Source organism: Notolabrus celidotus, chromosome 22 (genome assembly GCF_009762535.1).
Source record: "Notolabrus celidotus isolate fNotCel1 chromosome 22, fNotCel1.pri, whole genome shotgun sequence".
Classification (NCBI taxonomy): Eukaryota; Metazoa; Chordata; class Actinopteri; order Labriformes; family Labridae; genus Notolabrus; species Notolabrus celidotus.
In genome coordinates this window covers 27,478,946-27,548,324 of record NC_048293.1, presented here as the reverse complement: position 1 = coordinate 27,548,324, position 69,379 = coordinate 27,478,946, and the positions used below count along the sequence as shown (strand labels likewise).

General features: G+C 41.9%; 5 protein-coding genes across 6 annotated transcripts in view; 3 read left to right on the top strand and 2 right to left on the bottom strand.

Moving 5' to 3' along the window:
• The window catches only part of LOC117806594 (tandem C2 domains nuclear protein), an 11,919-nt gene extending 7,206 nt beyond the window's left edge, over positions 1 to 4,713 (top strand). Inside the window, exons 9-11 of the mRNA XM_034675561.1 lie at positions 2,716 to 2,830; positions 2,906 to 3,105; positions 4,106 to 4,713. Of these exons, the coding sequence (XP_034531452.1) occupies positions 2,716 to 2,830; positions 2,906 to 3,105; positions 4,106 to 4,216 (426 nt within the window). The 3' untranslated portion in view covers positions 4,217 to 4,713. The remainder of the gene's footprint in view (positions 1 to 2,715; positions 2,831 to 2,905; positions 3,106 to 4,105) is intronic.
• A 3,955-nt stretch (positions 4,714 to 8,668) lies between these two features.
• On the top strand, positions 8,669 to 13,849 carry plek2 (pleckstrin 2). 2 transcript variants are annotated; one of them, XM_034675448.1, is made up of 10 exons: positions 8,669 to 8,775; positions 10,221 to 10,665; positions 10,759 to 10,923; positions 11,899 to 12,083; positions 12,210 to 12,301; positions 12,386 to 12,573; positions 12,661 to 12,762; positions 12,899 to 12,982; positions 13,151 to 13,229; positions 13,524 to 13,849. In XM_034675448.1, exons 2-10 carry the CDS (start codon positions 10,612 to 10,614, stop codon positions 13,649 to 13,651), a joined length of 1,077 nt encoding a protein of 358 aa, XP_034531339.1. In that variant the 5' UTR covers positions 8,669 to 8,775; positions 10,221 to 10,611; the 3' UTR covers positions 13,652 to 13,849. The 2 variants fall into 2 exon arrangements, with proteins under 2 accessions (XP_034531339.1, XP_034531340.1); XM_034675449.1 differs by lacking the exon at positions 8,669 to 8,775 and having other exon boundaries at positions 10,176 to 10,434; positions 10,568 to 10,665.
• Positions 13,850 to 17,767: 3,918 nt separating this feature from the next.
• Positions 17,768 to 21,314, bottom strand: si:ch211-10a23.2 (uncharacterized protein LOC567812 homolog). Its single transcript, XM_034674424.1, has 4 exons — positions 20,997 to 21,314; positions 20,588 to 20,673; positions 18,269 to 18,449; positions 17,768 to 18,142 (listed from the first exon to the last, which is right to left on the bottom strand). The coding sequence occupies exons 1-4, from the start codon at positions 21,021 to 21,023 to the stop codon at positions 17,999 to 18,001; spliced, it is 438 nt and encodes a 145-aa protein (XP_034530315.1). The 5' UTR covers positions 21,024 to 21,314; the 3' UTR covers positions 17,768 to 17,998.
• A 1,668-nt stretch (positions 21,315 to 22,982) lies between these two features.
• Positions 22,983 to 55,230, top strand: zfyve26 (zinc finger, FYVE domain containing 26). The gene is made up of 43 exons (XM_034674814.1): positions 22,983 to 23,102; positions 24,659 to 24,950; positions 25,043 to 25,118; positions 25,248 to 25,334; positions 25,434 to 25,580; positions 26,025 to 26,364; positions 27,714 to 27,838; positions 27,920 to 28,084; positions 28,462 to 28,550; positions 28,632 to 28,783; positions 28,869 to 29,066; positions 29,183 to 29,761; positions 29,890 to 30,054; positions 31,334 to 31,485; positions 31,575 to 31,818; positions 31,966 to 32,229; positions 32,366 to 32,485; positions 32,609 to 32,779; positions 32,857 to 33,090; positions 33,456 to 33,561; positions 33,905 to 34,767; positions 35,122 to 35,321; positions 35,590 to 35,694; positions 35,783 to 35,905; positions 37,082 to 37,258; positions 37,809 to 38,058; positions 38,154 to 38,252; positions 38,367 to 38,554; positions 38,673 to 38,809; positions 39,302 to 39,330; positions 39,542 to 39,678; positions 40,377 to 40,597; positions 42,078 to 42,225; positions 42,552 to 42,761; positions 47,125 to 47,334; positions 47,778 to 47,975; positions 48,178 to 48,258; positions 48,355 to 48,482; positions 48,556 to 48,730; positions 48,825 to 48,884; positions 49,093 to 49,275; positions 50,255 to 50,305; positions 51,948 to 55,230. The coding sequence occupies exons 2-43, from the start codon at positions 24,760 to 24,762 to the stop codon at positions 52,158 to 52,160; spliced, it is 7,791 nt and encodes a 2,596-aa protein (XP_034530705.1). The 5' UTR covers positions 22,983 to 23,102; positions 24,659 to 24,759; the 3' UTR covers positions 52,161 to 55,230.
• A 1,627-nt stretch (positions 55,231 to 56,857) lies between these two features.
• Positions 56,858 to 67,962, bottom strand: rdh12 (retinol dehydrogenase 12). The gene is made up of 7 exons (XM_034674313.1): positions 67,715 to 67,962; positions 66,979 to 67,097; positions 62,715 to 62,870; positions 62,518 to 62,622; positions 62,117 to 62,326; positions 59,879 to 60,068; positions 56,858 to 57,812 (listed from the first exon to the last, which is right to left on the bottom strand). The coding sequence occupies exons 1-7, from the start codon at positions 67,786 to 67,788 to the stop codon at positions 57,710 to 57,712; spliced, it is 957 nt and encodes a 318-aa protein (XP_034530204.1). The 5' UTR covers positions 67,789 to 67,962; the 3' UTR covers positions 56,858 to 57,709.
• Positions 67,963 to 69,379: the final 1,417 nt, after the last annotated feature.

The window sequence follows — 69,379 nt, the reverse complement described above, 5'->3', positions numbered from 1 at the left end:
GCACGCTGGTAGGAGCTGTAATCTTGGCCCTCACAGGATAATATTGACACTGAGTCGGGTTAACGTTGTTGCATAATCACAGGCGAAAGAGAAAGGAGATTCATTATGGAGTGAAATCTGGAAACAGGCTTTTTATCGTAGAGAAGGAGTCGGAGTGCCGATTCTGGAAATGTAAGACGTGGTAAGTAGGTCAAACCTCAAAGCATGTCAGCGACAGAGAGTGGTGTTGTTGATAAATGGATGCTCGTCTGGCCAGGGGAAGTAAAATGTGAACTGTTTCTGCACTCAGAGGATCAGTCAGTGAATCACCATTAGGCTCTGTGAGGACCGATTTGATTCGGAGAGTGACTTTAACCAATCTGGAGGTAAAAAAGGCTCAAATTGTCCAAATCACCGTCACTCGGCGAAGGCTCTTAAGAGGCAGGACGGCTGCGCTCGTGGAAGTCTGGAGCTTGGAAATTGCAGTTTTTAAAAAAGATGCAGGGACGATTACACTCTCAGATAAATCAAACAACAAAATGAAAAGTCTGCAGCCACACCAGCGGGTCTTTGAAGCTGACGTCACGGGCTTTGCAGGTTGAATTCCTCAAACAAACTATTTTTACTGAAATTCACAAAAACAACCTCATGGTGGGGCTGAAGAAAAAAAAAGCCAGCTATTAGGATACATCTCAACGTTATACTGAAACCACAAATATACCTGCCTCATACTGTGGCAAGAGTAAAGCTAGCCATTGGGATACATCCCCTGGGGACCATGAATGTCTATACCAGATTCAATGGAAATCCATCCAATATTTGCTGAGATATTATACTGAAAACCACAAAAACCAACCCCATCATTGCGACACAGAAAAGACAGTCATTGAGATATATACTCTGGGGACTATGACAAGCTATGCCATATTAAAGGTGACATATCACGCTTTTTTCATCAACATATATTGGTCTAAGAGGTCCCCAAAACATGTCTTTAAAGTTTATGCTCAAAAAAACACTTTGAAATCAGATTTTGGTCTGCCTGAAGAACCCTCTTCTTCAGTCCTCCTCAGAACACTCTGTTTTCTCTCTGACCACGCCCCCTCAGGAAGTGGGTGTGGCCTCGGCTGTCCAGCACGTTGATCTAATGTTTACATGTTGGCTGAATATACACGGCTGCTCACAGACCCGCGTTACTTCAACCCTCTGAATCTGATCCAGAATCTGCAATCTAGCATGCCTCCCTCCTAAGCTCCTTGTTAGCACACATGTGTGCAGGGAATGAAAAACGGAGGAGGGGTTGAGTTGTATTTTATACAGTCTATGGGCTGAACAAGCTCCGAGCTCTGACTTCCTGTTACAGACCGGATATTGTTGTCACGTAACAAAAACACTGAAGTCTGAAACGGCTGGTTTCAGCACACATTTACAGAAAGGTGGAGAAATCAGAACAGGGGCAGAATGGATTCTTTTCATTCTTCGTAGACAGGGACACATATTTCAGGTAGAGAACCATTAAAAAGTCAATTTTGCATGATATGTCACCTTTAAATGCCAATACATCCAATATCTGTCGAACCATTATCCCCAAAACAACCAAAAACCATCGTCATGATGGGAATACAAAAACACCAGATATTGGGATACATCCTCTGGGGACCAGGAATGTCTCTACCAAATGTAGATCCAGTATTTTGTGAGATATCAATTGAAAACCACAAAAAACATTCTCATGTTGTTGCATGAGTAAAGCCAACTATTGGGATACTTCCTCTGGGGACCATACATGTCAATGTATCCAGTGTTGTGCTAATAGTGCTTGAGGACAGCCAGGGATCTCAGAAGTCATATGAAGTAGATATCCTCTGGGGATCATGAGGTGGAAAATTTAGAGTTAACTTGTCTCAAAGATGACTCTTAAAAACCCCTAAAGATACCAACATGCTTGTCTTCAGAGGTCAAGTCAGACTACCACCAAAGTTGTGAGGCTCATCCTCTGGAGACTATGAACTAGTTCAGTGTTGATCTGCAGTGTGGTTTTTCCCTTTTAAAATTAAATCAAATGTTTCATCTCTTCTCCAAATTACAGAAACATCTCTCCACCTTCTCCTGACGTTGATAAAATACAACTTTAATGGGGAGCTGTATTAGAGGTCAAAATAATGCTGGTTTGATGTCAGACCTGCACAGCTGATGCACTTATATGTTCCTCTGGCTCCTTTAAGAAAAATCACCTTCTTTTAGGGCAGATAATTAAAGGTCAGTGTGTTGAAGCTTTAAACACACAAAAGCTCTTCCAGTGTCGCTCCGACTGACACCAAACAGCTGTCCGACAACGATTGTTCAGAGAGCGCCGTGATTAAAGGTCAAAATGTCAAACTCTGAAAGCCTGTAGCTGCCAAAGTGCCGGCCCAGTTGTGATGAAACTTGAGGATAAATGTTTCGTCTTTGAACACTGACGCTGGTCGAGTTCATTCCTGGAATCAAAACCCCCTTGCATCAGAAGCTCAAACGCTGCCCTGCTTCCTGTAAACCAGAGGGAAAAACTCCAGAGAGTGACACACGTTGTGTCTTAGTTTCCATCGTGTTTTTGCTTTGATTTCATGACCTTGCTGTTTTATGTCACTGCCTTTGTGAAGCTCTTTGTGTCTTTGATTTTGAAAGTGCTCCATCCTCCTGAATAATAACTTTAAAATGAATCTTAAGAATCTAAAATAAGTGAAATAACTCTTTCAGGTGTGCCACGCTGAGCTCAATCTCACAACCTGCTTTCAGCCGGTAAACGGACGGATCCAGCTCCAAGTCCTCGCCGCTCAAAACCTCCCAGCCTCCTTCACTCCACTCACACAAGGTATGTATCTCTGAGAGTGGACTTTGACATGATGTGACTTGGTTCTTATGTGTTTCCTCTTCTTCCTCTCTGAAGCGTTTTTTGTCAAAGCTGAGATGCACCAGTTGGGGCGCGTGGTGATGAAGAAGAAGACTCGAGTGATAAAGGCCTCAAAGGGTCAGTGTCGGTGGGCGGAGACTTTCCACTTCCTCCTGGCCGCGTTGGACCACGACTGCTCGCTGTCCGTCAAACTCTACAGCCGCAGCTCGGTCAGGAGGAAACAATGTCTCGGACAGGTGAGTTATTCCAACACCAAGGCTTTTTATGAGAACTTTAATCTGATGCAGTGCTCAGCAATCAGTTTTAAACATCAATCAATCAACCAATCTTTATTTATAACGTGCCAAATCACAGGTCTAGACCGTACTCTATGCTCTACTATTAACAAAGACCCAACATCAAGACCGGATCAGATCCAGTCCCATCTTACAGACAGGACTCAGTCTGATCTCCTCTTAATCCACCATGAGCAGAGCACTTTGCAGCATTTAGCAAGTTACAGTGGCAAGGACAAACTTCCTTTAACAGGCAGAAACCTCCAGCAGGACCAGACTCTTGTTAGACACACATCTGCTGAGACCTACCGTGTTGGAGAGAGGGATAGAGGGAGATGAAGAGAGAGAGAGATGATAGTGGGGAGACGGATAGTAGTAGTTGTAGCAGCTGGAGTCTGGACCACGTCCACAGCAGCAGAGATCCAGAGGAACCTACGAGACAAGGGAGCTCAGGGACTCCAGAAAGGTCTATGGTTAGTAACTTCAATGGGACAGGAAGAGTTAAAGTGAGAGACAGGCAGAGAGATGGGATTCCAGTGTGTCAGTCTAAGCCTATAGAAGCATAACTAAGAGCTGGTCCAAGCATGATCCAGCTCTAACTATAAGCTTTATCAAAAAGGAAAGTTTGAAGCCTACTCTTAAAAGTAGAGAGGGTGTCTGCCTCCCGGACCCTGACTGGTAGATGATTCCAAAGGAGAGGGGTCTGATAGCTGAAGGTTCTACCTCACATACTACGTATGACGAGTAAGCCTGCATGTTGGGAGTGTAGTGTTCTAGAGGGGTAATGGGGCACTATGAGCTCTTCAAGATAGGAGCAAACATGGACCCTCTATTTGCTCTGTTTTGGTCTCCACCACCTCCTAAGGAACGTTTCTGTCTCTTTAGCTCCTGAATGCTCCAGATAATGAACTCCCATCCTGATCTGTACACACTAACTTACAGTTACTCATGTGTCTGTCAGGTCCAGCTGGGGTTGGACAGCCCGGTACCCGAGGCGGTGGATCAGTGGAAGGACATGATGGCTCATCCGGAGAAGGTGGTGTCTGCGTGGCACGGACTGAGTCCAGCCTGAACCTCCGCTTCGTCCACCACTGATGATATTCTGTTGAGCAGCTGCGCTCACTTTCTTTTCCAGTCCTTTAAAGCCACTGAATGGACTCTGATGGACCTGGACTGTGAGCGATCGAGACATTTTGGACCGGATTCCTGCAGAGAGTTCAGGTTTCTGGTTTTTAGAAAGGGTTTCGAACAAATCATAAGAGCTGGAGAATGTTATTTTTCTCTTAGATACAGAGGAGCACTTGCTTAACTGACAGCACACCATGTAGATGTACATAACACTTGTTTTGTAAGTCACCTGATCTGTACATACTGCTGCTTTTAAGAACAGATTTTGTCACCTTTAGAGGAATGGACAGAAAGTTTACGAGTACAAAGTTAGCGTTACCATCTTAAATCATAACGATGGTGATATTCAGATTGTTTTCTGTCGTCCATGAACCCATAAAAAGATCAAAACCAGGACTGGATACTTCACAATCCTGTGTCCAGCTCACAGCTTTACCTCGGTGCTCACTGGAATCACTTTAAATATCTTTTAGCTGATTTCTAAAGAAGCTGTAAGCACAGAGAGACGATTTAAGGCCTTTGAGGATTTAAATACTTGTCTTGATTTACACTGCGTTCACAATTATTAGGCCCGTGAGTATTTTTGTGAATATGTTAAAAACTATGTTAACAGTCGTTTTCAAATTTGTCAAGAAGTCAGATAGTGAATATATTTCTTCAACTGTGTGGTTAAAATGATGCTTTTCAAATTATGTCGGCTGTATTTTTAAATAAACGCAGAATCTGCAGAAATGAGTGTGACAAATTATTATGTAAGTTGGTGATAAGAGCAGATAACTTGTGAAAATTAAAAACTAGGCACCATTTTAAACGTTCTGTTGATTGAAAATAATAATATTTACTACAACTGTTTTCAAACTTCAACAAAAACAACAGTTTTCTTTACATTTGTGTACAAAATAAAACTGTTAATGTCTTTAAAGGTGACATATCATGCAAAATGGACTTTTTAATGGTTCTCTACCTGAAATATGTGTCCCTGTCTACAAACCCCCCGAGAATGAAGAGAATCCATTCTGCCCCTGTTCTGATTTCTCCACCTTTCTGTAAATGTGTGTGAAACGAGCCGTTTCAGACTTCCGTGTTTTTGTTACGTAACAACAATATCCGCTCTGTAACAGGAAGTCAGAGCTCGGAGCTTGTTCAGCCCATAGACTGTATAAAATACAACTCAACCCCTCCTCCGTTTTTCATTCCCTGCACACGTGTGCTAACAAGGAGCTTAGGAGGGAGGCATGCTAGTTGTAGGCTGTCTTAATAAACACAAAGGTCGGTTTGACTCCCCACGTCTGCAGATTTGAAGATCTAGTGGATGATTTTTATTTGTCATGGATAAGTGCTAGCGCTAATTAGCATAGCCACATAGCTACATGTTCATAGCTGTAGCTGTGTACCAAGACACACGTCGACATACTGACAAATAAAACAACAAGAAACACTAAATCTGTGACCAATGGTTCAGAAAGGTCCTGCTGCCTTTCTGGCAGAGGTTGGTTGACTCCCCACGTCTGCAGATTTGAAGATCTAGTGGATGATTTTTATTTATCATGGATAAGTGCTAGCGCTAGTTAGCATAGCCACATAGCTACATGTTGGTAGCTGTGTACCAAGACACACTTCGACATGCTGACAAATAAAACAACAAGAAACACTAAATCTGTGACCAATGGTTCAGAAAGGTCCTGCTGCAGGCGCCTCTCCGTCAGGATCAGATTCTGGATCAGATTCAGAGGGTTGAAGTAACGCGGGTCTGTGAGCAGCCGTGTATATTCAGCCAACATGTAAACATTAGATCAACGTGCTGGAGAGCCGAGGCCACATCCACTTCCTGAGGGGGCGTGGTCAGAGAGAAAACAGACTGTTCTGAGGAGGACTGAAGAAGAGGGTTTTTCAGGCAGACCAAAATCTGATTTCAAAGTGTTTTTTTGAGCATAAACTTTAAAGACATGTTTTGGGGACCTCTTAGACCAATATATGTTGATGAAAAAAGCGTGATATGTCACCTTTAAAACATTTCAAATCTAAAGTGTCCAATATAACCTCCTTTTCTTTCAGTGAGGGTCAGAGGTCACTGTAAACTGATTTAGTGAGGTTTCTGATGACTTCTCTGCTGACTCTGTGAGCTGTACCTTGTATGGCTTTCCAAAGAGGCTCATTGAGCTGTATTTCTTGCCATTACTATAAATGATCTCCTTTATTATTGACCACAAGTTCTCAGTCAGGTTGAGATTGGGTGAGCAGGCAGGCCAGTTCATGAGGCGACAGTTTTATTTTGAATACAAATGTAAAGAAAACTGTTGTTTTTGTTGAAGTTTGAAAAAAGTTGTAGTAAATATTATTATATTCAATCAACAGAATGTTTAAAATGGTGCCTAGTTCTTAATTTTCACAAGTTATATGCTCATTATCATTTTAACCACACAGTTGAAGAAATATATTCACTATCTGACTTCTTGACAAATTTTGAAAACGACTGTTAACATAGTTTTTAACATATTCACAAAAATACTCACGTGCCTAATAATTGTGCATGAAGTGTAGTTCAGTGGTTGGTTTGGATCTCTCCAGAGTTAATTTTTGCCCTTATTAACCATATTGGATCTTATGTTACTTCAAACGACAGGCGTCAAACCTGAGCTGTACCTTTTGATAGTGAAGCACTTTAGTTTTTTATGTCTTGATTGTTTTGATGTGGAGAGTTTCGTGAATAAAAGTAGGTGTGTTGTCTGGAAATGTCAGGTTTGTTTGTCTGCTAACAGAAAATAAACGGTGTGTCTTCTTTGGAGTGACACATCCAAGGGAAAACGGGTCGTCGGCGTTAAGATTGCATGCTTCACACAGTTTGCAGAACCTGTAAAATAGGTCAACAGTCGTAAACGTGTGCGTCACGGCGTCACTTTATTGAAGAGGTCGCTGATTGGGAAATCTCACAGCAAGGCAAACAGCAAGAGAATCTCCTCTCCTCACATCCTGTTTTCAGCCTCGCTCTTTATTAGGAAGGTAATTTGATGTCGGCTCTCTCTGGATGGAGCAATCTCAATCGTGGAGCGACTCTCGGAGAGGAAATCTGCCGTCTGAGGGAAAGTGGAAACAAATTTTCTTTCAGCTGCAGCACTTTAAGTTAAATTAAAGGACATTTCACTTCCAAAAACAACTTAAACCTCATAAACTGCAAAAGAACATCAACATATAATGAAATATTAACAGGAGACTTCAAAAACTCTGACCTTTAACATCTTTAGTATTCAAATAAAAACACTTTCAACAGTTTGTCTGGAGCTCTGAAATCCTGACTCCTTTCAGTCTCACAAAACACAACACACAGCAGCAACGTGCACCAGCTGTGAACGTGGACACACACACACACACACACACACACAGAGGGAACAATACGTCTGTGGACCAACACAACAGAGTCCGGTGAGTGTTTGCATTTAAAGTGTCACTGAGACAACCGGGCGCCCTTCATATCCTGGCACACCAAACGACCATCTCATTATGTCTTTATGTAATTGATGTTTAATCTAAAGTTAATGTTACACAGAGGACACTCAGACACGCCTCAGACTCAGACTTGACCCGACACTCCTCTCAGAGGAGAGTGTTTGACTCTGACTCAACGAGGTGCTCGAGTCTCAGGAGCAGGATTCAGGTGATTGATCCTCTGTGTGTTTTACAGATCCTTTATCTGACACTTATCTGGCTGGGGCCCACACTGAGCGTGGAGCATGCTGTCGTATAGATGCATGCTTACATACACAAGTTCCTTCACCGTGGAGACACAATGCAGGAGGCCTGCAGCAGAGATTCAGGGCTCCTGTCCAAAATAAAGGGTTGTACATACCATAGCATAAAAAACAGTTATTAAAACTTCCTAAAAATAGTTAATTTCTTAACTAAAGTAATCCTGCAACTCTTTTTTGAGTATTTTCTTGCTACATGTTAGAGAAGTTGCAGTCTGGCAGAATGTATTTGCTTTTTCCAGCAAAAAAATTACCTCCAAAATAAAAAAAAAAGATCATGATAATAAAAACTCTAGAGGTGATTAAAGAGAGCTGTAGCTGTAAATATTATAACTCAAAACTAATAAAACCTCACATAAAATTCTCATCTTTTAATAGGAAATGAATGCAAACACCATTTATCTAATAGGTGATACTAATAATGATGTATGCATGGCTTGTATGTATAACTAAGTGCTCATGCAGGACTGGTTGACATAGCCTGAACTTCTGCAAACAGAAGCTGCGGTGGGCGTAAGATGCATTCCTTCTCATGGCCAGCAGGGGGCAACTCCCCTGATTGTACAAACCAGAAATTAGCTACTAATGAGCCAGTAAACATTCCTTAGTTACTATATGGTCTCAAAAGCTGGTTTAAAGTCTAATTTACATTTGATGTAATTTAGAGGTTAAACATGAGCTTTCTTTCAGCCGTGATTTCTGCAACCTGCAGAATGTCTGATTCCAAAAGACACTTCAAGGAGCTGGCTGATCTATTTAGGTAAGTAAACAAGTATTTCCTTTAAAGCCTGTTATTAGCAAGTCTTATTATTACAGTTGGTAACACAGGTGCACCTGCTAACTAAGCTAGCACAGAGAAAGCTTATTACTCTGCAAACTTGTCAAACAGCCGATGTGACAACTTTAAGACTTTGAATTAGTAATGCAAAACCTAATGTGTGGCATCTATCACCTTTCTATGAATAGTGTGTTGATATGAGCTCTGGCAGTGTTTCTGCTGCCCCCTAGTGGCCAAGAAATTAAGTTTAAAGGTGGTTTAAATAATTAGTTGCTACTTCTAACAAATTTAGCCAAGAGAAGAAATACTATGAGAGGTTTAGAATAAGTTTTGTTTTGTTTTGTCATTGCATGCATGGTATCAACCCACTCATTCATATCCCTGCTGTTGTGACAAGCAGGAAGCAGGGAAGTAGACAGAGTAGAGATAAAATCCAACAGGTTTGTTTGCAGAAAGCTGTCATCTTAGCTGCAGTGTCAGTAACAATGTTGTTTCAGGATCACAAAGCACACTATTGTCAGGAGCCAAGAATGTCCTCACGTTGTCCTCCTATTGGCTGCAGCTGCTGCAAAGTTTGGGAAGACATCCAGCTGCTGGTTTCTCACCAAAACAGGATTAAATGATTCAATCCTGTATGGAGGATGTTCCCCACAGCTTCATATCCTTGAATTTAAATTCCTCACTGTCTCTTAGTTATTGCATGGAAGTAAAATCCTGGGCATGGATGGAAACTTTTGAGTAGTTGTGTTAACTGTGATCTACAGAATCAGGATTATCCTGACCCCTGCAGAGAGCTGGATTCAGGCTGGATTACAGGAAGAAACTGGGATAAAACTTTTATGTTGGTGAACAAAAGCAGTATTTTATACGTTTTTTGGGGGGGCTCCATCTGTGCCTTTTTTAATAGGATAGCTGAGGAGGGACGAAAAATGTCAGCAGGAGGGAGTTGGGGTGTGACATGCAGCCAAAAGCAAGGGCGGAGGTTGGAGGTGAACCGAGACGAGGAGGTTGAAATCATGTGAGGACTAAAGCCTCTGTAAACAAGGCACACGGGCTAAACCTGCAGCCCCATAACAACAACAGTCTTCTTCAGAAAGATCTGAGGCATGACTTAGCCTGTCAATCAATTTGAAGCATTCATCTTATCAGACACATTTTTACAACAATGTTCATAATCTAGAGATTTCTCTTGTTATTTTTGGTCTTGATTTGCTGATCGCTGCAGTAAAAATCCAGTAAAAGTAGAAATTGACGTTAAATTAAACACAAAATATTGAGTTAAAGCTACTCTAGGAGTTTTCAGTTTGTGTGAGATTTGGCGCCCCCTTGTGGACAAAGGATGCAGGATGAAGTGTCATGTAGATAACTAGTACTCTTTAAAAATCTGTCTCTTGATCAGGTTGATTCTATCCATTCTGTCTTTGCAGAATCAGGACTAAAGAAATATGGAGTATCTGATCCTGGATAGAAACAAAAAGTTAATCTTTCTTATTCAGGTGAGACATTTTGAACACCTGGGCCGTGTTTTCCTGTCGCTATGCCCTCAGACACTCCTCATCAGACATGCAGTGTGTCATGGATCTCTGCCCAGAAGTCATCCTCCTCCTCCTCAGACCCTCTGAGGAGTCAGTGCGCCCTCAGGTGATGATGATGAGGAATTACAGCATTGGATCGGCATGCCGGTGTTGAGCAATGTGTGCGTTTGTAGGTGTGAACGTGAACGTGATGACGCAAACATAGAAATCTTTCCCCTGCATTTAAAAACCCTGAGCAGGCAGGAACAGGCCGAACTCTGCTGCCAAGATCTCACTGAACAAGATGGAAGCAGAGAAGAAGAACGTGATCCTGAGAGAGGGATTCCTGGTGAAGAGGGTAAGATGTTTTCTGTGTGTGAGACTTTTCTCAGCTTCTTTCAGTCCAAGAGAGAAGAGTGTGTCTAACACCTTTCTTATAATCTGCTTCCAGGGTCATCTGGTCCACAACTGGAAGGCTCGCTGGTTCGTGTTGATGCCGGATAAGCTGCTGTATTACAAATATGAAGGAGGCAAGAGAGACTCATGTCAGAGAGGGAAGATCCTTCTGAGGGACTGTGAGATAACCAGTCCTTTTCTGGAGTACGAATATCGACCGGTGAGTCTTTATCACCTGTGTTTCATCAGTTCATGTCAGATGAAGAAAAGTTTATAAGACTTTAAAAAGGTTAAGAAGTCACCTCAGCTTGTGTGAAGTCTGTATCATATTAGTGACCCTGACATTGTGAGATATGTGGATTAAAATGCATGAAAAAGTAGAAACATGAAGAATAACATCAAAATCTTTAATGCCTCTGACTCCTGAACGTTTCCCCTCTGACACCAAAATAAAAAGCTCAACTTACTTCTTGATTTTGCAACTTTATTCTCAATATTGACATTTAAAAATGATCTTTCTCCTCTCAGTATTCTGTCTCTGAAGTCTTCTGTTGCAAAGATATGCTTTGAACAATCAAAACGACCCTGACTAGTTTAGTTTAAATCCTTATAATTCACAATTTTAGATCATGCAAACAGGAAAGAAAGTTTGCTTAAGTTAAGAACACATGGAAGATTCCCTCTGAGTTTAAATTGGATGCATTTAAATTTTAAGTAGTCATGCCTATAAGGCTAGTAATACATCTTCCACCTCTCACTCTTCTGTCTTAAGCCTGGCTCTAAAATCCTCCTGCACTTTGCAGAGTTTTCAGTGGTTGAACTTCGAGAAGTGATGCTCCTGCAATCAAGTAATTTCCTGCACCTTCATAATCGTGCATGCAGCATATTTGCATAAACAAACTTCAGAACAAAGGCACAGGTTTGGATTTGCAGACTACAAACAAAGAGCTGTCCTTATTTCTGCACATCCCAGCTGCAGACTTTCCTCCTCTGTGTTTTCATCTGTTTATGTTTTTATTGGTAGAAACCAAACTGAAGGAGTGGCTTTACCCGCACAGACACTCTGATCCTTTCACATGAAGTTCCCCCCTCAGGTTACAGTTCTGTCAGGACCTGACACCTCCAACCAATCATGGTCTGATTTCTGGCGCTCACATATCTGAACATCTTTCTTTTTTATGTGTTTTTCCTCCAGCTGGTGTTTAAGCTCCAAACGAAGAACAACACGGATCATTTCTTGGAAGCTTGTTCGAGGGAGGAGAGGGATGACTGGGCGGCTGACATCACGGCTGCAGTCGACAAACTGCGGATAGATAACGGAGGAAAAGCGTCGGATGAGGAGGGCCAAACTGGATCCCAGTTACACGACATCAACCTGAGGTAACACACAGACTGAAGAGCCTGTGGTGCTTTCACTGCCTCACCCTGCACAGCACTTACTCAGTCTTATTTATGACTGTATCTATTTCCTGTCACCTCAACATGTGTTCCTTGTCTCGTTCAAAGCAAAGTGTTGGACGCCATGTACGACGTCCACAGCGGGATCAATATGAGCAACCATGTGGAGCAGGGCAGCACGTACAGCAACTGTTTCTCAGGTAAGAAATGATCTGTCTTCCTTCTCTGTCATCTTCTGTTTGATTGGAAACATGCAAGATGTTATAAATGTTTTGTCTGTGCAGGTTCAGCGGTGGTGGACTGGCTGGTGTTCTCACAGCTTGTTCTGACCCGTGTGGAGGCCATGACTCTGGCCTCGGCGCTGCTGGAGGAAGGTTTCCTGAGGACCGTCGGCATGAGGAGCGTGGAGGCTCTCCGCACGGCCGGCCTCAGCGAGCAGTTCATGGACGACTCCACGGCGCTGTACAGCTTTGTAAGTACCAGGGAATCTCTACCTAGTGGTATTTCTATCATGTAGATCGTAGCTCTTAGCTCACAGCTTGTTTCTTTTTGATCCCAGTCTGACAGTTTGAAGAAGAGAGGCAGCGTGAAGGCCGAGACGTCGCTGTCAGCTGTGGAGCTGAGTGGAAAAGTGATAAAGAGAGGATATCTGCTAAAACAGGTAAGCTTCTGCTCATCTGTACTTCAGCTAACAAACCTGCAATCATAAGAAAGAGGTTCTCTGATGTAGTTTTCCCTTCAAACATGTGATCAAATAAACCCCTCAGACTGACTCTTGGTGCCTCCTTTCATCACAGGGACACAGACGGAAGAACTGGAAGGTGAGGTTGTTTGTGCTGCGTTCAGAGCCGGCGTTCCTTCACTACTATGATCCCACTAAGGTGAGCGTGTGACAGAGATCTTCAAAGCAAACATATAGATACAGATTTCAGGGACTACATAAACACATCACGGTATAGAGGAGACATAATCCAAACAAAGCAGGTGTTTTCTTTGTGTATACCTCAGACCACAAACCTGACTCCTCTTCTTCTTTCCTGTCTCATCAGGATGATGTCAGCCCTGTCGGCGGCTTCTCACTGCGGAGCTGTCTGGTTTCCTCCCTGAATGATAACGGAGTTCCCACAGGTGAGTCTCAAACTACGGAAACATCAAGACACCAAGGTGATGAAGCAAACAATAACAAGATAGAAGCAGTGATTGGCAATTTAAGGACCCACTGCATGCACATAAAGTCACACACCTTGATCATCTTGTAACGGGAGGGAACAGCAGGACGTGACACATCCTGCATTAAATCATTGAGTACATCATCATGAGTCAGACCGGAGTTAAGCATTACCTGGACTCTGATAAGTGCCCACATTGTAAGGCCTCACCTTAATGCTTCAGACCTTTATTTCTCCTCCTCCCCTCTTGCAGGTGTGAAAGGAAAAATTCAAGGCAACCTGTTTAAAATCATCACCCAGTCGGACACACATTACTTCATCCAGGCTCCGACCAACCAGGAGAAGATGGACTGGATCGAAGCGATCAGAGAGCAAACATAAACATAGAGATTCAACTTTAAAGGAAGTGAAATATACATTCTGTGAATGTTGACTGAAGCAGCAAAGTGGGAGCATGGGAGTTAAATTATTAATATTAAGAGTTGATTGTGACAGAACAGTATTGTTGTTTTGTTATATTATAGCTTGATAATATCAAAGTGTGCTTTGAGGATAAAGTAGGTTTAAAAAGCCAAACACTTGTAGCATTTATCTTGTAATCATTGTTTATTTAATTTAAATTCATTGTATTTCTTTTTTTTGTATTATCAATAAACAAGTATTTTAAATTTTAAAGGCACTTTGATGAGTTTTAACTGATCTCCTTGTAGTCTCACTCTTACTCTAACGCCTCTTTATGACCTACTAACTAAAATCAGATTATTAAAAACAAGACTGATTATGTTAAGTCTTAAAAGTCTCTTTTGACATGATGTTTTGTCCTCATGTCTCATACTGAAGCAGGATTATCAAACACACGTATGTTTTCTGTTGAAGTCTCAGATGGAGAAACGTTAGCTTTGCTAGCTAAAAGAGCTATACAGCTATGAACAGAATTTAACGTTGTTGTCTCCATGTGAATGCTTCACTGCTCTTGGAGGACTAAACAGTTAAACCGGTTGGTTATATATGTTATTTACACATTTATTTCGACACTGGGACTGTGACAGGTAATGTCTGCTCACCTTTTGTAAGCTAGCTAACGGTAGCAAGAGTTTAGCCATTGAAGCACTACCGCTAATGATTTGACATAGCTACAAATGAGTGGTTTTGAGCCCATGCAGTGATTTCCACTACAGAGTCATGTCTGTATTTAATGCAGAGCTGCTTATACAGATTTTTTTTTTAGATTCTCTGAATATTTTAATGATATTTTGTACTTCAGATGATGAAATTTGTAATTGTATGCTGACAAACACTATTCTGATGTTGTTGAACTATTTACTCACACAGTCTCTCACTCCAGTAGCTGATATTTTTACTCATTACAAGCAAATTAGATTTTTTTTTTGCTTGTAATATCATAGAATGAGATGATTTTGGCTTATATTAAGTCTGATAAGATATTTTCATACTAGAAACAAGACATTAAACACTTAATTTTAATTTTTGGCAATGTGAAAAGTTTAAAATACACAAACTGGTTTCCATTTTTTGGAAAAGTGTTGTCAGTATTATCTTTTAAATGTCTATTATGCATTTACTTTTAACATTTCAGGTATTTTTGTTTGAGAAATATCACAATAATGTTGTTCAATCCTTCCTCATTAGTCATTTCACAATCTCCCCGCTGTATTTGATCCTACCTTAGATCAAAGTAGTTAAATGAAAACTGTAATAGATCATTTTAGGCCTTATATTGACCCTACTGGTTTTCAGTTACAGTGTTTTTGTCGGCATAACCTCTGATACTGTTATAAAACTGTAGAATGTGTGGAATGGAAATGTCCTGTGAGCCCTATTGTAAGCAGTATATCAATATGTTTTTATTTGGTGCCTTTACCTAGCCTGAAGGATCTCACAACAAGAGGAAGTACAAGTATAGACAAGAACCGCCTCAGGAGGTGGTTTTAGTTCTGGCAGTCTGCTCCCAGAAATCCCAGACGGGCACTCCTTCTTGGCGAGCTGCGTGGAGCTCTTATCTGAGTGACTCAAGCTGAGCTGGTGTTGGTTTACAGCTGAGTTATAGTTAAATCACGTATGACATAATACACTTCAATGGTGATGGTGAGCGAGGAGCTGGCAGTGACTCCACCACAAAACGGGAAACAACGAAAAACAACAACTAAAGTGATTTATTGCAGAGAAGTCAATATTAAACATTTACATACAAAGTGCTAATGTAAAAATCAAGGACACAAAAAGGTTGGCTTTTTCCAAATTGATAATAAGACAATGCGTGACATAACCTAATCAATTTAATCTGAAACATATCGTTGAATTACTGGCATGCACTAACGTCGGCTAAGGAAATTGTTTTTAAATTATTTACCATATTCACATGGCGGACATTTTCCCCGGACATCACACCTCAGGTAAGGAGCTCAGATTCTGTTCTCAACAGATCATGCTGAGTTCAATAACTGTGACAAATACAGTTATAATTTAATCCAATGGATAATGTGAATTCAGATAGACACTGGAGCATATTTCAAGCTAAAACAAATAAGGGTAACCAGCTGGCTAATGTTAACATTAGCTAAAAACAGCTTACATTAGTATCCAACTACTTCACGTACCATTTGATATTATTTTACACTAGTATAGCAAGGGTTAAAAATCTTTGCTAACATTAGTACGAGTTATAAAATGGGTGATTTAACCCTTCATTTGTTGACATCCTTTTTAAGACTTGTCTTAGCTATTTGGACATCTTGTTAGTACAAAAACACCCCAAATACACCATCTCCACAAACAGCAGGAGGTAAAGTTCAGGGACTAACAGTGAGCAATAATTAATTTACTTTTAAGCCTTTATGTGATTCAAACAGGTGAATTGAAAAATAATTCACCCCCTGTACCCAATAGAGACCAAACAAGTGTGTTTATAATCGGCTGTAAACAGGTTTAGTTTCTCTCTAAAGTTTGACATTTTAACATGGAGCTCTATGGAGACTGACTCACTTTTGGAGCCAGCCTCTAGTGGCCACTCAAGGAACTGCAGGTTTGGGATTCAGTATTCTATCCCTGGAAGTTGCCCCTTAGGTACCGTTAGACATCTAGTGTAAACATTTGACCCCTTACTGGTTAGCTTTAGACATCTTTTATTCCTATTGTATTAAGCTAGGAGGTAGTTACATGCTAACTTTATAATAATATTGTTTAAGAATATATTAGGAAAGACCTTAACGTCTAAAATGAGCTAGGAACTGGTTGAATGCTTACATTAACTTAACATCTGTCTACTTGTGCTAGTAATTTTAAGCGCTAATATAAATTGAAAAGCTCAGTCACGTAAAAAGTATCCCCTCTACAGTCGTCATAAATACAGGAATGAGCTCTAGAAACCAAAAACAGCTCTTTGCACACGGCTGTAATCATGTTTAACTTTGCTGTAAAGTTTGATATTTTAACATGGGGCCTGATAGCTGTTGACTCACTTTGGATCCCGCCTCTAGTGGCCACTCAAGGAACTGCAGGTTTGGGATTCAGTATTCTATCCCTGGAAGTTGCCCCTTAGGTACCGTTAGACATCTAGTGTAAACATTTGACCCCTTACTGGTTAGCTTTAGACATCTTTTATTCCTATTGTATTAAGCTAGGAGGTAGTTACATGCTAACTTTATAATAATATTGTTTAAGAATATATTAGGAAAGACCTTAACGTCTAATATGAGCTAGGAACTGGTTGAATGCTTACATTAACTTAACATCTGTCTACTTGTGCTAGTAATTTTAAGCGCTAATATAAATTGAAAAGCTCAGTCACGTAAAAAGTATCCCCTCTACAGTCGTCATAAATACAGGAATGAGCTCTAGAAACCAAAAACAGCTCTTTGCACACGGCTGTAAACATGTTTAACTTTGCTGTAAAGTTTAGTATTTTAACATGGGGCCTGATGGCTGTTGACTCACTTTGGATCCCGCCTCTAGTGGGCACTTAAGGAACTGCAGCGTTAAGCCTCATTTTAATTCTGGAGGTTGCTAATGTTAGCATTCAACTACTTCCTGGTTATCTTGAAAGTACCAGAAGGCTTACCTGTTATTAGATATTGGAAAGAGAGGTACATAACAAGATAGTGTTTATATTGACTAGGAAGCAGATGAATGCAAACAGTAGCAAGTGATATAACAAATATCTTGTCCTACCTTGAAGCATGTCTCAGTGTCTCTCTTTATTTAACTTTGACCGTGACGTTAGAGGAAAATGGCCGCCATGTGAACACTGAGTTATAAATGTTACAGTACTTAGTCGGGCACAGAATGACAATCATTGTTTTTGGGGGACATTCATCTATCTTCATGCAGGCGCTCGTAACGTTAAGTGCTTTCAAAAGTTAACTCCAGAGAAATCAAAGACAGACGTCTGAGATTTTAATGCGCAAAGAGCTGATGCAGCGTCGCATCCTGTTTGTTCATTAAGGGAAATCATTACAGCTCGCCACAGCGGCTTTAAACTCAGATCAAATCACATTCTTCGGTTTATTCAAGACATTTATGACTGTCGGTCATTAAAATCAAGTGTCCAAATAGGTAATCTAGTGAAGGCACTTTGTCTTAACACGTGATTACGAGGCAGGTTTAACTTCCATCATGGATTAATTTACTCTCTGAAAAACTGGCTCTAATGTCATGTATTCCCCGTCCCCGAACATCCCTGTCTATGTGTTTGTTGTTCTGTCGCTGGTGTTAGGCCACCTTGGTGAGCTGTAGATCTCCGAAGACTCGTAAGGCAGTGAGGGAGGCGAGCGGGGAGAACCGGTGGGTGAAGCCGCAGAGAGGCTGGCCGTCCACCAGGATACGAAACTGCTGGTGTTCACAGACGATCTCCATCTACGAGTCAGAGAGAGGAAGAAGAGGAAGAAGAAGAGGAGGAGGTCAGTTTATTTATTGGTCTAAGATGATGCAGAGATAAAAGGAGTGCATCAATAATAGAAATCTCATGAGTTGTGCACGTACCTTGAAGGATTCCCCGGCTGCAAATGGAAAGAAGGAGAGTGTAGTTTCAGCTTTTCCCCACTTCCCAGTCAGGCGGGCGTTACGTTGGACGGCTTTGTCCATGAAGTTGACCTTCAGCTGAAGACCCACGTCGCCCTCCTCCTCTTCCTCCTGAGGGTGACTGGACAGAATCACCTCCATGCTGCTCCAACACACAACAGAGGACAGAGGAGGTCATTCAGTGCTGAGTACATTAACTCCAATTCACTGAAGGCAAATATAACAATGAGGTGTTTCACTTCAGTGTTCTCTTCTCATTCTCAGAGGGAAATATTGTGTTATTAATCAGGCTGTAATTATGTGAAAGTTTAAATAACTTTCAAATGTGAAGTCCATGCACAAAAAATAACACAAATTTTCAAGTTAAGCTTTTATTATTTTCTAGCCTTTATTGCACATTATGAAGCGTTTTGTTGCCTGTATTTAAAAGTTCTGTTAAAATAAATTACTATTATTATATTATTATTATTAGAGCTGACATAACAGCTAATTTATGAATAAACATTTTAGAATAAGTAATTTTTTTTGAATAATAATAGCAAAAAGCCTTTATATGGATGCATGAATATTGTAATAATAGATTATATAACAGAAGAGCAATCACAGAGGGCATCTTCTACTTGTACAAATGTACCTTTTTTTTATACTTTTATATTTGTGTACAAAGAATATTTTAATTGCAAGACTTTTAATTCTAAATCACTATTTTAACAGTGAAATTCAAGTTCAGTTGCAAAATATTTGGCTTTTGTTTCCCTAACTTTTCTACTGTTTAAATCAACTTATAGTCTGAGAACTTCTGTACATTCTTTGCAGCATAGTGACCTCTCCTGGTCGTTATTTGTAATGCACTAACGAGGTCTTCAATTATTAGGTTTTAAAATAAATGACATTAAAGCAGCTCTACTATCAGACATCCGGTCAGCAGGTTATAAAAACACACATTTTTACATCCTGTTCTTGGAAACTCTGATTTTATAGGTTTTATTGAATTTAACGGTTTTATTCAGCTTGTTTTTTTGTTACATTTAGAAAAAAATGCTCTATAAATAAAGATTATTATTATCATTTGGCCCATCACAGCTCAACTGGGAGAAATCACTGATAAAAAAGATACTTTCTGCTCACTTATCCAACAGTCACTGTGTAATTCTTCTGTAACATAAAAGTGCTGCTTACATTAAATATGAAACAATAATAACTTTCCAGTAACATGATAATATGAAAATGGCCAGTCTGAATTACTCATGAGTTCACTTCTGATTTTCAACTGCAGGAACTTTCCCCAGGAACTTTAGGGACTCTGTGGGGTTTCAACAGCAGGAATCAGAGTCCATGATAACATTACACTCACTTGATTTAATAACTCCTTAGTAACTGTCTTATTTGAGCCTGATAGCTGGAATGTGTCACTGTTTCAGTTTGAAGAGTGACCCTGGAAACCTTTGACTTCCAGCTTTAAGTATCTTTGAGAAGATTTTAAATGTTGACTATCTGTGTGATTCTTACATTTTTTAAATCAAAGCAGAAATTAGAGATAGAAAGGGTAAATCAAGGATATTTATTTGCATATGTGAGGGTGCACAAACACTTCATGTCACCTCTGCAGGAGTGAGTGCCACATTTGGGCCACCCCAGTCCAAAAAGTAAGCGAGGACACGCCTCTTTAGTGTCACTATTTGTACATAAAGAAGGATTTGACTACTTGTTCTGTCTCTGATTTTCCACAGACAGACCAGAATAAAATATAATCTATAAAAGAATCTCCTAAACAGTGACTGGTTTGTTGCATTCAAGGTCCTCTGGGAGCATTTGTCCTGAAAAGCCTCTTCATGTTCTCTGCAGCCAAAAACAAGTTTCTTCCCAAGGATTAACTTCAGCATCAGTTTATTTTCTCAAAGCATGTCGCCCTCATTATCATCCTGTATCGGTCATTAAACTGATGACTGAGGGAACAAACAGCAGGCTGATGTTATGACCAGAGGAATTTAGAATGACTCTTCAGATTTCATGGGATCCTGCAGCTCTCCCACGCACATCCAGCCCATATATATAATTAGGAAACGCACTGAGTGAGAGACATTACAAAGATGTGTTTTTATTTCCCAAAACAGACTAGCAGGGTGGTTGGCGTGCACTCAAACACAGACAACCACTCTGTTAAAGTGCAGCTTTTACAACAAGCCTTTGGTGCATTTATCATGTATTAAACTGGGTGCCACGTCACGTGCGCAACAGCTTATCCATAATTTAGAATAACGCAGGTGTGTGTTCACTCACCTCTTAGGCTTCTTGTTGATAATTCCCATAACTACCAGCTTCATTGAAGGCCGCAGTCCACCCTTTATCTCTCCGGTGTACTCCCCCTGTGAAACAATAGAGGAGGAACACATGAGGATGAGGCCTGCACGGCTGAACATGACAACACAGGGACTTTAAACTGAGGAGGACGCGCCTCTCCATCATGCGTCCTGATCATCTGTGGATCTAAGCTGAGCTGCCACATGTTCAGCACCGGATTGAACAAAAGCTCCATTGATCCACATCTTTTACAATCCGTGACTCAGCTGGACAAACTATCTGCATTTTTGTCTCAAGTGTTCCAAAGTGTAAGCTGTAAAAGACGCTCTGCAGAGATGCCGCAGTGCATGCATGCAGTGAAGCAGAATAAAAAGCTACAGCTACATACATGATCTTTCTTGTCCTTTTCTTCCATTCCACTCAGGGCGTGATGCGGTGTGGAGGTTTCGAAAGCACCCGATGCCAACTGAAGACTGATTGACTCTGCCTCCAGCTGGAAAACCCCGCCTGCACCACGTTGTCATAGAGACAGGCTCCCAGTTTGGCACTGGGGATGATGGGAGAGGGTCCGAGAGGGAGCGGAAGGGGGATACATTAAAATATAGGATGGGCACAATGTGAGGCACCCCTCCAAAGTCACAACAATGCTTCAGGATGCTTCTAATTCCATAACGCACTTAGTGAGCGCTTAACCTGATGATGCATTCAGTGTCGCCTCGTTCATTTGGGCTTCACTACTGCTTAAGAAATTTGAATACTACCCAGCACATTTAAGCCCCTCTTTTATAATAATGAAAGCTTCTTTTGTAAATTGTTTTGAGCTACAGAGAGGGTTAAATATTCAGGATGCTACCAATTCAGATGAGCTAAATTGAGATAGTTTGGTTGTAATTTCATCAGATGCAAAAGAAACACATCACATGAAGGCATTTAAAAAGCCATGAGAGGATAAAATAATACCAGCTAGAATAAAAGCAACAGCATAATAAGATATTCGTAAAGTTAGATTAAGTTATTTCAGCATACAGTCTGGTACAAGGTTTTCACTCTTATCACCTTTATAAAACAGGTGACATCTTAAAGCCCTGCCTGTTCCCCCTTTGTATGCCTTGTTAAAACTCCTGTAAGTATCTTTTGGTTTGAGTGCCTTTTGGCGCCCCCCTGTGGACAAAACAATACCTCACACACCTTGGTGGATTTACACCTGTTAATGTAAAAGGAGATTGTTTCTTTCGTAAGAAAGAATGTCCCCCTCTTTTCCTTGGATGATGATTCCACTCATATTTTCCAGACCAATATTTACATCCAGTTTAAAAAAAACAAACAGATTCCAGAGGGCTGTCTCTCTTTCCACTCCTTTTCTGGAGTTTTAACAGCGTCCCACGCACCCTGAGTTTGCTGAGGGTTTAAGTCAACATGAAAAAGAAAAAAACAGAGTTCAAACATCTACAGCTCCCTAACCTCTGAACAGAGTCACGCTACAGCTGAGTCACATTCTTGCATGACTACAGAGCCTTTGTGCTTTAATAACAGATAGTTTAGACACATTCTTTATATCATATCAGTATACTTTGTATTAAGAAATAGCAGTTGGTCTTAAATATAAGAAAATTTGTCTTACAAAGAGCCTTAAAAACTCATTTTTTATTACCTAAAGGGTGTATTAATGTAGCAGAATCATCCACATGTGTTTATAAAGCACTTTAAGTAAATGATTCAAGACCTCTAATTTCTCTGCTGATCTCGTCCTGTATATGTGTAATGAGGGTTTTCTAATGGAAGATCTCAGCCTTCTCTCTTTTAACAAACAAAATGGCACTAATATTAGTTTTAATTAATTTCATAACCCAGTGCACAAGCATCCAAAGTGCAGAAGAATTTACCTTACATGCGCTTCAAGTAATTACATTGGGACTATACATTTTTTTTTACAAAGTTCTCTTTTAAAAACCAACCTTTTTAAGTTAGCTTTTAATTTGTGATTGTACTGTTGTTTTGTTTGATCTGTGTTCCTTGTTCCTTGCTTGTATTGATTTTAACAGTTGTACAGTGTCTTTGAGTTTCTGAAAAGCGCTATATAAATAAAATGTATTATTATTATTATTATTACAAACATAATATATGAATTTTAAGAACATTTTAATTCAATAAAAAGCACTTTTTGACCTGACTTGTAAGTGTTTTTTAATATATAATATTTGTATCCTCATATTTCCGGAAGCACCTGAAGGCATCAATTTTATAAAGAAGGTGCCCGGCTCTCCGCTCGGGAACGCCCCCTTTCCTCCGCCTCGTGCCAACATTTGACCAATCAGCGTCTCTGTTCTCCGCCTCGTGCCAACCTTTGACCAACCAGCGTCTGAGAATCAGCTGATTCAGTCACATGACCTCCGCTGACATGCAGCTAGCCGCCTAGCATAACAGCTCAGCAGAAAGCAGCAGCCCCGAGTGTAAATAAGCTGCAGTTAGGGGGGGAAACAGAACAAAGACATGAGTAAGTAACCACGAATAGACTTTCTTTACCTTCTTAAAGCTTTAAAACATGTTAACAGTTGTTGTTACAGAAGTTATCGTACTTAATGTTTAAACTGGAGCCAGACAGCAACATATGAAGCTAATGCTAATGCTAACTGGGGACATTGAGGGAACTGTCAAATCTGAGGAACAAGATGTGATGATGTTGAAACCCTGACATTTAAAAAGTGTGTGTAAATGTGATTCATGTGACTCTGGCTGTAAACAGAAGCTCAGCAGAGACTTGTTTTGATCAGTGTTTGTTTTTCAACGTGCTTGGTTTGTTTGCAGAGATTATTAAAGGCACAGAGGATTCTTCATCCTGCATTCATAACAGGCTTTCAGTAAACATGAAGGCTGATGGGATGAGTTCATCTAGCAGGGTCTGATGAAACTGTAATCTACTTGTGACTGATGTAATATTATTTTAGAGGGTTTAAATCATAGAAGTTGTGATAATGCAAACAGAATGACTTAAATGCAATACTGTAAACATTAAATTACTTATTTACAGGACATTTATTCTTCTTCACATACATGGGAATGCTTCTAAAACAAATTTAAATCTGATATTTCCTCTTCAAAAGCTGTACAAATTCTAAGTTTAAAAGGCTGCTTATCAAAAAGATATTTACCAGCTGAATTTTACTTATAGGCTCAAAAAAAATAAAGTTTTAGCAGGATTTAAAACTGAATTTAATCATCTATAAGGTGAAGAATAAATACTGAAAGTATCTAAAATCAGTGTGATTTGGGGGCTTAATGATAGTGAATCAGTACCCTTAAAATTTCTATCAAAAGGAGGATTTTAGACCACTGTTTGATTAAAAATATCTTGCACAATATTTACCCATAGGTTTGAAATACAAGGCAAAAAAATCTAAATATTTTTCTGGCTTTAACATTTTTATCCACTGTTCTGTTGTGAGTTTTAACTCTGCTTTATTTTGTATTTAAATTATTTTTCCTTTGTTTCTTGCTTTTTTGCTATAATTTTGTTTTGTTGTAAATGTTATTTTTTTCCCCAGACTCCCTTGAAAATATCTTATTAAAATACATTTAATTATTTTATTTATTCACATCCAGAAGTCATTTATTTGTTATATTTTCTTGCATAAAAACTCATTGCTACTATCCCTAAAGGTAATACAAATAAATCTACAAGCAATCTTAAAAAAAGATGCCTGCACAAATATTTAAAAAGAGAGATTTTAAAGTGTATTTTAACAAAAAGATCTAACCTTTGAGATTGAAACTGTGTCAGCTTGTAGATATTTATTTTACCACTAAGGAAAAGATCTAAAAATTGAGCTTAAACATGAAGAAAATGAAGGAACCTTTCACAGTTTTTTTTATATTTTTGCAAATGCTGTAAATTAAAGTGAGGTCTTTAGACACCAGTGTCTTTAAAGGAGGGAGAAAAAAATCAATGAATGAAAAGCTTTGTAGACTTTGTCACTCCAGGGTCTTAACTTCAAGAAATTAAAAATCCTCCTTATTCACTTTAAACTCAGAGTCCTCTTCTTTCTGTGTCAGGTGAAGCGAGCTCCAGTCTCCGTCTCTGCTGTGTGGAAGTGAAGCTCTCCCTCAGGTTGTGACCACTGAGCAGAGGAGTGTCACGGTGAAGAGTGTCCGTCATGCATCCGTTCGGCTGTGAGGCCGAGACCTCCCTGCAGGACCTGTTCGAGTACTTCAAGAGGTGCCTGCAGCACGGAGAGTGGGAGCTGGCCGGCGCCTGTGTGCCGCAGCTGGTTCAGTCGACGGGGGGACTCTCTGAGAGTCTGCGGGACATCATCAGAGCTATAGTCTGCCAGCCGTACAGTCTGAAGTGAGTTTAACACCTGATTCTTTTCACTGTGTGTGAGTGTGGTGCTGTATCACTTCTACATATCTCCTTCTAACATGGTGTTTATTCTGCAGATGGGAGTCTGTGGGGAGTCCTCACAAGCTGGCCTGGTTTTGGCTTCAGCTGTTGGAGAAATGGACGGAAGAGAAGGTACTGCAACTCTCTGTCATGCAGATAGACTCTGAAACAAGACGTTCAGTTTATATATCCTTAAGATGATGACGTATTAAAGCACCTGAATCACATGACAGCTCAACCCTTGTTTACTCTCCTCTTCAGGTTCCTCCAAACACCAGGCGAGAGCTGGAGTTCCTGCTGCTGCTGGAGGAGCTGGGGTCAGAGGGCGTACCAGAGACGACTCTCAAGGTCGGTTTTAACCTCAGCTTTGTTCGATGATCATGAAGTGGTAGAAACTGCTTTTTAAATCAGATTAAGACAAGTTTAACTTGATCTATCTGCATGCAGGAGCTGCATCAGTCTTTCTTGGACTCACAGTCTGACCTGAAGGCTCCTGGTGGATCGAGGACAGAGGACGCCGTGGAGTCTTGTCTGCAGACGTTATTGGAGAAAAAGAAGCCGAGGCTGGCTCAATCTTTGGCTCATTTCTTACAGGTAGAGTCAAACTTATTGTTACAATAAAGGAGAACAGAGATGAAAATGGAAGAATGGAAAGTTATGAAGGTGTCTCTTTTATTGAATGTAATATTAGAGCACATATAATACATATAATGAGAAATAAAGACCCTCTTCTGGTTATTTTGAATCCAAAACCGTCTCAAAAGTGGATCTGGATCTGAGTCTTTGTTTTCAGACAAAGCTGAATATGTGATAACAGACAACACTTGTTCTTTTAATAGATATTATTTAGTTTTTCTGTTTATAAAGTAAGTTTAAAGGAAAAATGGCATCATACAGCTATAAAAGTCTGCTGAAGTCACTGTCTGATTGTCTTATTCTCTGTCTCTTTCGTCTTTTTTTCCCTTGTGTCCTTATCTCTAAAAATAAGTGAACATTCTGTGTTTAATTTGTGTCTTCGTTCCCCCTCGTCTCCTGCAGGATCAGTCGAGCTCAGAGGAGCGCGGCCTGCAGCACACGTTCATCTCACACTTAACCAAGAAGCTCGGGAAGCCGGAGCGGAGGCCGGAGAGTCTGGAGGAGTGGACGGAGGAGATCTACGCCGTGTTGTCCGTGATGCCGTTGAGCTCGAAGCAGGGCGGGGTCCAGCTGGAGGCGCTGTGCGAGGCGCTGTGGGCGGCCAGAGACGGCCCGCTGAGAGAGGAGCGGATCCTGGGCTCGCTGCTCCGCCCGCGCTGCCACTCTCTGGTCTCTGTGTACTGCTGCACCGCTCTGAGGCTGCAGAGGGATCACCTGCTGAGGAGTGCGCCCCAAACTCAAGGTGAACTTAGATATATGATCAAACTAAACCTCTGTCTCCCTCTGACCTTTATTTATCTCACACTGTCAGACGATTTAGCTCAAACTCCAAGCAGCTGCTTGTTCCTGATGATCAGTTCCTCCTCTGAGCTGCTCGCCCGTCTGTTCTTTTATTACTCAGATATAAACCTGGGATTGTCCGTCTGTGCTGACACGTCTCTGCAGCACTCTCCTTTTCCTCTTTTGATCACACTTCTGCTTCTGTGGTCGCACAAAGTTCACATGTTTCAGCTGTTTTTGCTCTTTAGCAGTTTTTTTTAGCAGCTCTGCAAATTTCTTTCATTTTCTGAAGATCAGTTTGTAAAACGAAGTGTTTTCTATTTGCTGAGAAAGTGATTCTGTGTACTGATGCTATTAATTTGCAGCTTAATTTGAGAGAAATCAACAAGTACATTCTGCACAATGGATCTCATGTTACATCTTTCAGAGTCTTTAAGAGGCTGCAGTTTGGAGGATTTTGCAAAAAGAAAAACCTTATTTTTCACATGCAAAAGTTTCTGATATCAAGTAGAAATCAAATGCCTCCAGCTCATCTGAAACTCAGCAGCCAGACACCGAAAGTCAAGACCATGTCACCCTGATTCTCACATCTCCTCACTGGACACCAGTTAGGTACAGGATTGATTTTAAACTCCTGCTCGTCACTTTTAAAGCTCCACATGGACGTCCCCTCTCACACATCACAGATTTACTTACACACGGTCCTCAGGTAGATGCCTCCTCTCTCTCCAACATCAAGACAGGATCAGATCCAGTTCCATCTTACAGACAGGACTCAGTCTGATCTCATCTTAATCCACCATGAGCAGAGCACTTTGCAGCATTTAGCAAGTTACAGTGGCAAGGACAAACTTCCTTTAACAGGCAGAAACCTCCAGCAGGACCAGACTCATGTTAGACACACATCTGCTGAGACCGTGTTGGAGAGAGGGATAGAGGGAGATGAAGAGAGAGAGAGATGATAGTGGGGAGACAGATAGTAGTAGTTGTAGCAGCTGGAGTCTGGACCACGTCCACAGCAGCAGAGATCCAGAGGAACCTACGAGACAAGGGAGCTCAGGGACTCCAGAAAGGTCTATGGTTAGTAACTTTAATGGGACAGGAAGAGTCTACGGCAGAGACCCAGAGGACCTCTGTCAGTGTCCTGTCTTTGTGCATATCATGAGAGAGATCCTCTGTTGGTCTGCCTTTAGTTCCTTCAGGAGTTTAGAGTTTTTCTTTCTTTGTATCCGAGACATATATCAGACTATACAGCTGCTCTTTTGTGACTAAAATTATTTGTATTGATGTTTTGAATTTCTCTTCTCCTAGTGGACCTTCCTGAAACCGAGAAGCTGACCCTCAGCTTATGTAGCCACAAGGATCGTCCATCCATCTGGAAGACCATTTACTTCGAGTGCCTTAGCAGCGGGAAACACTTCCTGGAGCAGGTCTTGGTAAGAGCACCAGGACCCCTTAAAGAAACAGTTAATGATGCCTCAGTTCAATAACCTAACAGAACTCATGTCCTCCTTTAGGTGACGGCACTCGACCTGATCAAACACGAGGAGTTTCCTCAGCTCAGAGACTTACTGCAGCAGGAGTTCCAGCCTCTGTCGCGCCTGCTGTTGCTCCTGGGGTGGACTCAGTGCCGCAGTCTGAGCTCGGCTCAGACGCTGCTCAGCATCCTTCACCAAGAGCAGGTCAGGATGCAGATTGTGCAGCTCTGCAGGCTCTTCCTCCTTTAATGTGCACGAACAGTTTGTAGGATTTTAGTGACGCCTTGCAGAACTGTAAACTCTTAAAGCTCTTCTTAGAGACATTTTTGAGTTTGTCCTTTTTGAGCTTCTGCAGAAACATGACTGAAAGAGGATCTGCTACCTCTGTGAACACCAAGAGCTCACTTTAAGGGAATAAAAACAAAACTCTTCTTACTTTTAGGGATTGAACAGTTATTAAGACATAATCTTAAATATTTTTATCCACCCAAAAATGTTCCTAAATCTTAAAATCTGGTGCCTGAAGTAGATCAGCACACTTTAAATAAACTCATCATAATCAGGTGTTTTCGCTCCTCCAGGCACCAGCCAACGACTCTGTCCTGCAGGAGTGTGCCAATCTTTTGTCCTCTCAGCTTGGAATACTTGAATGGTGTAAAAACAACAACCCGTAAGCTTCTTTTCTCTCCTCTCAGAGTCTGAGTCGTTGTTTATTTTCAACATTAACTCTTTCTTTGTTCTGTTTCTTCAGAGGGATTTCTGCAGAGGCGTTGCTTGCACAGCTTTACACTCTGGATAACCACTCTGCTCTGTATATTCTGCATTCCCTGACTCCTCTGGCTCAGTTTGAAGAGCGTAAGATCCTGGATCTGCTGCGGCAGCTTCTGAATTCACCAGGAGCAGGTCAGGATACTCATCATCATCTCTCCTTGTGTGTTTCTGATGAAGCAGGAGGTTCAGTTAAAGGTTTTTATTCTTTCTCCTGCAGAAGAAGATGCAGAGAAGCTCAGTCCTCTCGGTCCGGGTGTGCAGAGGAACATAATCCTGTTCCAGGGGTTCTGTGCCATGAAGTACGCCATCTACGCTCTGTGTGTGAATGCTCACAGATACTCAAACTGCAGCGAGTGTGAGTCCGTGCAGCAGCAGCCGTCTGAAGCAGAGACGGACCAAAGCCAAGACTCAAACGGTACGACAGCTTTCTGTCTTTCTGCTGTTTCCTCTCCACTGAGACCTCCAGAAGTTCTTGTATGATACGTAAAAACTTCAGACTTTCTCACTCTGCTCTTCTTCTTGTGTTTTCAGGTTGCCATCAAATGTTCAAGCACTTCCTGTCAGAGTGTCAGCTCTACCTGGAGGCGGTTCCTGCCATGTTCCGCCTGGAGCTCCTGGAGAACATCTTCTCTCTCCTCTTTCTGTCCACCTCTGACTTCGTCCAAAAAGACACAAACTCAAATCAGAACTCTCAGTCAGAAACGTTATCAGATGAGAGACGCACAAATGTGGAATCAGAGGCCAAACCAAAGACAGATGAGGCTGAGGACGGCAGACAGCCGCCTTCAAACTCAACATCAGCAGCCCACTGCAGTCACCTGGAGCTGGGGCACTTCATCCAGGGCTGCAGGGGGTTTTTGGTCGACGTGACGGCGATGGAGGGTTTCCTGAAGCTGCTGAAAGAAGGACTGGAGGGCATGTGTGTGGTGGGACAGCAGGAAGGACAGGAAGGGGGGCGAGCGCTGCCGAGGGAGGCCGAGGCTGCGGAGAGTCTCGGGTGCTCGGTGACGGCTGCAACGTTCGGGTCTCGTCTGCAGAGGTTGTCTAAACGCACCGCAGAGGCGCAGTGGAGGCTGCAGATCATCACCAGCAACCAGGGCAGTGGAAGCGGTGAGACGAAGAAACTCTGCTTCATATTATTGCCTCACCTGTGCTTTTATGTTCCTCCTCATGCTTCCCCACTTTAGAAGCAGATGAGGTGATCTTGTCATTCTTAAAGTCTTATGGTCCACTTGCAGGTCCAGAGAGCCCTCTCAAAGTCTCCTCAGTAAGCTGTACGGTCACCTCTCTGGGACGCAGCAAGAGCTCGAGTCTGAGGAGGAGGAAGAGACACGGGAGACACTCGATAGAGAGACAAACCTCCACAGAGAGACACAACGGAGAAGTGAGCACCAGCACATCAGGTAAAGAATGAACAGACTGTCCTGAAGGTTATTGATTTCTGTATGTGAGTTTATTTGTAAAGGAACAATTAATGTTATGCACTGTACCCGAGTTAGGTTAAAAACTAAAAATGTTCTCTCTGTGTTTAGTTTCTGTATTTATTTATTAGGACTAATCATGTTAGTGTTCACAAATTCAAACACATTTGATTTTAGCAGGAAAACTATTTAACAGCAGTTTTACACACAAATACAAGACTCCCTTGTTTGGTCTGCTAACATACAGAAGAGGATCACAACCACTGAAACCACCGAGCAAACAAAAACAATCATTAAGTGAATTACAACTTTTTTCTTTAAATTCTTAAATTAAAGTCGGAACTCTGTCTTATCTGAATTCTTAAATAAAAGTTGGAATTCTGTCTTTTTCCTCCGAATTTTCAAAATTAAAGTCGGAATTCTGTCTTATCGGAATGCTTTGATTAAAGTCGGAATTCTGTCTTATCGGAATGGTTTGATTAAAGTCGGAATTCTGTCTTATCCGAATACTTCGATTTAAGTCGGAATTCTGACTTTTTCCTCAGAATTCTTAAATTAAAGTCGGAATTCTGTCTTATTGGAGTGCTTTGATTAAAGTCGGAATTCTGTCTTATTGGAATGCTTTGATCAAAGTCGGAATTCTGTCTTATCGGAATGCTTTGATCAAAGTCGGAATTCTGTCTTATTGGAATGCTTTGATCAAAGTCGGAATTCTGTCTTATCGGAATGCTTTGATCAAAGTCGGAATTCTGTCTTATCGGAATGCTTTGATCAAAGTCGGAATTCTGTCTTATCGGAATGCTTTGATCAAAGTCGGAATTCTGTCTTATCGGAATGCTTTGATCAAAGTCGGAATTCTGTCTTATTGGAGTGCTTTGATTAAAGTCGGAATTCTGTCTTATCGGAATGCTTTGATTAAAGTCGGATTTCTGTCTTATCGGAGTGCTTTGATTAAAGTCGGAATTCTGACTTTTTCCTAAGAATTCTTAAAATAAAGTCGGAATTCTGTCTTATCGGAATACTTTGATTTAAGTCAGAATTCTCTCTTTTTTTCTCTGAATTAATTAATTAAAATCGGAACTCTTACTTTTTCCTAAGAAAAGTCGGAATTTTGTTGTATCCTCGGAACTCTTAGATCCAAGTTGGAATTCTGACTATTTTGACTTTTTTCAAAGAATTCTTAAATTAACGTCTGAATTAACGTCTTATCCTCGGATCCTTCTTGTATATATGACGGTTAATGTAATTTCCTGTCTCTCAGATGGGGGAGGAGGGACCGCAGCAGGCTCTGTTGAATTGGAGGTTTGTCCGTGTGGAGGTCCACACAGCTGGCTCGTCCCCGCCATGCTGTCCCCTCCAGAGTCTCTGCTCATGTCCTGCATCCGCCGGGGGAACTTCATGGAGGCTCATCAGGTCTGTGTGAACAGATACAAAGACTTCTTAAAGGTGGATGTAAGACCTGAAGAGAGAACTGAGCTCTGCTTCCTGTGATTCTTCTGCAGGTGTCTCTGGTGTTTGATCTGGAGGCGTCTGCCTGCTGTGGAGAGCTGGTCTTCATGGAGCGCTACAAAGAAGTCCTGGTGGAGTTGGGGCGGGTGGAGCAGAAGATGGAGAGCAGGTCTATGTCTTCGTCTTCGTCTTCCTCTGAGGGTTTGGTGACGACGGCTGTGTCGGGACCGGGGAGGAGTCGACTGGGCAGCAGCGGGCGATCGACCCTGCAGGCCATCGGGAGTGCAGCTGCTGCAGGTCGGACTCTCTCTCTTTGACTGTTTTTAAATCTCTACTTTTAATTTCTGTCTGTTTTTGTCTCCCTGTTTTTACATATCCTGAGCTCTGTGCACAAAGAGTTTTAGAAGTTCTCCCCTGATCTGACTTCTCTGTGTCTCCCTGCAGGAGTGGCCTTCTACTCCATCTCAGACATAGCAGACCGTCTCCTCAGCACCCCAGCTCACCCGATGCCCTCTCTGGAGGAGGGCTACTGGCTGAGCCGCTGCACCTCAGACCCATCTGGGCTCCTTTACACGCTGCTGGATGAGCTCAGTCCTGCTGCCATGGCTGCCTTTGACCTGGCCTGCTGTCACTGTCTGCTCTGGAAGACGTCCCGCCAGCTGCTGGACACGGCGGAGCGCCGGCTCAATGGCAGCCTGGAGGCTCGAGGTATGAAGCCAGAGTCTAAGAGTCTGTTTCTATGAAGTTTTGGTGATGTTGGGGATGAATTCATTAAGTTGTGGAACAGATTTAGCCCCCTGATGGAGATTTGGTTTTAATCCTTAATCTCTGTCTGCCTCCACAGGAGTGAGAGTGGACCCAAAGGTTCCTCATTCGGAGGGGATTTGTGGATTCCCGATGGTGTTACAGCAGATCAACAAGATCCTGAATCATTCTTTCTCTAATAAGGGTTCTGTCAAACCAGGTGAGATTCCTTCAAGCTAACATCCGTCTTAACCCGAGCCAGTTGGTCATCGTCTTCTACTCAAAAGTCTGTTTGGCGTCCTGGTGAAGCAACAAGAGCTCTAACTTCCTCTCTCATCCACAGACGCCGTCAGTGAGGACCAAGTGTTTGCCAGCCCGTTTGGCTGCTGCATCCAGGACGTTCTCCTGTGTTGTCATCCGATACTGAGCGAGGAGTGCATCTCAGCTCGGCTCAGCCTGTCTCAGCGTTTAGAGACGACTCTGAGCATCCTGAGCACGGCTACAGACGGCGCAGGTTTGTAGCTTCTTGGATGCAATGAACCAAATCCTGTTTATTCATTTATGTAAAACGTGTCTGATGTTGTCTCACAGAGGGCAGAGTGGGCAGCGCTCTCCTTGCTCTGCTGGGCGAGCAGGCCAGTCTGAAGCAGTCCGAGCTGGACTCTCACCCCGTGCGCTCCAGCATGAAGCAGCTGCTTCGCTCTCTGGACCAGCTCTGCCCGTTTGAGCCCGACGGAGATCTCGCCAGACCAGATTACGTGCGCAGCTTCCTGGACTACATCAACACACTGGCGTCTGTGCTGGTGCGAAGCCTCGGTTCAGAAGGTAAAATGAGACAGAGTGCTCTTTGTTTTTTCTTCTTTGTGAACTTTGTGCATGGAGTTGTTTGGTTAAAAACTCTTCCTGCTTTCAAACACTACGATCCCAGACTTTCCCCTCCTGCATTATTCAAGCATTAGGCTGATAAAGTCCTACATTGAACTCTGCAAGTAAACGCATCAAGGCAAATCAGTGTTCTGGAGTTGATTTTGCACCTGTTGAAATAAACGTGTTATAGTAGCATCTATTTGCCATCCTACGTCACGCCAAGGAAGGGCCACACCGAGGGCCACAAGCAACTCATCTTCTCTTCATACCTTTTAGTTTTTCTAATTCTCCTCTCTTCTTCTTCTTCTTCTTGTTTCCTTCAGATCAGAGCAGTGAAGTGAAGCTCGGGAATCCTCTGCTGGTGTTGCTCCAGTCCCCATTCCAGCTTCTCTCCCACCTGCTCTTTGACAGACAGGTGTCTCCTGACAGGTAGGCACGAGAGTGAAGCCCCATTTAACTCTTAACAGCAGAGACATTTACAGCATAAGAATAAAAGACAGGATGCTGCCTCCTGTGCTTCAGCCCCCAGCCCCCAGCCCTCAATCTCTGATGTTTCCTAAACTACATGAATCACTGTCTTCAATCACAGAATCATGGACAGATATAAAGTAAAAGCCAAGAAATTCCCAATGAAACTGGAAAAAATCTGCAGCTTTGAAAATGTATAAACATTGAAACACACTCTACAATCTGTGGGCTGAATATTTGGCTAAAGGCTCTGACTTTAACGCCTCAGCTCCCCTGACAGTGATTTGTTGTGTTTTCTTCACAGGGTGCTGTCTCTGCTGCAGCAGGAAGGTCTGCGTCTGAGCGTCCAGCAGGTGATAGTCCAGCGGTGCTGCGAGACTCTCCCCGTCTGGATCTCCTGTCCGGGCGATGACGGAGACTCCAGTCAGACTAAAAGCGATGACAGCGTGTTCGGCGTCTCCAGTTTGTCCGTCCTGCTCCAGCAGCACGCTCAGGAGCACATGTCCACTCTGGGAATCACAGAGCCGCACTCTGAGTCTGAAACCTCCGAGTCTGAAACCTCAGCGGAGGACAGCTCAGCTCTGCCTCACAGCCTCTCCACCTCACCCACCAACCTCTCCACTTCACCGCCATCATACTCATCTTCCTCTTCCTCAAACTCTTCCTCCAACTCTTTCCTCCTCACACCATCGTCCCTTTCTTTCCTGAAGTCCCGCTCCCCGTTGCTCGCCACCCTCGCCTGTCTGAGCGCCTGCAAAGGAGAAGCTGCCCGCACACAACCCTCAGGGTGGTCCGACTTCTTCCGCAGCGGGCGCAAAGAGGCGGTCCTGGACGGTGAGCAGATCTCTAAAGAAGCTGACAGCCTCCTGAAGGACTTCCCCATCCTCCGTGCGTACCTTCACACCATGGCTGAACCCGTGCTGGGCTCTGACGTCAGCGAGGGCGAGGAAGGCTTAGGGGCGGTTGTTTGTGGGAAACCCCTCGTTGGTCTCCTTCTGTCGGGGCCTCAAGCAGAAGTCGCCCAGGCTGTGGCTGCAGAAGCCTTCCAGACGTCTCTGTCCTCTAAAGACCTGTGCCGAGCCCTGAGTCTGCTGGAGCTGTACGGGCAGGGCTGCAGCCAGGAGGGGGCGCTGAGGGACCGTCTGCTCGCCTGTGCTGCTCTGGAGGGTAAGAAATGAGGATGATCAGCTACATTAAGATAAAGATGCATGGAAAGGAAACCTCAGATAAGCTTCATCATCAACTTCAGCTTTTTTATCAGCCTCCTTAAAATATCTTGCTATTTCATTCTCCGATTCTGCAGCCATGTGCTCCTCTCTGTCTCGCTGCACCTCTGAGCCGTTGTGCATCACTCTGCGGTGCTGCTTTGCCTCATGAGGATAAATCATGCATGCATCATAAATGAGACAGTTGAAGAAGTTCTTAAAAGCTCTCATGCACTTGAACTGGAACTGATTGTAAGCAAATTTGAGGGCCTTACTACTTTAAATGTTTGTTGTCTTTCTGGTTTCCTACGTTCAGATGGAGGCGAAGGTATCGGTCAGCTGTTCCGGGTGCAGGACGCCAACCTGCGAGGTCGTGTCGCCCTCCAGGCTCTTGAGCGCTGGCCTCTGTCGGCCTGTCTGGAGCTGCTGGAGTTCTGCCTCAATGATCCAAACACGGAGAGCTCACTGAGGACGGACTTAGAGCTGAAGAAGAAAGAACTGGACATCTATCACTGCGTAATAATCACACTCAGTTACTTATCTTTAATCAGGAACAGAAAGTTTATTCATTTGAGTGGATACATTTGCAGGAGACTGAGTTGTTGAGTCTCACAGTGAACTTGTGTGACTTGTTTATTTGCTCAGTGAGATTCTTCAGTATGTATTTCTTTAACGTCTGTATCTGATATAAGTTGGCAGGAGGAGTAAAGTACATTCTTCCCTGACGTGTCCTAAATTTACGTTGAGTCATGCCAAGTGTTTGTACTTTCTTCTCCTCTTACAGATGTTGGCTCTGCAGCCTCCGCTGCCCTGGGCGACTTGGCAGGAGCTGAGGACCGAGTCAAAGACCAACTCTGAGTCCTTAATGTTCATGATGGTGGAGGCTAAAGTACGTACAGCTAAAAAAAACAGTCCCACACTGTATTTAACAAACAGCTCACACAGTGTCTCATGTATATGATTATTTTTATCTGCAGGAGTTTGATCTCTGTGCTCGGTGGGTTGAGCTCTATCCTGTGACAGACCAGCTGAGGCTGCAGCTGCAGACCGAACATCTGCTTCATCTGCTGGAGAAGGGACACATGGACGAAGCTTTCCAGGTGCAGAACGACTCTCCTGCTGTTTAATGGCCCTGTCACACCTTGACCATTTAGCCAGCGTATGACGGTGTATAAAAAGATTACTATTATTAGAACCTTTATTTAACCAGGAAATGCTCATTGAGATTACAAATCTCTTTTCCAGGAGAGTCCTGGCCAAGATAGGCAGCAGCACAGTTACAGAGTTACAATTTTACAATAGACATGAACACAAATAGCAGATGCATACAACAGCTACACAACAGGTACCTCCAGAAAAACAGCATGTCACATTTAAACAAAACATCTACAGACAGATGCTTCAGCCTCCAAGTCATTTAAGGACCGCTTCAAACCTTCAAAGATATCACATCAGACAGTTTTAGATCCTTTTGTAAGGCATTCCAGGTCGAGGGAGCAGCAAACCTGAAGGCCTTTTTTCCCAAGTTCAGTCCTGACCCTCAGAACAGATCGCATTAAAAGATCCTGAGATCGAAGATTATGACTTCCTGATTTATTTTGTGCAATATATGCGAGGAGGTAAGAGGGAAATAGTCCTCAGATGCATTTATAAATAAGAAGATGCCAATGTTTTTTCCTGCGTGACGACAGGGAGGACCAGACGAGTCTGCTGGCGTACGTCGCATAAGTTATAGAGCTGTGTGTCTGCGTGTGTGTGTGTGTGAGTGTGAGAAGCCTTGGAGCCCCTCACTCAGTGTGAAACAGCAGAGCCTCTGAAACAGAAGGTGAAGCCAGCATGTCTGAGCCTGCTGGTGTTCAACGATAAAGCTGCTGTTGTTGAATTCAATGAAGTTCAAAATGTGACGTTTTTGAAAGCACTGCAGTCAGTAAGTGTAACATCCTGTAAAGAGCAGAGGCTGTGTTCCTGCTGCTGCTGGTTTCACTCCTCTGACACTCTCCACGGCTCATCATGTTCTTACAGAGAGAGACTGCAGAGTTTATAATAACACACACCTTTTTTAATCACCAATGAAGAGCATCTCATTTCACAGAAGACTATAGTTGGGCATAAGTTATGTATGCGCCCAAAACTGAAAAAAACATCAGTGTATGTCAGCGTTTGGCTACATCATCAAGTTGTGACAGGGCCGTAAGATTCAAAGTATTTTCAGACTTTATGAGATAACGTTTACAAGCTGTTGTTTACTTCCCTCTCTGATTTATCTTGTCTCTCAGTTACTGGAGGGGATTTCAGATTTTGCAGTCGGCCTGGACGTCTGTGAGCGTGCTCTGGACCGCCGCCCCGGATTGGCTGCCTGTCACTTCCTGGCTGATTACCTCACTCTGCATTTCCAGAGGCAGGTGTCTCCAGCACGTCGAAGGCACATCCATGCTCTCCACCTAGGCTCCAAGGTTGGTCATTAAGTAGTTTTATCAGTAAAACCCAAACCATACTTATTCTTAAAGATGTAAAAAGACGACCTTTTAAAAGACTTTCATAAATGTGAGACATCAGATGTAAACATGTCTCTTTAACCCTTTGAATCATGCACATTATGTCCTCTGATTTCACAGTTTTGCAGCCACAAAAGTTTATATTTAGGAGCAGGAAAATCAATTCTGCTGCAGATCCTCTTCATGCTTCCAGGACATTTTAATGTCCCCTTGATGTTTTCCCTTCATGGTTAATAAAGTTAGTTTCCTGTCACTCAGCTGCACGCCCAATCATGTGCTTCTTAGAACTTTTCTTCAGCTTTCAGGCCTACAAATGTTTAATTTTCAAGAAAGTAGAAGCTAAAATTCTTCCAGTGGTCCATAAAATACAAGATCAGTCCCATAAAGATGACTTAAATAGTGTTGCAGGAACATTATCATCCTTATCCATAACCGATCTGATTAAGTGTGTTGATGCATGACTTGCAGATTGTGTTTATTTGAGGGTCATGCTTCTTTTGTCCTCCAGGTGTTGCTGACTCTGCCTCCAGCAGCTCGGCAGGACTACTTCCCCCTGCTGTCCGAGCCGCTGCTGATGCTGGAGCAGCTGTTGATGAATCTCAAAGTGGACTGGGCGGACGTGGCGGTGCGAACCCTGCGGAGCCTCCTGGTCGGTCAGGAGGCCGGGTTCGGTGCCGAGGACATCGACAAGCTTTTGTCAGATTATGCCTGCAATGCTCTCGACTTCTCCTGCGCGCCCAGACGGAGGTCTCGATCCGGTCAGTGTAGCATGTACTGAAAATCTGCTTCTGCATTAAAGTACAAAACAAAAGCACGCTCATGCTGATTAAATAAACGCCTGCTTGTGTTGCAGACTCTTTAGTCAGCCTCCAGGACGCTCTGCTGCAGTGTCCTGCTCAGGATAACTGCTCCCTCTCTTACAGTCAGATTGAATCTCCAACAGCATCCACAGGTGAGACTCTAACAGAGGTTTGCATGTTCTTCTTTAAGTTTGCTACCCTCTATGAGAGCTCCTGGTTTGAAACTTGAACCTCTCGTGGTTTTCCTGTTTTATATGTGATCACAGGCAGCACGCCGTCACACACGCTCTCCTACACCGGCTCAGACCGGGAGAGGGATCGAATCTCAGCGGGGAAGAAACGCCGCTCATCAGCTAAGTTTCAGCCTCCAGACCAACCCCCAGCCCGCAAAGACTGGGTCCCTGACACTAAGCAGCACGTGTGCATGGTCTGCAAGAGAGAGAGGTTCACCATGGTGAGCGGGCTGAACAGAGCAAGACTCCTTGAGATGTTTTATACATTCAAATGAAATGAGTGTGATGAACTTGCAGAAACGATGAAGTGTCAGATTGAGTATTTGTCTTTTCTTGCAGTTCAACAGACGCCATCACTGTCGGAGATGTGGCCGCCTGGTTTGTCACGCGTGCTCGGAGAATAAGATGCCCGTGGAGGGCTGCCCAGGAGAGGAAGTCCGAGTCTGTAACCAGTGTTACGCCTACTTTCACCCAGAGTAAGACCCCGTAGATTCAAACGAGGAGAACCTTGTTTTCCCAGAACTAAATTTTTGTTTTCTTCTTCTTCTTTCATGATAGCAACGAGAAACTTGTAGTCATTGCAGGTCTTGTGTTTCATTTCATATACGTTTGTACAATCTATTAAAGATGCATACATTTGTTCAGACTGTGAATTAAAAAGAGTATTGCAGGCTTTGTTTTGAAACTTGCTTGACACACAGAACATTAAAGATGGTGCTTTAGGGGAGCTGGCTTGGTCAAGTGGTTAAGTCGTGCACTTCATGTACGGAGGCTTTAGTCCTCGATGTGGAAGAAAAACTAGTGTGCGATGTCAAAAACAGAAGGAAAGAGTAAAATCTGTGCAGTTTATTAAGCTCAGTCTTCTCTTTGGTGGAAACCCTGCAAGAAAATATGTACTTGCACAAACAATCAGATGTGTCACTTTATTTTTGAAGTAAATTTATGTTGTTTTTGTTTTCTGTTTTCAGTTCTGATGACGAGCTCGAACCAGCTGAAGGTAAATTAAGTAACACCGGATTTTTTTATTTAGTCTTTCTGCTTTGTTTGATAAAAAGTGTTGTTTTAGTCCTGAACACTTTAAATTCATCATTAACTGCAGAGTAAAGAGAAAGAGAAAAACAACAAGCAGCCATTTTTAAGCCAGTTCTGTAACCTCTGTGACGACGTGTTTTCACCCGGTCCTTCTCTCCTCTTCTGTCTTTGTGCAGTCGCTGGAAGCCCCGTGGTCACAGAGAACGCTCTGGACGGGATGCTGCATCTGCCTGAAGTGGTGCAACAACAGATCCAGCTCAGCACCAACTCTGCAGAGAACCAGCTGCTGCGGGGCGAGTTCTACTACGAACAGGTGACGGTTTGATAACACTTTATTACACATGACAGGATATTTCAGAACTTATCTTGACATCTGAATGACTGCAGGGTGGGAAATATGTGGAGTTCCCACTGTAGATAACTTCAGCCTGGAGTCACACAGAAGGCTGTTATGGCTGCAGCACAATTAAAGCCAAAACACTCCCAACAGACAGGCTTGTTTTTGCTCTGACAGCTCATGTGTTTCAAACATTACAGAGAGGATCCCCACAGTGAAACTTCTTTGTAGTATGAACCAATATCCTTTAATTTAGCCTGACACAGTCGTTATATCATGCCGGTTAGAGCCACCAGACTTCATTCACAAAAACTGTGATTTTACTGAGCAAAACAGAACAGGGAGTCGCTGAAAGTTTGGTACCTAGTTTGTCATTCTCTGTATTCAGTGTTCCAATCACTTAGTTAGAATGTAAAACTATATCTGCGTGGGAAAATAGAAGTTGAAATCAAAAAATTGTTGAGGTAGCAGGACAAAACAGCAACTCCCATCATGCTTTGCAAAATAGAAACTGCAGTGTTTTGTTTTAGTCTCATGGCTTTGACAGGAGTGATGTAAAAGGTGTTTTTGTGTTCAAGTGAAGAATCCTTTCCTAACGCAGTAACATCCTCTTACCACAGCTTAGTAAAAACTCTAAAACTAATCATGCACTTTTTCTGAAACCTCCATGAAAGGCTCCCAGTGCGTACCTCTGCGTGGCCATCCTGTCTCTGCACAGCGACCAGACGTCCTGCGGTCACCAGCTCATCAGCCACTGCCGCGCTCTGTCCCGTAAGCTCACCAACCCCGAGGTGGACGCCTGCCTCCTCAACGACATCATGCGGCAGCTGCTCTTCAGCGCCAAGCTGATGTTCGTGAGAGTCAGCCGCAGCCAGGATCTGGCCCTGTGTGACAGGTGAGATGTAGGTCGTCGTTGTTGTTGTGCAAGCAGCTCGTACCGTTTGTTCTGTTGTGTGTTTAAAGGTTGCAGGGCGGTTGATTAATTCTTGGAAATGTTGGAGGAGCTGCCATAAAGATAAATATGATCGCAGACTAATATCTGTCTTTGGAAGGATTACAAGATCATTAGAAGGAGCTCTTATCACTGTGTTTTATCAAATCTGAACTCCTGCCAGGTTTGAATTGGCAGCAGCTTGTCTCCTGTACAACGCCAATATAATAACAGAGCTGTTAGCTGAGCAATCAAAGGAAATTAAAGTCAAGTTTTTAATTTAATTTAGGGCTTTCAAACAGCAAACATGATCTCCTGAGTCTGCTGTCAGTCAATGAACTCTGAACTGTCAAGACCGAGTCAGAGAGAGTCCTATCAGGTAACAAGAGTGAACACACCTGTGAAGGTTAGCCCAGGGGCTAAATTACAGGTGGGATAGAAGAGTCTAATATAGAGTCTAATTAAGGGAGTTTTCATTCCTTGGCTTTCAACCCCGCATGAGACTCTGCTCCTGTTTTAGTGTTTTATGGTTTGTTTTTATTTATTGTTTTTATTGTTTTATTATCCTGTGTTTTAACTGTTTTTATGCCTGCGTTGTTTGTCTATTTATGTACAGCACTCTGTTCCGGCTGTGGTCGTTTTAAAGTGCTTTATAAATAAAGTTAAGTTGAGTTGAGTTTCTCCACTCTGTCTATCAATGTTCACAAAGTTTGATTTATTTTATTTTATTTTATTTTCTATTATGTAAGTTTATTGTATGTAATTGTATTTGACTTTAAATTATTTTATGTTATTTTATTTTATTTTATTTAAATGTATTTTTTGTTATTTTATTTAATGTTATGTTATAGTATTTTATTTTACTTTATTATAAGTCATTTTATGTTTTGTTATTTTATTTTGTTTTTATGTTATTTTATTTTTAGTTATTTAGTTATTTTATTTTATTTAAAGTTATGTTAATTACATTTTGTGTTGTTTTATTTTATTTTATTTTTATTTTATTTTTATTTTATTTTATTTTATTTTTATTTTTATTTTTATTTTTATTTTATTTTATTTTATTTTATTTTTATTTATTTTATGGGTTTTTCTTATATTACATGTTATTTTATTTTATGTTTTGTTATTTATAAATAATGAATCTAGCATCTCTGATAATTTCAGGATGTTTTGGGGGTTTTTGTGTCCGTGTGAAAACGGTCTTTAGAGACTAGTTTAAACACTCTGTGTCCTTCCTCTCGCCCTCTGCTGAGTTAAATCTACCATTATATCAATGAGTATGTGTTTACTAAGCAGTTAAGGTCGAGTCAGAGGGAAGTAGACTGAAGCGACCTCGGACGGACCTCAACATGTGGATAATTATAGCTCCTCCTCGTGTGTCAAAGCTCGGTCATCTCTCACTCTGTAGCTGTTAAACTTTTCTCCCTCATCGTCTCCTCAGCTACATCAGCAAAGTGGACGTGCTGAAGATTCTGGTGACGGCCAATTACAAGTACATCCCCTCTCTGGACGACATCCTGGAGACTTCTGCCGTCACTCGTCTCCGGAACCAGCTGCTGGAGGCCGAGCACTACCAGCTGGCTGTGGAGGTGAGGCAGCGGGAGGTTGACTGTGGTCTTCTACATGAATCTGAAATGAGTGGATGAAGCAGAGAGAAAGAGACACTCCTCTCCTGCAGTTTACACAAGCACGACTCAAACAGGCTTAAATTGGGTGAACACAGATAATCTGACCACATGTTTGTCTCTTCTGAGCAGAAATGTGTCTAAAACAGTATCAAGACCATAAACAGAAGAACCTCTGATGTCTGAAATCCTCTCCTGTAGCAATCAGATTATTAAGGAGCTTCTCAAACCTGAGTTAGATTAGTACAGACATCCAGACGACCCCTGGTTTTATTGCCTCTCTTTCTCAGGTGTCTACTAAGAGCGGTCTGGACCCCGGCGCGGTGTGGCAGGCGTGGGGGATGGCATCTCTAAAAGCCGGGAACCTCTCAGGAGCGAGGGAGAAGTTGGCCCGCTGCCTGAAGGCACCTGTGGACCGGAACCAGCTCAACCTGGGTCCCTTACTGCTGCAGGAGATCGTCCAGCACCTGGAGAACAACGTGCACCCCACTCTGGCCACGGTAGGAAGATTATTGCTGAACTAAAAACACTGCTGCATGATCCTGATGTGATCCTGAACTCTAGCTCATGCAGAAGTGTGTGACTTATTTTATTAAAGGTGTGTTTGGGCTTTTCAATCCCTCATGGAATGGATGGGACGGTGGATAGAGGAGGAAACAGGGAGGAAAGAGTGGTCAGATTTGAACCCAGGCTGTCCACTTTGAGGACTAATGCATGCGTACATGAGGATCCACATCCTTTATGACACTAAAATAAGGCAGATATCCTTCATTTGCATCTATTTTACATCTTTAATGCTCATATTTAATGAGATTAACATTTTAATAATAGTCCTAAAGTCTCCGTCATAGAGGAGCATGTGTGCCTATTTAGAAAAAAAAATCTAATTCATCCTTTAGTGAGATATACAAAGTTTTCTCCAGTGTTTATGACCAAAGAGGAGGTTAAGAAAACTAATAAACCCAGCATACATCTCTAAATTCTTCCTTTTCTTTTCTTAAATCTGTAAAACAAGTGTGAATGAAAAATCTTGTATCATGTCTCTCGTGGGTTTTCATGTCAGTGAAGATGAATCTTTCAATTTGTTGTTGTAATACTCAGTTTGGCCACAAGAGGCTGAGGTGCACCACTAACAACCACAACAACAACAGGGCTGAAAGCTTTCATGTTCATGTTGTGATTCAGGTGTGTTGTTATTCCTGATTTTAAAGGTGACATATCACGCTTTTTTCATCAACATATATTGGTCTAAGAGGTCCCCAAAACATGTCTTTAAAGTTTATGCTCAAAAAAACACTTTGAAATCAGATTTGGGTCTGCCTGAAAAACCCTCTTCTTCAGTCCTCCTCAGAACACTCTGTTTTCTCTCTGACCACGCCCCCTCAGGAAGTGGGTGTGGCCTCGGCTGTGCAGCACGTTGATATAATGTTTACATGTTGGCTGAATATACACGGCTGCTCAGAGATCACGTTTCTTCAACCCTCTGAATCTGATCCAGAATCTGATCCTGACGGAGAGGCGCCTGCAGCAGGACCTTTCTGAACCATTGGTCACAGATTTAGTGTTTCTTGTTGTTTTATTTGTCAGTATGTCGACGTGTGTCTTGGTACACAGCTACAGCTACGACATGTAGCTATGTAGAAATGCTAACTAGCGCTAGCACTTATCCATGACAAATAAAAATCATCCACTAGATCTTCAAATCTGCAGACGTGGGGAGTAAAACCGACCTCTGTGTTTATTAAGACAGCCTACAACTAGCATGCCTCCCTCCTAAGCTCCTTGTTAGCACACGTGTGCAGGGAATGAAAAACAGAGGAGGGGTTGAGTTGTATTTTATACAGTCTATGGGCTGAACAAGCTCCGAGCTCTGACTTCCTGTTACAGACCGGATATTGTTGTTACGTAACAAAAACACTGAAGTCTGAAACGGCTGGTTTCACACACATTTACAGAAAGGTGGAGAAATCAGAACAGGGGCAGAATGGATTCTTTTCATTCTCGGGGGGTTTGTAGACAGGGACACAGATTTCAGGTAGAGAACCATTAAAAAGTCAATTTTGCATGATATGTCACCTTTAAACACAATGCAGACACACAGTGTGAGTGAGTTATGTAATATCACAGTCATGTTACAGATCTATTTTACTCTTGATTTAAAGTCGGTATATTTTAACAGAATCATTAAAACATCCACTACATGAAGTCATCTCAGTAAATGTCTTTTAAAAAAAATAAACAAAAAATGTATAAATTAAACTCAAACAAAATAAAGTAACATAAAAAAATAAATACAAAAGTGTAATTGATACATAAAAGTAATTCTAAGAAGTAATCATTAGAATAATGCATTGCAACACCCGTCCTTAGAAGAGATTTGAGAGTAAAAGATTAAAACCATGAATTAAAAGAGAAGAAGAACATTGGTGTGGAGTTAACCAGGATTTGGTGGCTTTCTTAAATGAGGTGAAGTTTGCGATAATGTTCAAATGATCCGGTCGAGAGCTCAGAGAAGAAACTGTTTGTGCAAAAGGTGTTCTGCAGAATGAAACTCTACAATCTGCTGGATCTGCTGCAACTCTGTAGAATCTCTTTATGGAAGATTTCAACATTAAACACAAACTTTACAATAAAATGACTAAAACTGGGACCAGGCTTTTAAACCATAAGAGGTTGTATTTCAAAATAGAAAGGCACAGCTGTGCATCATTTATCTTAAAACAGAAAGGATAACCTTTAATTCTTTGGTAGATTTAGTGTATCTAATAAATCTCTAAGGCCTCTGTGTTGACCTTTAACACACCGTCTCTTAACCTGCTGAATTTAGAGTCAACCTGTCCCCCCTCTGCACACTGTTCCATCTGTCTGCACCTCATGCTGTAATAAGACATCACACATCAGGTACAGTCTCTCCTCTGCTCTCCTCTGCACACTCTGGAGTCAGGACAGAATGTCTCACCCCTCCGCTCTGGGACCTGACACCTTTGGAATCTCCCACGTATTGTTCGGTGCAGGGGGTGTGAGGCCCGGCTGAGGTTTCCATTGGTGAGGATTAATGGGAGTTTCCTTAAAGGGGGGGGGAGCTTTGTTTACTATATGTGGCTCGCGTTTCTTCAGGAACTTCTGGAAGTGAGCCAGCGTCACTTTGCACTCTGTTCTTATCATGCAGTTCTGTGGGAGGGGGACGCCACTGCAGAGCTGTAACCTTCATGTGTGCCATGTTAGGGCACGATGATTAATGAGCTGATTATCTGTGAGAGTTAATTATTACAGAGTCGTATCGGCGACACACATGTGGGTCAAGGCTCCTCTGAGAACAAGTCGTATGATAAAGCATGATCTCAGGGGGGCAATCTTGATACATGAACGCCGGGCCTTTCTTATTACATAACATGAGGTCAGAGAGACGAATGAGTCTGAAAGGTTTCAGATCCGTCAGCAGATTGATTCATCCTGCAGCTGCAGAACGATGAAGGCGATGTAACACTCAGGGGGAAACGTTGCAGACAAAAGGAACTCTGTTTTGCTTCTTTGATTTTTATTGTTAGGCTCTTTTATCTCCAGTTCATGTCTGGTTTTTAACTCCCTCCTGCTGCAGTGTGCAACTCACAGAGGTGGTAACAGAGAAATAAGCACTCGTGGTGGATTTACTTAGCTTGTAAAGACGTGATGCAGCCGATATGACCTGTTGAATGACCTCCAGCTGAAGCCACATGCAAGAGTAATTCCAAAACTTTGTCACCTTTTAATTTCTGGACCTCAAGATACATAACAAATATGCTCAAGGGTTAAAAATGCTGGAATTTCTGGGTTCAAAATCCAGATCAAGATTCACTTTATTGTCATTTCCTTTCGTATTTTCATACTCAGTGAAACGAAATACTGTTTCTCAACCAGCTTAACAGTGCAAAATAAAAAGACTCTAAAGACAGGCTAAAATATTTAAAGACATGGGGCGGTTGGATGTGAGTGTGTGAAGAGGAGAGGGAGGGGACACTGTCTGTTTTTGGTCCTCACAGCCTGTGCAGGGTTCCCATGCATCCTGGAAAACCTGGAAAACAGTTGACCAGTTTTCCAGTGCTGGAAAACACCTGGAAAATAGGAGAAAAAATAAAATGTCCTGGAAAATTATTCAAACATGACTGCGTGCAACCTGATACAATTAAAAAAACACATCATTCATTGAAAGTTGAGTGCACACTGTGCTGGAAAAGACAGCCACACTGCGTAACTTTTTTCACATCTTTCCTCCCTCACTTACTCATAATCATGCATTCACAGAAAACCGGGGTATATTGTTTATGTTTGAAGGTAAATGAACCTTGTATAGTGCTCTTTTGATTCGAAGAGTCTTATATTTAAGTTAAAGAGTGAGCAGGAACTAAATAAGGAACTCAATTTAGACTGTCAAACCAGCTTGATCATCACTGAAAATGTCCTGGAAAATGATCTCTGGAAAAGAGTGGGAACCCTGCTGTGGGAAGAAGCTGTTCAGCATCCTGCAGCTGGATCTGCAGCAGATACTTCTGTACCTCTTCCCTGATGGCAGGAGGGGAAATAGGCCGTGAGAAGGGTGGTGGGGATCCTTAAGGATGGAGAAGGCTCTGCGGATGCAGCACTGCAGGTAGATCTCCATTCAGGAGGTGAGAGGGGCACCAAAGGTGATTTTGTTCATCTCAGGGGTTAAATTGTTGCCTGATGTGCAGAAGTTATAGTCCTCGAAGCGGGTGGCTGGGTTCAACTGACTTGTGGCCCTTCCTGCAAGTCATCCACACGCTCTCTTCTCAGTCTTATCGTCTAAATAAAAGCATTAAAACATGACATGATGGAGTGTTTTATGTGACGTGTGTGTTTCTGTCTCAGCCCTTCGGTGAGGACATCCTGGCGTCCCTGTGGGAGCTGGAGGACGCCCTGTGCGAGGCAACCGATCGACCGGAGACTCCGACACAGAGCGCATACCTCCACCAGGAGTGTCTGTTCTACCTGAACACGTACGGCACTCACCTGGCTCTGATCAGCTTCTACATGCGCAAAGACTGCCTGACCGAGGCCCTGACGTACCTGCTCAACAAGGTGAGGACGAGACTCGAACAACAACGAGCTGAGGGTGCGGCGTGTTTGTTACACATCCATCAACGCAGCAGGAGGAGTCAGGGTGATAAATGACGCCGTCTGTGTCTGAATCTCAGACTCCATTAGTGCTGCAGTTTGTCTGGAGTCACAGGATGAAAGGCTTGACTTTAAAGGATGTGACACTCTCTGTTGCTAGGATCTAAAAGCTGGGTGTCAGGTTTCAAAAGTCTGTCTGAAAAACAAGATTCGTGTGTCTTTTTTTTATCTCTGATTCATTTTGATTTGAGCAAATGTGACAGCAACTTAATCCTTATTAAAGACACAAGCTGTATCACCTAAGAAGTGTTCTTCTGAGGCAGAAATCGTAGGTTTAATGCAGTTGACGTCCAAAACAGTGGCACTTGCATTTGTTTTGATACCTTTTCTCCTTGATCCTGCTCCAGGACTGTCCAGACGAGGTGTTCCTTGAAGGCGTGTTGCAGCCCAGCCTGCAGCGGGGGAATCTGGGCATGCTGCAGGGCATCCTGGAAAAACTTGACCCCGGTTTGGAGACATGCAGCCGCTACCTCATCTCGTCCTGCCAGTTTCTGCAGCGCAGAGGATACTACAACACTCTTTACCAGATCCAGCAGTTTATGATGGTTAGATTTCCTCTCATCCCTGCTTTTATTTTTGAATTAATCATTTGAGGTAAAAAGAAAGAGCGGTAGATTTACTGTCTTGCATAAAACACCAGAAATCAACGCCCTCGCCTTAAAATAGTCCCTTTATTCCATTCCCCCAAACATCTCCTCCCGTTTAGATCGTCTAATATTTTGTTATTCTTTGTTTCGACCCGGACAGGATCACGTGCGAGCTGCCATGACCTGCATTCGATTCTTCACACATGGAGCAAGTTCGTATCTACAGCTAGGAGAGCAGCAGGTACATCCCTTTGTTTCAACAGTTATTAAGTCAACATCTTTTTAAAAACGTCTCTGATCATACGAGGAAGCTGACCCTTCTTTCAAACTTGTGCAGCGCTGGTTGGTCCGAGCCAAAGAGCACCTGAGGACGTACCTGCAGGAGCAGCAGGGTCGAGGCGCCGGGAGGAGGAGGTCACAGGTCAACTCCTTCAGGAAGATGATGTCGTCCAGCGATGTGTCCAGGTAACTTCAGGCTCAATCTTTGAGCTTTGTTGTGTTCCCTGTTCTTGTTTTTAAGAAAGTTTAATCTCACCAGGCACATGAACACAATCGAGCTCCAGCTGGAAGTGACTCGCTTCCTCCACCGCTGTGAGACGGCCGGCTCCTCCAAGGCGCCACAGAACAGCACGCCGTCCTCAAAGTCCCCTGGAGCCAGCTCACCACCGACGCTGTTTGGAGGAAGCCCGGTGAAAGTGGAGGTGGCCTGCAAGGTAAAGGGGAGGTTATCTGATCTGTCATGTCACATTAACTTAAAGGTTAACTTGTTAAATGAAGGGTGTGTTTGATTGCTGCTGTGTGTTGCAGGTGATGCTGGGAGGAAAAAACATAGAGGAAGGTTTTGGCATCGCGTACAGAGTCATACAGGTACGATGTAAACGAGGTGATCTTCAAACATGTTACATCTCTGTCTGTCTGTGTTTAAATGAAACAATGATACAAAACAAACCCTGGTAAATAAAGCTCCACAGTCCAACAAAGTGAAATGAATTTGGTTTGTTCTGCACAAAATCACAATTCCACACACGTTAACTCATCAGCGTTCATCCCTCCTCTCTTTCTCTTTCTGCCTCAGGACTTCCAGCTGGAGGCCCAGGCGGTGTACGTGCGAGCCGGTCAGAGGCTCGTCCGACAGAAGCAGTACGGCGCCGTGCGGCAGCTGCTCAAATGTGTCGGAGAGTCGGGCACGGCGACCAAAAACGACTGTGACGCCCTCGTCCTCAGCTGTGTCACTGTGGCGGATAAAGGACCCGCTGACGTGAGTGAAGGAAAACTCTTTAGAGATGTTAGAATCAAGATGAGCCGGGTAGACTTTAAGAAAGGGACACTGAAGGAAAGGAAAGGAAAAGAAGGAAAGGAAGGAAAGGAACGGAAGGGAAAGAAAAGAAAAGGAAGGGAAAGAAGGAAAGGAATGAATGCAATGGAAAGGAACCGAATGGAAGAAAAAGGAATGGAATGGAAGGGAAGGGAAGGGAAGGAAAGGAGGTGAAGGGAAGGAAAGGAATAGAGTGGAATGGTAGGGAAAGAAAAGGATAGGAAGGAAAGGAAGGAAAGGAATGTAAGGGAAAGGAAAGGAAAGGAAGGGAATGAAAGGAATGTAAGGGAAAGGAAAGGAAAGGAAGGGAATGAAAGGAATGGAAGGGAAGGAAAGGAAAAGAGTGGAATGTAGGGAAAGAAAAGGAAAGGAAGGAAAGGAAGGAAAGGAATGGAAGGGTAAGTAAAAGGAAAGGAAGGGAAGGGAAGGGAAAGGAATGAAAGGGAAAGGAAAGGAAAGGAAAGGAAAAGAGTGGAATGTAGGGAAAGAAAAGGAAAGGAAGGAAAGGAATGGAAGGGTAAGTAGAAGGAAAGGAAGGGAAGGGTAAGTAAAAGGAAAGGAAGGGAAGGGAAGGAAAGGAAAGGAAAGGAAAGGAAAGGAAGGGAAGGGAACGGAATGGAAGGGAAGGAAAGGAATGAAAGGAAGGGAAGGAAAGGAAAAGAGTGGAATGTAGGGAAAGAAAAGGAAAGGAAGGAAAGGAAGGAAAGGAAAGGAAAGGAAGGAAAGGAAGGAAAGGAAAGGAAAGGAAAGGAAAGGAAGGAAAGGAAAGGAAAGGAAAGGAAAGGAAAGGAAGGAAAAGGAAAGGAAAGGAAGGAAAGGAAAGGAATAGATTGGAATGGAATGTAATACAGTTAATAGAATAGTATAATCTTTATTGCTGTGCCTCCATGTTGTCATGTTTTCTATGTTTTCTCTGATTCAGGCGAAGGAGCTGGAGAGTCTCATCCTGGAGACGAAGAGCACAGAGACCAAGGTACGGTCCAACTGGCTTTACAGCATTTCATTCTGAGCTCTCTGCAGCGAACCATACTCCTTTAATAGATAAACAACCTGAAGTCTGCCTCTACTCTGTCCTTCTGTTTCTCTTTCCTACCAACGTTTTTATATACAGATATTCTTCCTTTCATTTATTGATTATTTGTGTATTCAAAGGATTGTATAAGGATAGAGTAGAGGAATTTATAACCTGAAGAAAACGTCTATGATGTTTTATTATCTCCCCTTCTTTAATATTCAAATATCTCTCAGAACAAAGAAGCTTTTCTCTACATGTCCTCTGTCCTCACATGGATGTGTGGGGACGGATGTTCCTGTTTATTGTTGTAAGCTCTCGTTTTATTTTGAGCGTCACAATAACAGCAAACACGACGACAATAAACCTCCGTCCTCTGACAGAAGCTGAAATGAAGGTTTTCTTTGAGGAGGACAAACACAGGATGTGCCGCCTCTTTTAGCCTGCAGCTGTTTCTAAGACACATGGATCTTTAATCAGATCTAAATGAACTCAGTCATGCTTCATAAGTTTTGTCCTCCGTGTGTCTCCAGTGTGTGATAAATGTTCATCAGATGATGGAGCATCGCTGCTTTGATTTGGGACCGTTCATTAATTTATCTGCTCTGGTCTCGAGTTTCTTTCTGGGATTTATGAGAGGAGTCTTTATGAGAGGAGTCTTTATGAGAGGAGTCTTTATGAGAGGAGTCTTTATGAGAGGAGTCTTTATGAAAGGAGTCTTTATGAGAGGAGTCTTTATGAGAGGAGTCTTTATGAGAGGAGTCTTTATGAGAGGAGTCTTTATGAGAGGAGTCTTTATGAAAGGAGTCTTTATGAGAGGAGTCTTTATGAAAGGAGTCTTTATGAGAGGAGTCTTTATGAAAGGAGTCTTTATGAAAGGAGTCTTTATGAGAGGAGTCTTTATGAGAGGAGTCTTTATGAAAGGAGTCTTTATGAGAGGAGTCTTTATGAAAGGAGTCTTTATGAAAGGAGTCTTTATGAGAGGAGTCTTTATGAAAGGAGTCTTTATGAGAGGAGTCTTTATGAGAGGAGTCTTTATGAAAGGAGTCTTTATGAGAGGAGTCTTTATGAGAGGAGTCTTTATGAAAGGAGTCTTTATGAGAGGAGTCTTTATGAGAGGAGTCTTTATGAGAGGAGTCTTTATGAAAGGAGTCTTTATGAAAGGAGTCTTTATGAGAGGAGTCTTTATGAAAGGAGTCTTTATGAGAGGAGTCTTTATGAGAGGAGTCTTTATGAAAGGAGTCTTTATGAGAGGAGTCTTTATGAAAGGAGTCTTTATGAGAGGAGTCTTTATGAGAGGAGTCTTTATGAAAGGAGTCTTTATGAGAGGAGTCTTTATGAAAGGAGTCTTTATGAAAGGAGTCTTTATGAGAGGAGTCTTTATGAAAGGAGTCTTTATGAGAGGAGTCTTTATGAAAGGAGTCTTTATGAGAGGAGTCTTTATGAGAGGAGTCTTTATGAGAGGAGTCTTTATGAGAGGAGTCTTTATGAGAGGAGTCTTTATGAGAGGAGTCTTTGTCCTCACAGACTCAGAGGAATCTCAAAATAATAGCCTAAATGAAAATCAGTTTAATTGATGCTCTGACTCTCATCACGTCTGCAGATCAAGGCGTACCTGCTGTGCAGTAAGCTGCGACCTGCGTACCTGCTGGCGGTGAAGCTGGAGTCGAGCCGAGCGGGCCCGCTGGTCCAGGAAGTCCTCCAGGCTGCAGAGGGAGCAAAGGACTCTGTGATGCAGAATATCTGTCACCAGTGGCTGTCTGAACACCACAGCAAGACGTCTCAGCAGCGACCGGGCCGATCCAACGCCAGGTGAAGGTACGCTCAGTCAGCAGAACAAGGGATGAGACGAACACTGCACTTAAAAACAGACGAGCCACGATGACAGGGTCCAGGTTCTGATTTAACACAGCGAGTCTGTTTCAGGTTCAGCTGTCACGTTATTCTGAGACGAGGCAGAAAGTTTGTGTTTGAGTGGAAACATCCAGAAACTCTGACGATGACTTTCTCTTTGTGTCTGTGTTTGTTTCGGCCTTCCTCTCTCTCTCTCTGTGAAACCGATGAATCACCGCTGTGCTTTATTTCCTCTCCTCTGTTATCTCTCTGCTGTACGGTGTGTGAGAGGGAACAGTGTTACTGAACGGAGCCACAACAACAACAACACCAACACCTATTACACAACAGAATCCCTGACTACGAGGCAAACACAGTCAGCTGTATCTGTCTCTCAGTGTCTCACTAAGACTTATCTCCTACCTCAGCCAAAAGGGAAAAATATCTTCAACTGACTGACTCTCCTCTGACACACGTGGCTTTCTCTTGTTTTCATTTTAATGCCTTTATTTTCTCCGGACGTGGTGTAGCGTTCACTGACAGCGGTACGAAACACAATCATGTTTCTGTGATCCTGACGAAGCTGCACGCTCTGTCTCCGGCTCTCCAGATTTGAAATATTTAAGGGCGTTGAAGTCGCCCTGAAGACATTTTAGGTCGGATACAGAAAGGGACCCTTCTTCAGATCATGTTGTAGATCAGGTTTGAACTCTTGACAGTAGTTTAATCTCTGAATGGCTCGTTGTAATCTCAAGTTAGATCATTAAACAGTGTCGCTGATTTAAAGGGTTATTCTGTACGTCTAAAAATAGAACTTAGGGCCTGTGTCCATTAACGCTGTTTTTCATGTGCTGTTTCTTGGTTATGAAAGTTGCTTCTGCTTCCCATTAGTAGTGTTCAATAAGCTCTGTATGCTTCATATTTGTTTCCATTCGATGACATTTACAAACAAACGTACAAACATCTTGATAGAAGCGTCGTAGCTTTAGCATCATCTCCAGACCAGGGAACTATACCTGCTAAAACAAGCGTGGTTAGTTTCTCCTCTGCATGGATTGCTGCCATTGTTGTCAAGAAAGCTGATATCAGAAGTCCCGCCCCTTCTTGATTTTGATTGGCTGAGGATGGAGAAGTGACGTTGAGGAGTGCAGTTGTATCCCAGAATTTGAACTTTGAACTGCAGCCGCAAAAAACAGCTGATGCAGAGAGGGTTTTTGGGGCTTTATACACTTCATACTGAGCGAAGAAATGGCTTCAATGGACACAGGCCCTTAATCCACAAGATTTAGCCTCTTCAACCTGTCAATGCAGAACCAGCTTTAACCGCTGCAGCCCTAACCTTGAAGGTGAACATGCATGTGCATTGAAAAATGTTTGTTTTTGACATGACATCCTTACAGAGATGATTCCTAAAGAGAGGAAGCTTTTTGAGTTAGAGTAAGATGCTTTCTTTGAAACCAGAAACAGCTGCTGCGTCGTATTTTTGACGGACGCAAGAATCCATTTAAAATCAAGTAATTTGAAGAAGCAGAGGGTGGGAGTTGCTGATCTAACTTTGACTTGATCAGTTAGTTTTTTTTTTGTTGCTGTCTGTTTAAGACATCCTTACAGAGACGATTCCCAAAGAGAGGAAGCTTCTTGAGTTAGAGTAAGATGCTTTCTTTGAAACCAGAAACAGCTGCTGCATCGTCTTTTTGAAGGACGCAAAACTCCATTTAAAAATCAAGTCATTTGAAGAAGCAGCAGGTGGGAGCTGCTGATCTAACTTTGACTTGATCAGTTAGTTTTTTTTTTGTTGCTGTCTGTTTAAGACATCCTTACAGAGACGATTCCCAAAGATAGGAAGCTTCTTGAGTTAGAGTAAGATTCTCTCTGAATCCAGACACAGCTGCTGCATCGTCTTTTTGACGGACGCAAGAATCAATTTAAAATTAAGTCATTTGAAGAAGCAGCAGGTGGGAGTTGCTGATCTAACCTTGACTTGATCAGTTAGTTAGTTTTTGTTATCGTCTGTTTCTGACATCCTTACAGAGACGATTCCTAAAGAGAGGTAGCTTTTTGTTGAAGAGTAAGATGTTCTCTTTGAATCCAGAAACAGCTGTTACATCATCTTTTGGGAAGCCACCAGACGCCATTTGAATATCCAGTCTTGAAAAGATGCATCAGGTGGGAGTGGCTGATCTAATCTTGATTGTTAGTTTTTGTTATTGTGCTCCTTTGGTGTTTGAAACAGAATCACACAATGCAACAAAAATAAATCTGTCAAAGCAGCAGAACAGAAACTCTTTGTCCTGTCAGCGACAAAAACAAACACTTTTAATGGACATGCTTTGATGTAGCACATTCGCCCTGAAAGATGACTTGCGATTCAAAAACTTCTTACGTCTCAAAATATGTGAAAAGAAGCATAAAGTTGAGGTTAAAAATGAGCAGAATAACCCTTTAAATCATGCTTTGTTTCATGGGAATCATACCCCTCATGTGTGAGAAGGAATCTGTAATAATGAACTCACATCATCTTCAAAAAGGGATTGACCTTTTCCTTCCTGTACGCTTGTTTTGCCAATTTTTCCACCACTTGTTACCAGAAACCATGTTTCACTTCACTCACACGACAATCACTGAAGTCGCTGAAGCTGCCTTCTCCAGAATACTTCAGTGTGTATTTCAGAACACTGTGACGTGTTATTATCAGAGCGACTCTGTAACACACTCATTAGAGGAGATCCCGTGTTATCACTCTGCTTCCCTCTGCTGCTCTCGGGGTGAAGACCGATACTGACGAAGCTTCCTGCGACTGAAGTGTTGAAGCTGGAAAGAAGACTCTTGAGATGCACGTAAAACGACGTCTTTGCACTCTGATCCTCCTTCACGTGGACTGTTGTCTCGTCACTGCCGCACTTTATACTTGTGAGTTCAAAGAAGAAACTTCTAAAAAATGTAAAATATGATCACACTTACCACTTTGTTTATGCAGACTAATGATTTCAAATGTGTCTGATTTCTTCATCTCATGTAAAAAACAATGGAATAATAAAAAAAACATTCAATGTACAAAATATATTGAGCTCTGTTCTTCTCTCTCTTAAAAAGAAAGGCTTTCGTCAAATCCAGGTACTTGTTTCCAGGAATAAGCCTAACAAAGCAAAATTATTAAAGGGACACTTCAGTTTTTTTGAAGTGGGGTTGTATGAGTTTTATGTCACTAGTAAATGTACTTGCAACAATGGATGCCGCTCAGCTCGTCCCCTTTAATGAGAAACTTCAGGGGGAAACTGCACGCAAGCTAGGCTACAGTGTTAAGCAGATGGGGACAGTCCTGTCATGTAATTTAGCTAATTTTGAAAGACTTAGACTTGAGCACTCTTCTCTGTTTAGGTGTGCGCTCTACATGTGATTTTTTCAGCGCTTCACTTTGCCATCAGAAAGTTTGTTTTTGCACTATTTGTGGACGCAACGCAGACGTGCTCTTCCATCTGCAGAGCGCTGATCAGCTGTTTGGGTCTGCGGCTTCAAAGTGACAAAAATACAACTTAACTTAATAATGAGTGATTCTGACGGCGCAGATGACATGCCGTTTACTGTGGACAACCTCCGGTCTCAAAATATGAAGCCCATGCAGAAGTGTTATAAACTGCAGTTCATCGAGCGTCCACTAGAGGCTGGCTGCAGAAACACAGGAAACCACATACACATGTTTACAGCCTGGTTCAAAAAACGTCTTTGGTCTGAATAGCTAATCTCTCTATCGGCACACACTGTGCGTGGGGTGAAATTTTTTCTAACGCGACAGTTTAGAAGATATTAAGATTACGAGTTTTTGCCCAAATAAGGACATGACTGACTTGACTCCCGGACGGGAACACATAGCTTTTGGCTAGGAGGCTCAAACTCCGCCTCTTTACCTCTCACTCTTTCAACATTTCCAATATGGCTGCCGCCGCCGATTAGCTTCAAAACTGCGCTCAGAAACAGACGGGTGACGTCATGGATACTACGTCTATTATTTATACAGTCTATGGGACACACGTAAACAACTTAATGAGCTGGAGTTTACAGAGGAATAGGTGGAGGAACTTCTGAGATTTGCAACAATAAGGGCATGGATGACTTGACTTGTTTGCTTTTGTAGGTCACAGCGGCATCAATTTGAATTTCAGACAGTTTCATAACCAGATAAGAACTCCTCGCAGGAGCTTTAAGACCTTATTCAGTTTGAAAACATCGGACCCCGAGGATGCAGATACACTCGCCTCGCTGATAGCCTCAGCTTCAATTCTCCAACTTGACTTCAAGCAAGAAATTTAACGTCCAACTTTAATTTTCACAGTATTACCAAAATCATATATATATATTTTTTTTTTTAAGTTAGATTTTTGGCCCTATTGCCTTTACTTGATAGGACAGCTGAAGAGAGACAGGAAATGTGGGGAGAGTGGGGGAAGACATGCAGCAAATGGTCGACCGGCCGGGAATCAAACAGACGACCCCTGCGACGAGGACTGTAGCCTCTGTATGTGGGGCGCTTAGACCGCTAGGCCACCAACGCCCCCACAAAACCATATTTCACCTATTTGTTCTTTTGGATGAGTTGATCTTGTCACATTTTTTTGCTTTAGAAGTCCAACATCTTTGATTTTCTGTTCACCTCTCTAACCTCTAAAAGATGAAGCGAGCCTCTTTATAGTAATATTTCAGTTTATTTACATCATATGTAAACATTCAACTCTTAACATGAATGTAAGTGTAGTAAAAGGCATGTTGCACTTGTATAAAACACAGATTGTAAACTCTTGGCAACCTTCATGTAAATGCTGCGAGGGGAACATGAGGAGGGGGGGATCCTTTAAAGTGGAGAACTGTTCTTCCTGCAGGATTTGGCAGATGGAAAAAGAACCCTTTGTGACGTGACCCTAACTCTGATATGGTTCAAATAGAAAATCTTTTCATCTAAACGGACTATAGTAATTATCACAAAATACATGTATGCAATTGAAGCTCTAATTATGGCTCAGACAGACACTTATCTTCAAGGTTTACTAATTCGGTTAACAACCTGGAAACACTGTAAGAACCCCTGCACTTGTTTAGAAACGCTGGCACAAAAGTCAAGCAGTTGAGCTGTATTCATACTCTGGAGAAATAAAAACACTATCTGATAAGATGCTGGTCATTTACCCTGACTCGACCCTTCACAGTATCCTACAGCATCACGACACAGCAAGTTGCTTTTTTGCCTACACTGTTTTCACATTGTGTCACAAAAATATAGAGTCAAAAAGTTATTTGTGTTTACATCGTGATACTTCTGAGCAGTTTTGGTTCCAAGCGTCCAAAATACTCCAGTTGTTATCATGTAATTACTGCATTATTACACAAAAAAGCAACTTCACATTATAGTACCTCCTACAGAGTTACCTGACTGCTTATTTAGGTAAGAAACGTTCAAATACAGAAACCATAGTGAAATGAATGATAAGAGAGAGTAAGGGCTCCTTTGAGATCTGAGATAGTCGGAGGTTAAAGGTTGAATCAGTCCCACTCGATACCCAGCAGCTCGCAGCTCGCGTCCCACAGTTTCCTTGATGTCTCCTCGCTCCGTCCCTGTGGGGCCACGAAGGCGGGGGCGCAGTCGCTGTAATGAAAGAAGGGGGAATGATTATTACATAATGATGGTGTGGGTGAGTCATTACTCTGGGTGCTGTGTTCCCTTTGTAATTTGACCTTGTGCGTGATGAGAATATCACTGCCATCATTCATTTTATCTGTCGACACTTTAATGGTGAGGGGACACTTTCACGTGTTTGAGCTCCTGGACTCACACTGATCCTACAATAAGGGTTCCTACAGGGGGGGCTTTAAAACTTGGACTCATAGCTCAGGTACATTTATGACACCTGACGATACAATTCATTATCCCCTTAGGGAAATATGTCTCGGACATTACGTAGTAATATAAAATACAGTAAAATGTAATACACTTCATAACCCCCTAATAAAAAGATGGCATATTTACGATACAATATGAAACAGTTCACTTAATTATCCTCTTTGGGAAATTTATCTTGGACAAGTAACATATTTACGATATGATATGAATCGTGACATTACAATACGTCTCGTTACATTACGTCTCGTTACATTACGTTACCTGACTTTACGTTACTTTATGTTGCGTAAAGTTACGTTATTCTAAGTCATGTTACTTTAAGTTAAGCTAAGTTACGTTAATTTACATTACGTTAGGTTACATTACATTAAGTTACATTACATTAAGTTACATTAAGTTACGTTACTTTAAGTTCTGTTAAGTTACATTACGTTAAGTTACACAGAGTTAAATTACGTCAAGCCACGTTAGGTAAAGTTAAGTTACGTTGTGTTATGTTGGGTCATTTTATGTTTCGTCATGTTAAGCTCTGTTACTTAACGTCAACTTACGTCATGTTACACCTGATTACGTTACGTCAAGTTACGTAACTTCAAGTTACGCTAAGTTACATAAAGTTACGTTACATTAAGTTACATTACATTAAGTTACGTTACATTAAGTTACGTTAAGTTACGTTACTTTAAGTTCTGTTAAGTTACATTACGTCAAGTCACGTTAGATAAAGTTAAGTTACGTCAAGTTCCGTTGGGTCGTGTTATGTTTTGTCATGTTATGTTTCGTCATGTTATGTTTCATCATGTTACGCTCTGTTACTTAACATCAACTTACGCCATGTTACACCTGATTACGTTACGTCACATTACGTCTCGTCACATTATTTTACCTGACGTTACATTACTTTAATTTATGTTACTTTAAGTTACGATACTTTAAGTTACGTTACTTTAAGTTACATTACGTCAAGTCACATTAGGTACAGTTGAGTTACGTCATGTTATGTTGCATCGTGTTATGTTACGTCATGTTACGCTGTTACTTTACGTTAAGTTCGCCAAGTTACATCACGTTACGTACCATGATGTGACGTTACATTATGTCATGCAACTTCATGTTAAGTCACATTAAATTAAGTGATGTCAACTTACGTCCCGTTACACCACATTACGTTATGTCATGTTAGGTTTCGTCATTTTGTTACATTACTTCACGTTTCATTATGTTGAGTCAAAATTCCAAGCAATACTCATTATCCCTTTTTAAAAATGTGTGGTTAACAAGGTGACATATATAATGTATGTCACCTTGGCCAAGACAAATTTTCAAAAAGGGGATAATGAATTGTAATATATTGTTACTTAACGTAATGAAGCGTATCATATCGTAGAAAATGTTTAGCCTGTCCTGTATTTACGATAGGATGTGATACTTTGATAAAGTGACCCTGTGTGTAACTCTTGCTCTCCCTCTCAGTGGATCTCTTGTTCCTGTATCCTCCTGTTTTCAGCAGCAGCCCTACATGACGGAGTAATATTAAAACACTACAAACTGTCTAATGGTAAAACCGTGTCTGAGCCTCTGATGTAGATCCGAGCAGACAAACTCGGCTCCTTCGGGCTTTCTGCAAACTTTTGGAGCGTGCAACATTTCCATGGTAACGCTACAGCTTGTGGGATGTGTGGTTTTTCTTCAGAACTCTGAAGACTGAGACATTACTCTTTAATGAAGGGGTTCAGATCAGGTCACCAAACAGCTTCAACGAGACACATCAGCTCCGGTCTCTGAACCTCCAGGTCGGTGCTGTCTCCTACCTGAAGTGTTTCCCAGAGACGGAGTGCAGCTCCTCGGCCACGGCGCAGTACACGCTGGTCTGCGCTCCTTCTCGAGGCGTTTTCAGGAACATGGAGAAGACGGTGAAGAATATCGTCATGAGGGTCGAGTGTCTGGTGAGGTCTGAGTTTACTGTCCCCGGGTGGACCGAGTTCACCGTCACGTTAGTATCTGTGAAGACGACAGACAGACATCACCACAGGTACAAAAACTCTCCTCTTTGACTTCAGTGAAAACTGCTAACAGTGTTTTAATGCTCCCACAGACCACAGGCTCACCATGTGTTCTGATCATATAGTGGCTTTTTATCCACAAGGAGAGGAAGAGCAACTGTCAACTTTATTCTTTTTTTTAAAGTTATATTTTTGGCCTTTTTGCCTTTATTTTATAGGACAGGTGGAGAGAGACAGGAAATGTGGGGAGTAGAGAGTGGGGGAAGACATGCAGGAGATGGTCGACCGGCCGGGAATCGAACCGGCGACCCCTGCGACGAGGACTGTAGCCTCTATATGTGGGGCGCTTAGACCGCTAGGCCACCAGCGCCCCTGTCAACTTTATTCTTGACATTTCCATTTTTTGTTCATGAAATTTAACTTTGACTTTATTCTCTAAATTTAAATTTTCTTCATGAAATTTCACTTTGACTATATTCTCTAAAAAAAAAAATTTAAGTTAGATTCCTTGGCATTTTTGCACTTTAATGGATAGGACAGCTGAAGACGGACTGGAAACATGGGGAGTAGAGACTTGGGGAAGACATGCAGGAAATGATCAAGGCTGGAATCTAACCTGCGACTTCTGCAACAAGGGTTATGGCCTCTGTGTATGGGGTACGCACTTAGACCACTAGGCCAACAGCGCCCCTTATTCTCTAAATTTGGGATTTATTATCAATTTCACCTTCCACCAAAAACTCTTCCCTCTCTCATTATTTATTCTCATCCCTGATTTAAGATACTCCTCCATATTTTCAAGAACCATCCTCGCCTCATTTCTATTTTTTTTTAAGTTATATTTTTTGGCAATATGTTTGAAAGGAAAGAACATTTGGAGTTGTCCTTGAGCACAAAAAAAGCCCTTTCCATGTAGGACTTGTAGCTTTATAATAAGTGCCTTTATTTTATAGGTTGAAGAGAGACAGGAAATGTGGGGAGTAGAGAGCGGGGGAAGACGTGCAGGAAATGGTCCACCGGCCAGGAATCAAACCGGCGACCCCATGTGACCAGGACTGTAGCCTCTGTACGTGAGGCGCTTAGACCGCTAGGCCACCAGCGCCCAATCCCTCATTTGTATTTTTAACTTTTAATCTAATAAATTTAGTTTTTGGAAAAAGTGGAAAACAACATTTATAACTACAAAACAGATATATCCTCCTCGACCCACCTTGCGTTTTTTGAGCTACTATTTTGAAGCAGTGAGATTTGCATCACGGCTGTATGAGACATTTTTACATATGTTGTTTTTGTTTTTTGTTTTGTTACTCGCACAATCACCACAAGGGGCACTTCAGGTAAACGGGCAGGTAAATGCTACAAAAGGGGCACAGGTGAAGTAGTGATCTTGGGAACGGGAAGAGCACACGGTTTTTACTGCTCCTCTTAGCCCGCACTGTTATTCTCATCACGCATATCACCTTCAAAGTAAGTTGTCTTTACCTGTTTATCTTTTGGAACAATAAAGGGGAAGAAATAACGCAACAATAACCTCGCATTGGACATTGGATTCTTTCAGAAGAGCGTCAAAAACACCTCACTCCTGCACCCAGACAGTGACTAAAACCAGGTCAGGATAGTCACTACAATGGCCGTTAGCCTGGTGCGACCATTTCAACTGTTAACTTATATTATACTGGGAAGCAAATGTTGGCTAGGAAAAAATCACAGAAAAAACAAAAGAAGCTGACTCCTCAGAGGAGCCAGATATCATAACATCACTGTAGTGGTGACTTCCCAGCATCATCACTATTAAATGGAACCATAATGAAGAAATGATTGTTTCAATGAATCACTGAAGACTTAAACGAAGCGATCAAGACTTGAACTCATCAGGAAAATGTTTACAAGGTTAATAAACAAACTAAGAAAAGCCTCTTTTGCACATAGACTTCTAAACAAACGTTAGTATTAGCACATTCCTCCTGTAACCAGTGGAGTCGCCCCCTGCTGGCCATTAGAAAGACTGCAGGCTCCACACATCAACATCTTAGTTTCTTCGTGTACCTTTGAGTCTGCGCGCCAACTCTCTGGCAAAGAGCACGTTAGCTAGTTTGCTCTGGCAGTACGCTAATCCGCTGTTGTAGCTCCCCTGGCTGTGGAGGTCATGGAATCGGATCCAGCCGAAGTTGTGCGCCAGAGAGGAGACTACGACGATGCGGGCCGGCGCACAGCGCTTCAGGAGCCCGATCAGGAGGGACGTCAACAGGAAGTGACCTGACGGAGGTAAGAAACACACATGGTCTGTTATTTTATCAACTAGGCGGCAAATATAGAAGTTCGGCTTTCAGATCCTCCTGGTGGTTTTGGTTGATTTAAGGATTAACTGTTAAGTAGAGCATGAATTCACATTCCCAGATACATCGTATTTTTAAATATCTGCAGCTCCTCTCTCGGCTCGGTCTTACCTAAGTGATTGACTCCGATGTGCATCTCAAAGCCGTCTACAGTTTTGGTGTAGGGGCACATCATCACCCCGGCGTTATTAATGAGGACGTGAAGCTGGTTGACCTCTGAAGCAGAGACAGACAGAAACATGTGAGCTGTGTTTCCTGATCAGTGATGATCACTGCAGCCGAGCAGCTCTGAGCAGCTCTGATCTCACCTTTCAGGAACTTCTGTGCGAACGCTCGTATCGAGCACGTGTCCGCCAGGTCCAGCTCCCGAACCTCCACGTCTGCCCGGGGACACGCCGCTCGTATACTGGCTGCAGCTTCCTCTCCTTTCTCCGTGTTTCGACACGCGATGATGACCCGGGCGCCTGTGGAATGCGAAACACAGAAGCTGAACGATGAGCTGAATAACTTCTCTGAAGACAGGACAGGGGGGGGAGAGCTTCTGTTGCCTGGAGCCAGAACTGATCCTGGTTTTGTTCCGCTTGTTGCTCACTCTGATTTGTTTGTGGAAGTTAACTCACATCTGCTCCTCCGGCAGAGTGAAGCTGCTTTAAGGTCGAACCAGGACTCTAAACTCCTGTAGTCACACTCGGGTTAAAAATCTTTGGCAGATATTCAGGATGGAAATAAATCAAACTGTGCTTTAGTAAAAACTCTGGGTAGTGATTTCAGTTTTTTCTGCAGACACATCAGCATTAAATTTAAGTTCTGCTGTGCTGCAGAGAAGAGCAGGCCAGCAGATCTTCTTCAAATGTAGGGTGACATGTTTATTTGGTAGAGTGCCCAAACGGACGTCACATCCTCATGATTTAATACACTTTTCAGTACAATTAAAAAATCCTTCTCACTGTCTTAAACAGAAAGCAAACATGGATCCAGTAAAGACTAGTAACATGTTTCTGCACGTGCTCTAGTCTTGGTTCCTCCTGACAGGGATTCTGGACCCCATCCCCACAGCCAACCCTACAAAATTTAACATTGCTGCTATAACACTGGATTATTTGCATTAAACAAAAATACATGCTTAAAACTATCCTGGTTAACTGACTCAAATCTAAACTACAAGATTATTTGAAGCCAAGTGACAAGTGAATAACAACAAGGGGGCATTATTTGGTTTAATCTAACCCCATGAAGTCAAATAAAACTTAAAGTTTACTTTCAATCAGATTCAGCCACACTTGATGCTATTTGAAAATACGACAATTCCCCACGTTAGGCATGAGACGTGCATCTCACGCAGCCGATCAATCTAGACGACAGGAAGAGACTCTCCTTTTTTTCCAGAGAGGAATTCTGAATGTTTGTTTATTTATTCAGACAGTTTCAGTTATCTTATTGTAGTTATAACAAAAGAAAAGAAAAGTGTAGTAGAAACATAGACTGTATAAATAATAAGGATGCACCGATCCTACTTCTTAGGTCCTGATACAGATACTAGCTGATCTGATCCTGGTATTAATTTAACAATCTCTGTTCCTTAATGTGGTAGAATCATGTTTTGGTAACTTCAGGCTTTTCTGACTTTGTAAACCAAAATAAAGTAAACATTTTTAAACTGACAGCATCATTATTCAAGAGATTATAAATGTGTACCAGCAGTTTGGTGAGTTAATCTTCATAACCAACAGATATTAAAATTCAACTGTAAACCTCAGCAGTGGATACGAGGAATTAAATATTCTTTATAAATAAAATATAAAAATATAAAAGATATATCAATGTAGTGTTTCTATAGCCGAGTGTTTCCATAGAGTGTTCCTATAGAGTGTTTCTATAGAGTGTTTCCATAGAGTGTTCCTATAGAGTGTTTCTATAGAGTGTTTCTATGGAGTGTTTCTATAGAGTGTCACTATGGAGTGTTTCTATAGAGTGTTTCTATAGAGTGTTTCTATAGAGTGTTTCTATAGAGTGTTTCTATAGAGTGTTTCTATGGAGTGTTTCTATAGAGTGTTTCTATAGAGTGTTTCTATGGAGTGTTTCTATGGAGTGTTTCTATAGAGTGTTTCTATAGAGTGTTTCTATAGAGTGTTTCTATAGTGTTTCTATAGAGTGTTTCTATAGTCGAGTGTTTCTATAGAGTGTTTCTATAGTGTTTCTATAGAGTGTTTCTATAGAGTGTTTCTATAGAGTGTTTCTATAGAGTGTTTCTATAGAGTGTTTCTATGGAGTGTTTCTATAGAGTGTTTCTATAGAGTGTTTCTATAGAGTGTTTCTATAGAGTGTTTCTATAGTCGAGTGTTTCTATAGAGTGTTTCTATAGTGTTTCTATAGAGTGTTTCTATAGAGTGTTTCTATAGAGTGTTTCTATAGAGTGTTTCTATAGTCGAGTGTTTCTATAGAGTGTTTCTATAGTGTTTCTATAGAGTGTTTCTATAGTCGAGTGTTTCTATAGAGTGTTTCTATAGTGTTTCTATAGAGTGTTTCCAGAGTGTTTCTATAGTGTTTCTATAGAGTGTTTCCATAGAGTGTTTCTATAGTGTTTCCATAGAGTGTTTCCATAGTGTTTCTATAGAGGGTTTCTATAGAGTGTTTCTATAGAGTGTTTCTATAGAGTGTTTCTATAGTGTTTCCATAGAGTGTTTCTATAGTGTTTCCATAGTGTTTCTATAGAGGGTTTCTATAGAGTGTTTCTATAGAGTGTTTCTATAGAGGGTTTCTATAGAGTGTTTCTATAGAGTGTTTCTATAGAGTGTTTCTATAGAGGGTTTCTATAGAGTGTTTCCATAGAGTGTTTCTATAGAGTGTTTCTATAGTGTTTCTATAGAGTGTTTCTATAGTGTTTCTATAGAGTGTTTCTATAGAGTGTTTCCATAGAGTGTTTCCATAGAGTGTTTCTATAGAGTGTTTCTATAGTGTTTCTATAGTGTTTCTATAGAGTGTTTCTATAGTGTTTCCATAGAGTGTTTCTATAGTGTTTCTATAGTGTTTCCATAGAGTGTTTCTATAGAGTGTTTCCATAGAGTGTTTCTATAGAGTGTTTCTATAGTGTTTCTATAGTGTTTCTATAGAGTGTTTCTATAGAGTGTTTCCATAGAGTGTTTCCATAGAGTGTTTCTATAGTGTTCCTATAGAGTGTTTCTATAGAGTGTTTCTATAGTGTTTCTATAGAGTGTTTCTATAGAGTGTTTCTATAGTGTTTCTATAGAGTGTTTCTATAGAGTGTTTCTATAGTGTTTCTATAGTCGAGTGTTTCTATAGTCGAGTGTTTCTATAGAGTGTTTCTATAGAGTGTTTCTATAGAGTGTTTCTATAGAGTGTTTCTATAGTGTTTCTATAGAGTGTTTCTATAGAGTGTTTCTATAGTGTTTCTATAGTCGAGTGTTTCTATAGTCGAGTGTTTCTATAGTCGAGTGTTTCTATAGAGTGTTTCTATAGAGTGTTTCTATAGAGTGTTTCTATAGTGTTTCTATAGAGTGTTTCTATAGAGTGTTTCTACAGAGTGTTTCCATAGAGTGTTTCTATAGTGTTTCTATAGTCGAGTGTTTCTATAGAGTGTTTCTATAGAGTGTTTCTATAGAGTGTTTCTATAGTGTTTCTATAGAGTGTTTCTATAGAGTGTTTCTATAGAGTGTTTCCCACAGAAGTACAGTGTACCTGTGGCTGGGGTTAAAATCATTGAATACATTATTACTCTACCTAACTTTACCCTGACTGTTTCCCTTCTCCACATCTGATATTGTGACAATATTTATCAGCTGCACATTTTATAAAGACACTGATGACGCAGGAGACGCACATGGTTAATGTAAACACAGAAAAGCATAGAGCTGAGATGAATAGATCTGACATATGGATCGGCACTATATATCGGCCCTTTGTCACCGAGATCCGATCTAGCTTTTTGAGTTTGATCTAGCCGATATCTGATACCAGGATCGGATCGGTGCATCCCTAATAAAAAATGGACGTAGTATCCGTGACGTCTGTTATGAAGCCTATCGACGGCGGCAGCCATATTGGAAATGTGGAACTCAACCAGGCATAGTGTGTGAGGTAAAGAGAGGGAGTTTGAGCCTCTTAGCCAATAGCTATGTGTTCCCGACTGGAAGTCAAGTCAGTCATGTCCTTATTTGGGCAAAAACTCCTAATCTTAATATCTTCTGAACCGTCACGTTAGAAAAAAACAGTGTGTGCTGATAGAGAGATTAGCTACGTAGACTGAATTCGTTTTTTGAACCAGGCTGTAAACATGTTTATTAATGCTGTAAAGATCGTCTTCTTTGAATGGGTGTGTATGTGTAATAAACTGCAGCCAGCCTCAAGTGGATTCTCGATGAACTGCAGTCTATAACACTTCCACATGGACTTCATATTTAGAGACCGGAGGTTGCCGCTTGAGTATAAAACACATTTTATTCCAGTTCCATTAAAGCCCCCCCTCCTCCCCACTTGGGCCCTAGGTAGTGAGCCCCACTTTCCCCCCCACGGTGACGCCCCTGCCTCCTGAGGTGTATAAATCCAAAGAGTCACCTCGCATTGCCAGATCCAGAGCGGTCTCCTTCCCGATCCCTGTGTTGGCTCCAGTGATGAGGACTGTCTTTCCCTCCAGGAGAGCTGAGGACATGCACACTCCTCCTGCTGCATAACTTCTGTGGATACAACAATACACACAGATTAAAACACAATACACACTCTCTCTCTCAGCAGCTCTTTCTTCAGTCAGTGAAACTTGTCCTCATTATTTGGACATAAGGACAGCTGGGTTAATTATTCACAGAGAAACTTGGATAATGTACAGCACACAGCTCACAGCATAGAGTCGTACGACCCACGCCACCGTGCAGGGCCGCCCTGTAACCACAGCCTGTAACCAATGGCTCAGTTGGAGTAATGCATACAGATATAACTCCTCCCACGCGCAGCCTCCCGATAGGCCCGAGCAGCTCAGATGGACTCCTGCTTCATCTCTGTGAAACAAAAACTCCCACAGCTCCATCATTTCTCAACCATTGATTTTTCTGCTGCTGGAAACCAGTCAGCGTCGAGTGAGACAGAAAGGAAGGAGAATAAAACCCTTTAGAATCCTCCCTGCTGCTCTAAGCTTTAGAATCCTCCCTGCTGCTCTAAGCTGACTGTAAGAGAGCAGAGAGCATCACCTGACTGTAACATCAGCATCACAGCACTGTAATGTCCTGTCAACCAAGTCACAGCCCACCGTGCTGCTCCATTTAAACACTGATGCATGGTGTGGGTTAAAGAAGCTCACCTGATGTGTGTTGGGAATAAAAGCACCAGTAACGTCACCACAGCGAGGCTCGCGACAATGACTAGAAGCAGCATCGTAGCGCTCTCTCTGTCTTCCAGCTGGATGCCTCAGCTCTCAGCTCTCTCTCAGCTCTCTCTGCTCTCCTCTCTGCTCTGTAGTCTGGAGGCAGAGCAGCTGATGTCAAGGCAGAAAGGGGTGCAGAGCGGAGTGAGCGCGAAATGCATTGTGGGATTGTAGTTTTTCGTGGACTACAAGAGAACAAGAGAACGAAGGTTGCATGACATTAATTTACAAAAGGTTCAGATAGTATTTTTTTTTTGAAGGTTTTTATTAGACACAATACAACCATTAGACTCAGAGGCAAAAAAATAAAGAGTCCGAAAGTAAAAATAAATAAACAAATAAATAAAAGATAATACAAAATTAAAAATAAGTACATACATACATACACAATAATAATACTGTTAGAATCTAAATAATTGTAAAAATAGTAGTTGTATATAATATTTATAATAATACTAAAAAATACATACAGTAAACTTTGAACGAAAATAAGCAAATAAATATAACTTTTAGTATCACCTGATGGTTTTGTGTTTTTTTTAAATCAGTAATATGTACTAGATTTATTCATTTTAGTTTATGTATTTATTATGATTTTTTTAAATCACGTTTATTGATAGGCTGGTGTGCACAAACATGGATTTTTTGTTTTATTTCATAGTGCAGAAAAAACAAGAAGAAGAAGAGTAATCAAAAGCTTCTACACAGGGCCTTTTAATTTAATCATTTTTCTAGAATTTAAAACACTGTATAATGATTTAAAAAAAAACTGTAGGAGAATACTGCTGACTGCAGGGCTACATTTACAATGCTTATACACAAACATATAAAGTGCAAAACAAAATAAAAAAGAATACATGTTCATTCTAGTGTTAAGAAATGTTCAATTTACAGTTAAATATTAATTGGTGTGGTGTAAACTTTGAGTCATGTTTTTGTTTTATTATGGAAAAAGGATTTAAATTATTTTATTGATTTTTTCTATGTAAATATATTCTATACTCCTATGAGCTAGACGTAATTAATTATGTAAAAAATAGAAGGAAACAATACTAAAGCACTAACAGCTATCAAACACGAGTAATTCATTGTAGAAATTAAAAATAAATGTATTAAGATTAAAGAACTAGTTTAAATCAGAAGATTTGAATCAATATATAAATGTATATATCGAAAATAAAGAGAGGCACCCTACTGCAGGCAAGATGGCGCCGCCACAACATCCACACCGGAAGTCCATACCGGAAGTCCATACCGGAAGTGATTCTTTAACCCCCTCTCTACCCAATGCCGGATGCTTCGAACTGGAAGTTTCTTCTTCGTGTAGCGTATTGATTGCATTAGTCTGTCGCTGCTAAATCAATTAGCAGAAAGCTAATTGTGATAGAGAGAGTGAGTGAGAGAGATCCCGCTGTGTATGAAGAACAGAATAATGTAGAGTGTTAGTGTGTGTGGGGGGAGGGGATGAGAAGGAAAAGACTGTAAGTAAGAGGGAAAATACACTCAAGCTGTACACAGAGATCTATATTCACCACAAAAACAACAGAGGCTCCCCAGGATTGTGTACTGTACATCTATCATCAGTGGCTGACAGTGGTGCCT

Coding starts and splice junctions, on each gene's coding strand:
- plek2 (XM_034675448.1), top strand. CDS start 10,612: ATGGAAGCAGAGAAGAAGAACGTGATCCTGAGAGAGGGATTCCTGGTG. Junction 12,084..12,209: donor TTACACGACATCAACCTGAG/GTAACACACAGA, acceptor TCTCGTTCAAAG/CAAAGTGTTGGACGCCATGT. Junction 12,983..13,150: donor ACTACTATGATCCCACTAAG/GTGAGCGTGTGA, acceptor CTGTCTCATCAG/GATGATGTCAGCCCTGTCGG.
- si:ch211-10a23.2 (XM_034674424.1), bottom strand. CDS start 21,023: ATGGAAGAAAAGGACAAGAAAGATCAT. Junction 20,674..20,996: donor AAAAGGACAAGAAAGATCAT/GTATGTAGCTGT, acceptor ATTGTTTCACAG/GGGGAGTACACCGGAGAGAT. Junction 18,143..18,268: donor CAGCCGGGGAATCCTTCAAG/GTACGTGCACAA, acceptor TCTGACTCGTAG/ATGGAGATCGTCTGTGAACA.
- zfyve26 (XM_034674814.1), top strand. CDS start 24,760: ATGCATCCGTTCGGCTGTGAGGCCGAGACCTCCCTGCAGGACCTGTTC. Junction 28,085..28,461: donor GCATCCTTCACCAAGAGCAG/GTCAGGATGCAG, acceptor TCGCTCCTCCAG/GCACCAGCCAACGACTCTGT. Junction 33,562..33,904: donor AGACAGGTGTCTCCTGACAG/GTAGGCACGAGA, acceptor TTTTCTTCACAG/GGTGCTGTCTCTGCTGCAGC.
- rdh12 (XM_034674313.1), bottom strand. CDS start 67,788: ATGCTGCTTCTAGTCATTGTCGCGAGCCTCGCTGTGGTGACGTTACTG. Junction 62,871..66,978: donor TCTGGATCTGGCAATGCGAG/GTGACTCTTTGG, acceptor CGCATTCCACAG/GCGCCCGGGTCATCATCGCG. Junction 57,813..59,878: donor GTCTCTGGGAAACACTTCAG/GTAGGAGACAGC, acceptor CTTTCATTACAG/CGACTGCGCCCCCGCCTTCG.